Below are 70,353 nucleotides of genomic sequence, written 5' to 3'. Positions count from 1 at the left end.
TGACATTTGAAAACACGAGGTGTTACATCTTACGTTTGTGAGGTACTTTACTTTTTTTGCTTAGTTATTTCGGATACATGTTCTGTATATAGTAGAAACTGTGGCATCATGAATAGTGACTTTATTACATTTTTTTCATTGTTGTCCTACTTACATACAATTTCAGTTGTATTTTCTTTGCTGAAATAGTAATCAAGGTATTAGTGCAATTATATGTTGAACTGTTGGAGCCACTTCTAATCCTCTATGCATGCAACCTTCAACTTTTTATTTTTTTTTATTTATAGTCGTTTATTTACAGAGACATGCATGTCTCTTTCGTAACACGTATCTACGAATGATGGTACATAAAAGCCTAAATTTCATACGGACACATATCACAAAGTCAAACGCATGAAGATAAGAACTGCATTTTTAAGTTTGCTGATGAAACACGGTCACAGAATTGAAGCAACTTAGTTTGGACTATTAACAACTTATCATTTGTTTATGGCTGCTTTCCAGGTTTGATGCACTCGCTTTACATGTTTGAGTTGTTGCTATTTTGATATAGTTGTCTGCGTGTGGCGGATATTTCGGATTTCAACATTTTGTGACTTATATGCCTATTATAAATAACTTATTTGTAATCTGTGATTTATTTTCTTTTTCACTGGTATCACGGAATTCGGTTTCTTGAAGTCATGCATTATTTGTGGAATTTAAGCTATTTAGTTGATTTATGTTTGCGTTTTTTTGTGAGAGAAGTCAAATGATTTTGTTACTTTTCTTCATTTGATAGTGCGGTTTTGTGATAGGACTACAACTTGCCCCTTTCATTAATCTTAGTATTAGTGTATAAGTAAATGATTCCAAACTGCTTGAAATTTCCACAGGTCCCAAATTGTCACTCATAAGAAAATTATTCATATAAATAGCTTTTGCCCTCGACATAAATTGTTTTGTGTTTTCTATCTTAATTTGTGTTTCTATTGTAGTATACGACGTCATTGACATTTTCGGGATCTTACAAGGACCGAGGAAGTGGAGGAGGTAGGGGTTCGGGTACTACAAGTTGTAGGGGGTCTACGGTGAGGCCAAGTTTAGACACGAACTGTGACAACCCGAATTTCCGAGAACCCAAGATCCTTCGACTAGAGATCTTTCGACTGGAGATCTTTCGAGATAAGACCTTTGACCGAGGGATGAGATCCTTCGACCGAAGTGCAACATCGAACCATAAGATGATCCTTCGACCTAAGACATCTTTCGAGATCCTTCGATTCCATGACGTATGATCCTTCGAATTAAGCCCAGTCTTGTGATGAAAGGCCTCAACTTTCGGCCCAACCTGTTACCGGCCCAAACCCCTTATCTTTATATTACGTAACTGATAATGCACACACACCAAACCCTACTCCCTTGTTCTGAGCGGCGACGGCAGAAGCAGACTCTCACAGGATATCATCTTCTTCGATTTAGTCATTGGTTAGTAATCTAATCTACACTAACTGTTGATTGTCAATGGATGTTTGTGTTTGTGCATAATCTTAGTTGTGGGTATGTGATTAGCAAGGTATGTGCGGATAGATATGTTACTGATATTATGATTATTGTGGGCCGATGTACTTGTTAAGGGGTGTATGGATATTTGTGATGGTGGTTCTGATTATAATTACTTGACTGATATTAGGATCGGGTAATCACGTGTGCGAACCGTGATCCCGAATCGAATGACGATAGGTTTGTGTGGAAATAATTGATAGTGTTTGATACAAATTGATGCTTTATATGTACTCATGAACTGTTATTTAATTCTGAGGGGTGTGATGTTGTTGGACGTAGATAATTGTTAATGGCGATTAGGGTTTCTGTTAGATGATGAATACTGTGATGATTTGGTAAGTTGATTGAATAAAAATCGGAAGTTTGTTAATGCTGGTAATCGAAAGATAACAGTATGTTCGAAAGATAGCATTAGGTCGAAACATAGTTGTTGTTGACCGAAAGATAACTGTTGTTGACCAAAACATAATCGTAGTATCGAAACATAAATGATGTGTCGAATGATAACTGTGTTTGTCGAAAGATAACTGTGTTGCCGAAAGATGACTGTTGTGCTCGAAAGATGAGTGTACCGAAACATAACTGTTGATTGTCGAAACTTATTGGTTGTGATCGAAAGTTGAATGTGTTGAAAGATAAGGAATATATCGAAAGATGTGTAATGTGTTGAAAGATAGTTGATGCATTGTGAACCGAAAGATAATACTTGTGTGCACCAGTTGGTGATCAATGTGAAACGATACGTGTTGTGCTTGTATGCAAACTGACTGTGATGTGTAACTATAATAGGGCTTGGTAAATCACCGTGGTTAAACGAATAATTCTACCGAGCAATCCCAGGTGAGTTCACTACATTCGAGCATGCGTCCCAGTGGTTGGGGACAGTCAGTGGGTATTCCATGGGGGATAAGGTTTTGGGTAAAAGAAACGGGTATATTGGTTAATGATCTCACCTATCATCTTTTGTAAGTCCCTCATCGGGTATTAGTTAGTAGCGCTACTTAGGTTTGGCACCCTCACCCCGTGCCTGTAGAGGACGGAGGTGAACTAATGACCCAGTCTGGCCCAGTACTAGATAGGAGTACGTGGGAAGGGCAGTCCGTGAGCCGTCCGTGTTTGGAAATGAGATGTTAACAATATTACTTGCAGTGGTTATTGAACGGTTTTACACACAACGGGTAATAAACATTTTCTAAAACTGTGAACTCGCCAGCTTTGTCTGATACACGTGTTACATGCTCGCAGGTCGTTAGGTATCCTGGAATTGGGAAGCTTGCTATCTGGGAGTGCTGAAGTGGTCATGGATCGAGGCTTTTGGATTAAAATACATGTGATACATTGGTTTTAAGCGTTATTATGAAACGATTGCTAAATAACTTAATACAAGCTTCCGCTACACAACTTTTGAGAATTAATGTTATGTTGACAACTTATGTGAGTAAATTAATGTCATGATTTATTTAAATATTTACCATTGGTTTAACGTGATTGGTGGCTCGAACTCTGATGCGTAACACGCCTCGCGGGGTTTCCGAAGGTGGAATTTCGGGGGTGTTACAGTTGGTATCAGAGCCACTGGTTATAGTGAACTAGGTTTTAAAACGATTCGTAAAACCAGACTATAACCGAACAACTTCGAAAATCGATCATGACACTCAGCACCAGATTGCAAGGTTCGATTCTCTCTCACTTTATACAGTACTTACTTAGCAGTCGCACACCCACAACGTATGTGAACTGAAACATTTAACACCATAGTGATTTGATAGTGTGACACTACTCTCCGACTCATGTAAACCATAGAACTGTGATATCATCTGTTGTGTTGTTTGAACGGGGGGGAAACTTTGAGCGCAAGCTAAGAAGCACTGAGATAAGCATGCAAATTACCTTATTATTATGGGTGCACACTTAATAATAACGCGGGGTGCATGCAAGTCCCAGTGAGACTTATCGAGCGTAAGGAGGGTTCTGCCCTACTATGTGTGAACTTGGTAGTACGTAAATATCAGTATGATACTTGACTCTCATCTCGTTTCAACTTCTAAACCGGTTAATTCCCAACTATAGAAACATGAGTGAACGAGGACGCGGACGAGGCAACATCACCCCGGCACAGGCTGAGTTGACTGACCTAATCAACACCCGCGTGGCTGAGGCTTTAGCAGCCTATCAAGCTGGTACGGAATGTACCAAGCATCCTTACCCCCGTATTGTGTACACGACTTTTCACTTCCATAATGCGAGTCCCAGTGAGGTTTTTTTTCACTTATAATGTGTACACGGCTTTCCACTCCTATTATTTGATTAATGTGACACACAACAGCCTATAGGAGGCATGGCAGTGAGTGACTCTTACATGAACACAAACTTTTTGAAACATGAACTTTTCACTTCTCAGCAAACTTTTACGAACCTCGATGTTAACAAACAGTGCTTGAACACTCATCAGAACGCCTAGCAAACTGTGTAGAATGCTAGGTGCTTGTGCGAACGTTCCTGAGTTGGATGTGATAGCGTTGAATGAATGGTTATTACCTTCCTCACTTGTCTTCATTTGTTTGAACCCAACACACTAACGCTCTAAACCTCGAAGTGCGATCGCTTTTGCAACACCCTTGAAACACACTGGGGATAATTCGAATCACTTGCTGGAACGATGAACAAAAGGATGAGTGTAGTATCCTACCGAGTTCAGTATTTGGACGACCCCGATTGCCAGCAACGGACACCAGCGAACTGACTTCAATCTAAAACTTAACTCTGGTCAGCGACTCGTGGGAGTCAACTGTCACAAACCAATCTGGACTTTAGAAGTGATAACAGATTTTAGTGTGGAATGTGTAACTTCCAGCACCACGAGTAACACCTTGGGACTCGGCACGAAGTGTGAAGAGAGGAACATTGTGGTGAAAGAATGTGGCGATCGGCTTCAAGCCCAAGCATTAGAGCAACAGTATTCGTGACAACCAGGTACTTGTAATAGTAGCCTACTGTATGGAAAAGGAGGTGCCTTCGGCACGTATTGGACGTTGATAAGTCAAAAACGACCACAATCACGAGAGCGAGGCCAATACGGGAGGAATCCGCGTGACTGTAACGATTGCATCGGCAGTGGTGCTCACGGAAAGGAAGTTAGGAAAATAACAACATAGTGGTTTGGTTGGGTAGTAAATCGCTTCGCCCTAATTCTGTTTAACCTTGATGATTCGCAAAAACCAAACATGTTATGGAACCGGCTGATGGCAAGTCAACTGCGACCGCACATGTTAGTTGGGACGCAAACTCGACCCTACGAGAGACAGGCATTCGACACCGGTCTCACTTCTACTACCCTTGGTGATTACGATGCAGTAGTCAGTAATGGTTCATTAACTAGACAAATCACTCAGACGCACCCTGTGAGAAGAAATTTAGCGTCACCTTATGCATTGAAGTATCAGAGTGGTGAGAAGGTTAGCATCATGAAAGTAATGATAGCCCGAAAGCGTCTATGAAAGGATGATCTCGCTGTAGCAGCAACTAATTCTAGTGATCAGACTAGGGGCGATAGGATCGAGGATCTATCAATTGCTGTGACTAATCCCAATGTACAACTTGAAGAACTTTTAGACATATCGCCACAACTATTAGTCAGAAACTCGTTGATCTCACGATCAGAGGAAGCTCCGAATACTCGTACTCTTACTGTTTTGCATCAGGATGGGTGCAAGAACAGTATAAGCCACTATGAGAACTGTTCGACAAGAAGGTTGTCAGACCTAGTTTTCGCTTTGGAAAGCCCAGATAAATCCGGGAGGATAAACTTTTTGGTGTGTGCACTGATTATCGGGAACTCATCAAGGTGACAGACGAGGAACCGTTCTCTATGACCGTGTATTGACGACCCAACGACTAGTTGCCAGGAATGAGCTTTATCAGATGAAAGTTCAAGGGAAAAGATTGTTAAGGCGACACATCAGACGCAATTCAGACATGCGACTTTGTACCCATGACCTTGGGAGTAGTCATCACACCCGCAGCTTTACGTATCACGTGAACCAACCATGATTTTCAATGACGTACCGAATCTGTCCCAAAGGAGAAGAACATCACAGGCATTCTTACATTAGAAGGACCCTGAGAGAGGAGCCATACCGTACGAAGTCTCGATAAATGTAACTTATGGGTTCGAGAGATGTCCTTGGTGAGTCATACAATCAACGAAGCAGGGATGCACATGAATCTCGCTAAGACTCGTTTCGGTTGAAACTGATCGATACTGAAGAATTCCTCGAGGTCGCGTATTAATCATAGGGATTCCGGAGGTCGCGTAGCTTAGACCGCTCTAGTACAGCCGAGTAATGAGATTGCGAAGGACAGAACAGGAGGACGCCCTTCCAACTTTCGAATTTTAACTCTGCAAGACGCTGAGCATCGTTTTACCCAAGAGTGTGGGTAATACAGTGGTATATCATCATGTTTGAATCGGAGACCCAGATACACGCCGACGCAACACAAGAAAGTGACGACTTACGTAATGGAGTTACAAAGAAGAACATCACGACACACAACCGGTGGAAGAAATCGTGGCCTTTGGATTCACTTGGAGGCATTACTTGGACGGTACCGAACGCGTTACTTAGACCGATCACAAGGGCCTCCCGTGTACCCTGGCCACGAAAGAAGCTTTATCAGTTGATGAGAACGCTGGATGGAACTTTTGGATGATTACGACTGTGAGACCTGAACGTACACGACCTTGCAGTTCGCTATCCACTCTGACACACCTGACCAGACTCACCTAGTTCGAAGTGAAGACCTGTTGGAAGAGAATTCACAAGATGGGTTCATGCAAGGCATGGGGAAGCAACTATTGGCAGGACGGACGGCATTCGCTCTCTCATGGAACAAATGTGGATCCCACTATATAGCAACCGTATGGAACTCATACTGAGCGAAGCACACCGACTCCGATGTTCCGGTAGTCTGGACTTGTTAGGGGATATAAGGATTTTAAGTCTCGTATGAATAATCGGGCATGAAGGCCCCATAATACTACATATAACCGATGTCGGACATGTGCGAGAGTCAGGGTGGAACACCGGAAACCTACTTGTTTGAACAGTAACCGGAAACACCCATTTGGGAACGAAAACAGACACCATGAAATTGTCATTGGTTTACTTAAAACTCAGAACGGAACCGATATCACCTGGTGATCGTATATTGCCTCACGAAACCATCTCACTCTCTTACAATCAAGAAAACTAGCGAGTCTTCACAAGCTGTGGATGTTCTTCTGAGAGAGGCGGTCTCAGGCACGAGGTGCCAACTTCTGTTACTTCTGATATTGGAGCTATACCTGATTTATGACAGGCAATACACGATATTCTCGGCTTATATCTAGGCATGGGCATTTCGTATCACCGTGGGGCAAACGATCAGAGTAAACGAACCATCCTTGCACACGAAGACATGCTATGAGCATGTGTGTGGTTAACTTTAGTAGAACTGGGAGGACGCTTATCCTTGGGTGAGTTCTACAGCAGCTGTTACCGTATTAGTATGCATATAACCTTGTTTGAGGCATCGTTTGGACGGTAACGCTAATCTCCCTGTTGAATTAAGATGGGGTGATCATCTAATCACAGGTCCAGGACTTGAGCTCCAAACTCTTGAAGATTGTTTAGATCGGAAATTGTTTGATGGCAACGCGTAACTACTAGGAAAACTGATGAGCTTAGGAAACTCTGGGAGTTTGTTGTGGACGAACGTGTCATAATCGAAAGTATCACCCTAAGGGGGGGGGTGCGGTACGCTATAGTAAACAAGGTAATCTTGGTTTTCGACGCGTGGGAACATTCAAATTACTAGGATGAAACGGTGACATGGCTCACAAACTCGGACTAATTAACGGAGTGGGATAACGGTCGTAATGGTATGTACACCATGGATGTAAGACCGTGTTGCCTGATGAAACACTTATGATACCCTTGTCGGAACCTGAAGTCATCGGAACAGTTGTATTTATCTGGGAACCTAACGAAAACACGGACTAAAGAGTCAAGGTTCGCTAGCATAAGTTGTATAACAATCATGTGAAATTGTTAAACCTCAATACGTGGACTGGAGGTTGCATAGGAATGTAGGGATCTGTTGAAACTTTAATATCCTCAATGGTTCAAGAGGTTGAACCAACCATGGTTACCACTGGTGAATTTCGGGACGAAATTTCTTTCAAGTTGGGGATGATGTAACACCTGAGGAAAATCCGCAACAATCTTGAATTGTCACTTCACTCCCTTGTACCTACTTGCCAAATTTCGGGACGAAATTTCTTTCAAGTTGGGGATGATGTGACAACCCGAATTTCCGAGAACCCAAGATCCTTCGACTAGAGATCTTTCGACTGGAGATCTTTCGAGATAAGACCTTTGACCGAGGGATGAGATCCTTCGACCGAAGCTTCGACCGAAGTGCAACATCGAACCATAAGATGATCCTTCGACCTAAGACATCTTTCGAGATCCTTCGATTCCATGACGTATGATCCTTCGAATTAAGCCCAGTCTTGTGATGAAAGGCCTCAACTTTCGGCCCAACCTGTTACCGGCCCAAACCCCTTATCTTTATATTACGTAACTGATAATGCACACACACCAAACCCTACTCCCTTGTTCTGAGCGGCGACGGCAGAAGCAGACTCTCACAGGATATCATCTTCTTCGATTTAGTCATTGGTTAGTAATCTAATCTACACTAACTGTTGATTGTCAATGGATGTTTGTGTTTGTGCATAATCTTAGTTGTGGGTATGTGATTAGCAAGGTATGTGCGGATAGATATGTTACTGATATTATGATTATTGTGGGCCGATGTACTTGTTAAGGGGTGTATGGATATTTGTGATGGTGGTTCTGATTATAATTACTTGACTGATATTAGGATCGGGTAATCACGTGTGCGAACCGTGATCCCGAATCGAATGACGATAGGTTTGTGTGGAAATAATTGATAGTGTTTGATACAAATTGATGCTTTATATGTACTCATGAACTGTTATTTAATTCTGAGGGGTGTGATGTTGTTGGACGTAGATAATTGTTAATGGCGATTAGGGTTTCTGTTAGATGATGAATACTGTGATGATTTGGTAAGTTGATTGAATAAAAATCGGAAGTTTGTTAATGCTGGTAATCGAAAGATAACAGTATGTTCGAAAGATAGCATTAGGTCGAAACATAGTTGTTGTTGACCGAAAGATAACTGTTGTTGACCGAAACATAATCGTAGTATCGAAACATAAATGATGTGTCGAATGATAACTGTGTTTGTCGAAAGATAACTGTGTTGCCGAAAGATGACTGTTGTGCTCGAAAGATGAGTGTACCGAAACATAACTGTTGATTGTCGAAACTTATTGGTTGTGATCGAAAGTTGAATGTGTTGAAAGATAAGGAATATATCGAAAGATGTGTAATGTGTTGAAAGATAGTTGATGCATTGTGAACCGAAAGATAATACTTGTGTGCACCAGTTGGTGATCAATGTGAAACGATACGTGTTGTGCTTGTATGCAAACTGACTGTGATGTGTAACTATAATAGGGCTTGGTAAATCACCGTGGTTAAACGAATAATTCTACCGAGCAATCCCAGGTGAGTTCACTACATTCGAGCATGCGTCCCAGTGGTTGGGGACAGTCAGTGGGTATTCCATGGGGGATAAGGTTTTAAGTAAAAGAAACGGGTATATTGGTTAATGATCTCACCTATCATCTTTTGTAAGTCCCTCATCGGGTATTAGTTAGTAGCGCTACTTAGGTTTGGCACCCTCACCCCGTGCCTGTAGAGGACGGAGGTGAACTAATGACCCAGTCTGGCCCAGTACTAGATAGGAGTACGTGGGAAGGGCAGTCCGTGAGCCGTCCGTGTTTGGAAATGAGATGTTAACAATATTACTTGCAGTGGTTATTGAACGGTTTTACACACAACGGGTAATAAACATTTTCTAAAACTGTGAACTCGCCAGCTTTGTCTGATACACGTGTTACATGCTCGCAGGTCGTTAGGTATCCTGGAATTGGGAAGCTTGCTATCTGGGAGTGCTGAAGTGGTCATGGATCGAGGCTTTTGGATTAAAATACATGTGATACATTGGTTTTAAGCGTTATTATGAAACGATTGCTAAATAACTTAATACAAGCTTCCGCTACACAACTTTTGAGAATTAATGTTATGTTGACAACTTATGTGAGTAAATTAATGTCATGATTTATTTAAATATTTACCATTGGTTCAACGTGATTGGTGGCTCGAACTCTGATGCGTAACACGCCTCGCGGGGTTTCCGAAGGTGGAATTTCGGGGGTGTTACACGAACAATTTTGTAAAGTTGCTCCACGGTTTGGATTCGTTGAAACTCGAGCTTAATCGATTGGAAATTGAAGTCACAGCCTCACAGGTGATTAATGCAAAATGATTTGTTGGATTAATTGAATCTTTTTTGTTTTTGAATGTTGATATTGTTTGTTCTTCTGCAGATTATGATCGAGAACCGAGCGAATCACAATCTTAGATAGATCTTAAATTAAATGTCTACATAAGAAAAAAAAATGATTGAAAACTATAACTTTAATGTCATTGTGGGTTAACTGCTCATTTAATTAGTTGATGGTTGCATAGGTGTTCACGTGTTGAATACATTATTTAATTTATATACTTCATATTATAGATGGAAGGGATTGTATAGAATTTAGATTGTTAATTTATATAGCCACCAACTATCTTACCTCCACCAACAGATTCTCATGTATTTTCCATTGAGTAATTTATATTAATGTTTCACGGATTATTTTTTTTAACGAACTGAGCCATCTGGGTTGGATTTATAGTTTACATTTTCCATGTTTATATATTAGTGTTACTTGGTTTTCTTTTTTGTTGTAGCTGATGTAGGTGTCATTGTTTCATAATATAAGAATCCAAACATGTATTTATTTTGTTGATTTTTTTTGTTGTAGCTGATGTGGGTGGGGCAAGGTTGGGAATAGGTATGAGTCGGGTCAAAATAGTTTGATTTAGAGTGTAGAGTGACAGTGAGGTATTGTCTATACGTGTATATAAATTTTTAACAAATAATCCGTTAGACTTAAAAAATGTACATGATTAATATACATTCTTGCTTTTGTATGTTTTTATGGCTCTTTACAACAAGAAAAAGTTTAAGAAACCGAATTAAAAATTTATGGTGGAGAAAATGGAAAGATGATACTTTAGATGTTAAAAGTGTTATTTTTATACTTTTATTTGTTGTAAATTAAATTTTCCTACCCGGAAAATTTCCAGGTTATAACCTAGTTGAATACATATCAAACACGAATTTGTAATTTTAAATTCGATTCGAAATTCAAATAAAAGTTATGCACATTTATTTATTATTTTTAATTTTTTATATATAATACATATATAACTTTTATTTAGGAGTGTTTATCGAATCGAATATCGAATTTTCGAATTGCTCGAATGAAAGTTTTCGAATAAAGTTTTTTTTGCTTGAATTCAAATTTGATTAAGAACCAGGTAATTCGATTCGAATCGAATTCAGATAAATTCGAATAAATTCGCTTTCATTCAAATTTAATTATTAACCTAATATTAAATTTCTAACGTTTTGAACAGTAAATTTGTTTTTAAAATTTCCAACGTTTTGAACAGTAAATTTGTTTTTAAAATTTCTAATGTTTTGAACAGTAAATTTGTTTTTAATATTACAGTAATATATATAGTTTTTTAATACTTTTATTATTTTGATATTATAATAATAATAATAATTATTTCCTTACTTTTTAAGTTGAACTAGGATTGCGACCCGCCGCAATGCGGCGGGGATTCTTTAGTTATAACTAAGTGGATCTAGGACTCGCACGTTATGTTAAAACTGTTAAACGGGGAAAAAATAGACAATGTAAAAACGTTCACCCACATACGCACGTTGCGTCGTGTTAACTCGCAAAATTTAGAACGAAACGTAAAAACGTTAAACCAAAGACGCACGCTGCGATGTATTAAGTCACAAAATTTAGAACCAAACATAAAGCGAAAAATTTGCGGGAAATGAAAACTATAAAGGACCAAAGTTGAAAGTAAAAAATGTTATGAGGCTAGATCGCAAAAGATAAAAAGTTTCGGGTTAAAAGTAAAAAAAACAAATAGTTTTGGGTTAAAAGTAATTTATGAAATACTTTTGGGTGAAAAGTAGAAAAAAAAACATTTTTTTTGGAAAACCCCAAAGCCAACGTTACGACAACCATATGCATAACCATTTTTTTCTTTGAAAACCCCAAAGCACACCCCGCGCTGCGGTGGGGCGTAAAACGGTGTCAAATAGTACTAATGTCACACAACCGTCATCGACCACCAACACTAACTCGACCTAGGATATGCGTGTTGCGACGAACCTGTCAAACATGGAAAAATAGAGGTAAAAATGTTGAACCACACATGCACGTTGCGTCGTATTAACTCGAAAAATTTAGAACTATACGAAAACGAAAATTTGCGAAAAATGACAAGCATAAGTGACAAAAGTTGCGAAGCTAAATTGCAAATAATGAAAAGTCATGGGTTAAATTTAAAAAAACAAATCATTTAGGGTTAAAATTGAAAAAGATAAAAACCTTTGGGTTAAAAGTAAAAAATCAAGGTTTTTTTTTTTTTGAAAAACTCATAAAGCACAAGGTACAACTAATGATGCACATAAAACTTGCAAACTTATATATGGAATAATAAGCTTTGTGTCAACCGGTACTTGTATCTAAATACATGTATGGTCCGGTTCGTTATCGGTACATGAAGGTAAAAACCGGCACCGCCTGGTACAGTTATCGATACACGAAGGTAAAAACCTGCACCAGCCTTGTACAGAAAACCCCAAAAGTCAGTACCGAAATGATTTTGAAAATCTTTTAGTTCGGGAAATTCGGTACTTCTACCCGGTACCATTTTCTCATCTCTGATCATGGGTACCGTACGAACAACAAGGTATCGTGCAACTTTTTTGTTCATTTTCTTCAGCTTTTAATGATTTCTTTTTTTTCAGTTTCAGGGGTATGGATGAGCTCGGTGCCAACCGATATCGATATTGAAAATACCGGTTACGGTACCAGTATATGAAGGTAAAAACCGGTAGGCGCCAAAAGTCGGTACCGAATTTGTAATTAAGATATTTCGGTTCAGAAAATTCAGTACCGGTACCCAATACCAATTGCTTATCTCTAACCACGGGTTTCATACGAACAAAATCATTACCATAAAAATTTTTTGGTTGATTTTCTTTCGGTTATCTTTTAGTGTTTTTTCTATATCTTCTTTTTATTCTTGTCAGCAGTTTCATGCGCAACGCCCTCGTAGTGATTTCAAAACACATGTAAACACATACTAAATAACAAAATAAGTTCGCCGCAACGCGGTGATTGTGAAAAAACCTAGTTTAGTTAAAATATGTAATAAATTTGTTTAATTTATGGGCTTGGTAATGAGCTATATTAATACTTAGAATAAATTTAGATATTAATTTATAGTATAGTCCAATAAAATTTATATATGTATTATATATATAAATAATAAATAAATATGTATAAAAGTAATATAGATCATGTAAATTCGTTAAATCTTTTGACGAGTGAAATCGAAGTTCCAAAAAACCGACCGAACCATCGAACCGTTAACCGAACACCTTGTTAGCTCATTTCGCATGCTATGGCCATTGGCCACTAAGGGTTGGACGATCCAGTTTTTTTCTGGTTGAGTCGATAAACTTTTTATTTGATCGAACCTTGTTTTACATTTATGAATTGAACTAAAAAAAAACCGGTTAATTATATATATTGTTGTTGAAGTACGATGAATAGTAACTTTATTTGTATAATAATATATAGCTTTTTATTATTTTTTACTTAATATATTATAATAGTTTATTATTATATTCACTTTTTAAAACCATATATTTCCTTTACCATTTTTTTAATAATTCTTTTTCTTTTTAGAACATATATTAATTTATCTATTAATTTGATACTTCTTTAATAATTTATGTTTATAATTTTTTTTTTCTAAAAACTGAAGTACGTAGTTGTGCTTGATTTTTTCTCTAACATTCCGTCATAAGTTTTGTTAAAAACGATGTTGTACTCACAATAAAGTATTTATTTGTTATCATAAAATTGTTTACTTTATTTGTTATCATAAAATTGTATTGTATGATCATAAACTAAACTGTTCTAATAGTATGACTTTCTAAACAACGTGTTTTATATTCAAATCACGTTTGTTTTACATTATTATTTTCTCGATGTCGTCGCAACGCGCGAAATAAAAAAAAAACTAGTTTTAATTATAGAGGATGGAAGAGATGTCACATGTATCACATGGTTGATGTAACTTGTAAGATTATTTTTCATTAAAGGTTAAAACTTTAAAGTGCATGAGAAAGATTTTAAAGGCTGCAAGCAAGATTCAAATTTGGAACAAGCAATCCCTCCTTTAAAACATGCACATTTGATCGAGCTAGACACATGCGTCAATTTTTGTAACTATTGAACATTTAGATAAACGCCTGACTTTTAATTAAAACGGCTGAACATGTTAACCGATAAACTAGTAACACAGTTGGTTTTATGTTAAAAAAACCGATTTATGAACTATTGACTAGATCTTAGGCTATATGGTGTGGGGGTCATGATTGGGTCATGGTTTGCCACATAGGCCCATTATTCATGCCCTATACCACCCCCCTCATTAAATCACGGTGGTTGGCGTGGATTAAACCACGGCAACCACGTCCCCCTTTTTTCCATTATTCACGTAAACCCTAACCCCAACATCAAGAAGAACAATATGTATTTTTCATTCACGTCGCAGTCTTTTGATCGTAATCTGCTGGTTTTGCTTTTTTTCCAAAGGTACTTTTCCTACGATATGTATTTTTCTTTTGATCTTAATCGTAATATTTTAATTCACAGCAGCAATTTTTTATTTTAATTCACAATCGCAATCTTTTTTATTGTAATCTCTGCAAATTACATGCTTGTTTACTGTGCATACAAAGTGACGATTTGAAAAAAAATTAATGAATAGCAGATATTTATGCTTCTTCCATTCAACCTCTAAAAAAATTAATGAATAGCAGATATGTGTGTTTACTGTGCTTCTCTTTTAATATGTTTCCGTATATGTTCTAGGATTCCCTAATTTCTGATTCAAGCCCTAATTTGTTGCAAAATTGCTTAAACTAATGTAAATTAATGGTAACTTGCATCGTCTGATTGTCGCATACGAGTTTAGTTAATTTTTATGGAGGTATATGGAATTGAATTCGTATTTGAGGTATATGGAATTGAATTCGTATTTGAGCTTTGAAGTTACAATCACTCTGGTTTTGTAATGCGACATTGACCGATTCAGAAGCTAAATTGATATCAGCTTTTGGATGTCTAATAAGTTGTGTTTTAGCTTCTGAGTTAATATGGATATTTATAATTTATTTAGTAGCCAAGTTGATACCAGTTTTCTTTGATTTCTTCTGTGCTTTAACTTTTAAGCACATTGATATAGTTGATTAATGCCAATGAATTAGTTGATTATGCATAGGTTTCGTTCCTTATAATATATATGACCTTGTTTGAGCTTAGAAAGTCATAGGGTTTGATATCTCACTTCAGTGGCGAAGCTTGACGTTTTCGACCTCGACGGGGAAAACGTCCTCGACGGGGGTCGAAAACGTATATACCCAAAAATTTCTATACGAAAACTATATATATAACACTACTGAGCGAAAAGTTCAGGGTGTCGGGCGCCTCTCGGCCCCTTCAAAGCTGCGCCATTGTCTCACTTCTTTTCTGATCCACATTATATATGTATGCCCTGTACCTGTTCCATATAAAGTTTTATAGGAATCTTTTGATACAACAGCTTTGTGATGTTACTGTGAATCTTTTGAATGTGTAAGGTAATTTGGTTTTACCTAAAAGCATAAGTGCATATCATTTTCTAAACACAGTGATTTTCTTATTTTATCTTGTTGGTGCTTTTTTGTGTGTTTATGTAAGTGCATTATATTTCAATGAAAGATCAAAGTAATATTGTCATGCATGTATCATGTAGTTGCCTCAGTTGGTAAAGTGAGTCGGTTGCTAACTGGTCACATGGGTAAAGTTTTATACAGGTCCAAATGGATTGGAATTGTTATTTTAATAACCCGAGTTTGAGGATGAAGTGATGGAGATTCCGGAATTGAAGCACCCAAATGGTAGAGAAAAGGCAAAAAAGGAAGCGGCGGCCAAAAATAAAGAGGCGTCGACAAAAAATGAAACTTCGGGTGAAACGAAGGTGGATAAGTTGATGAGCAAGTTCACCGTATTTAACGAAATACAAGCGGCAAGACTTAAGTTGAAAGAAAAAGAAATGCAACGAGACTACGCATAACCATCTTCGTTCGGATTTGATTGAACATGTTTGGCAATTTGGTCGGGTTAACAACGAGTAGTTTTTTTTCCTTAATTTATAATATGCAGTTTAAATTGGATGTTATTTTTTTTTATTAATTTGAATGTTATGTAGTTTTATTACTAAAATTTATTTAATTTTATTTGTTGTTTATTTAAAATAAATAAAATATATTTCACGCAAAAAAAAGGTGGATAGTGTTTTGGGTCATGACCACACCCTTAGGATAGTGATTTTGGATGATGAATTAGAGGACGGTGACATGGCGCTGACGTGGAGGATCATGGTGGTCATGAGGGTCATGACCACACCCTATAGCCTTATATGCATAGCAACTGCTTTCTAGCCTGCTTGCGTGATTTAAGGTGTAAATTGGTCATCCCAAATTAAGTGGTCCAGAGTTCAATTAAGTCTCCCTTAATTTAATACCGCGATGGATTGGAATAGTTTGATAGAATTCAATATTTTTCTATGGCCATTTGTTTTGTGTTTTGGAGCTTTGTTATTTCAGCCTCTGGCTGGTCGCTATATTAATATATAGTCGTCGTTGTTAAAAAAAAGATAGAGTGTGTTTAAGTTTGTTTTCAAATAAATTTAAATTTAAATATTATAATCTATACTATATGATAAAGTAAATTAAATGGGGGGACACTTGTCATATTATGGGGTGATTTTTATTGGATTTTCTAATTTTTATAGATGATCATTGAAAGATAAGTGATTACAATTTATTGGAAAATATTTACAAATGATAAATTATGTCGTTTTCATTTTTTTTTTTGAAAAGTAAACTTCATTAAAAAACAACCCAACCCGAAAACCGGGAAGGCAACAACACAAAACCTACATAATTACAAATTTACACCAATCCGACCAAGAGATCGAACAATTCTTAGATCTGCTTTTGAACCACAAAAATCCTAACGATCTAACCTCACTAAAAATGCTTTCCACCTTCACTTCATTACCCGAAAAGACGGCCTTGTTACGGGCCAGCCACAAACACCAGCAAGCCGAAAGAACAATACCATGCACCACAGCTTTAACTCTATGATCAATGAATTTATCACGATGAATAAGAAGTAAATCTCTAAAAGAGAAGGCAAATATAGGAGGAATACGGCACCATCGAGAGATTTTTTGCCAAAGAATAGCAGCTGTAATACATGAAGTAAAGAGATGGTCGACGGGCTCAACCTCCGATTTACAAAGAGGACAAATGCCATCGCCAACGCCAATACCCCTATTGCGCAACACATCCAAAGTCGGAATACGGTTTAACTCCGTTCTCCAAGCAAAGACATTACATTTCAACGGAATCCATTTACACCAGTCCCACACAAAGAAATTCCGACGATCCACCAGACTATCCAAAGTATTTTTGACCGAATTTACCGAGAACAAACCAGAACTGTTAGGCACCCAAGACCAATCATCGGCCCTGTCGGATAAAGAGACCGAAGAAACCGCACTCAAAAGAGCTTCCAACTCACCACGTTCGACGTCCAGATCTGGGTTATGCTTCCACAGCCAGTTACCACACAACCGGTCCCGGATGGAGCACGTTTTAACCACTTCTAGCGAAAAAAGATGCGGAAAAGCTTCCTTGAGGGGGATGTCTCTCAACCAAGGATCCAGCCAAAAAAGGATACGGTCCCCCCTACCCACCACGCCCCTAAAAAACCCCCTAAGCGAGCGATTATCGACCAGAGGTTTGTTAATAACTGACACCACATTATTCCAAACACCTCCAAACGATTTCTTCACTGGGTGAAAAGACCACCCCGAGCCGCCAGAATGAATGGCATCCACTACCTTAACCCACAAATTCTCTCTATCTTTTTTGTACCTCCATCCCCATTTACACAAAAGGGCCCTGTTGACATGAGTCAGCTTACTGATACCCAACCCCCCGGATTTAATAGGAAGGGAAATTCTATCCCAAGCCACCCAATGCGTTTTCGAGACATCACCCGACCCACCCCATAAAAACTTTCGAATCATACGTTCCAAATCCTTAATAACCTGCACAGGAGCCTTATAGAGGGAGAAAAAATAGTTGGGAAGGCTAACCAATACCGAGCGGTTAAGGGTAATCCTTCCTCCAATAGACAACAAAGAAGACTTCCACAGAGCAAGTCTAGCCTCAAAAATGTCGTAAACAGGTTTCCAATTATTTATTCGGTTCATATTCGCCCCTACCTTCAGCCCAAGATACTTAAACGGGAGGGAATCAGGAGCGCAGCCTACCCGCTCCGCCAAGGCCCCCAGAGTCGCTGAATCCACGTCGATCCCAAATATACTAGACTTGCCAAGGTTGATTTTTAAACCAGAGCATACATGGAAACATCTTAGGATTCTCACAATACTAAACGCATTTTCCTCGTCCCAATTACCAACAATAAGAGCATCATCCGCATAGAACAAGTGCGAGAGGATTGGCCCGTCATTAGGTAACTGAACACCCGAGAAAATACCCAATTCCCCAGCCTTATCGATAAGACAAGATAAAGCCTCCATGACTGCAACGAACAAGAAAGGAGATAACGGGTCTCCTTGTCTCATACCCTTTTCACACTTAAATTCGAAAGTAGGCGCCCCGTTGACCAAAACAGACGCCCTAGCAGACGACAAAATACCCCATAACCACATACACCATCTCGGCCCAAATCCCATCTGGCGGAAGACATCAACCACAAATCCCCAATTAATATTGTCGTAAGCCTTTTCAAAGTCAATCTTGAATAGGAACGCTTTCTTCTTACATTTCTTTAGCCAGGAACAAACTTCGTTAATGATGAGAGGACCGTCCAAAATAAATCTATTGCGCAAAAAAGCGGACTGACTGCTAGAAATTACAGAGCCGAGGATTTATTTATTTAATCAATTAAATTATTAAATTATTTATTTAACGTCGATAATTATTATAATCTATTCCAAAATAAATCTATGTCGTTTTCATTAATCAACCCATGTAACACATGGGCCTATAATCTCACATTTCTAAATTAAACTTAAATTTATTACACCAAAGTTAAGGGTTAATATGGTGATATTATGAATCTAAAATAAAGTAACGATAAAAAATGATAATTAAAATAGTGTTTGACTAAATTATTAAATTATTTTTTACTGATTTCCATACTAGGAGACCCTTTCTTTTTAAAGCTTCAAATTCTATTTTTTATATATAGAACGGCCTTTAAATCCTATTTAAATCACATTGTCGCCTTTAAATCCTATTTAAATCACATTGTCAAACAACGGTATGGAGTTTCGCTCCTCATCAAATTAAGGGCGTGACACATGACATATCCTTGGATTTCTGGTTGATAATATTGTATTTCCAAAGGTTTTATTATATATTACGATACATTTTTATACACTGATGTACAAATTAATTAACCGTTCATCAACTTTTTAGTTGTTTAACCCCTTAATTGTTTATCTTGTTATATATATTTTTTAACACAATATCACTATTTATTATATTATATATATATATATATATATATATATATATATATATATATATATATATAGGGTGGAAGTTGGCTACAAAGTCCATTTTTCCTACAAAGTGTACAAAGTCATAAAACACCATAATGTTAACCATAAAACACACTCAAAACACACAAATAGCATACTGGAAGTTACTAAAACACCATATTTGTGGGTTTTGTGTTGTGTTTTGAATGATAAGGCTTTGATTATCGAATGACTAACACTAGTGTGTTTTATGTTGATTATCATATTGTGTTTTATATTCATAGTTGTATGATGGTGTGTTTGAAGTTTTTAAGAAATGTTAGGGTTTGGATATTGTGTTTTAGTGATCTTCACTATGTTATTTGTAGGTTTTGAGTGTGTTTTATGGCTGAAATTATGGTGTTTTAAGACTTTGTACACTTTGTAGGAAAAATGGACTTTGTAGCGGAACCCCACCCTATATATATATATATATATGTGTGTGTGTGTGTGTGTTTGTGTGTAGAGGCATATCTATATATAATGAAAAATAATATAAAATCTTTTTAGAAAGTGTAATAAGGAGTATAAAGTGTCCCTTCATCATTTTAGCTTCAAGATCATACTATGAAACATAAATCTTTGTTATCATTCCTCCTAGACTAGCTATCTATATATAGTAAAAAAAGTTGGTGTCTTCTTATTATCTTATGTTATCTCATTTCACATATATTTCATCTTATGACAGTGACAAATTCACTTATTATCACAATGGAGCCGACAATGATGATCCTTTTTCTTTCTCATCATGTCGAATATACAGGTTTGATTTCTTGATACATTGGTGAGATTTGTGTCTTGATAAGTCACTATCTTGTTTTTTAAAATGTTTTTCTATAATTTATAAGAAAATTGTTATATATTATATCAATATTGTTTATTTGGAGTATACGGGCTCATTTGATCGCTAAATTTTTTAGTGCTAAAGTTATAAATCAAGCAATATGGATTGATACAAGTTACATGCATTTGTGCAGTAAACTTGGAAAATCCGATACACTATTGTAATGTGTTTGGCGCTTCGTTTTTATAATGTGCATCAAAACTCTTAATAAAAAAAATCTGACATGTATTGAGACTTGAGTTACACATACTCGTTATATACATGTACGTCAAAACTCATCGCAGTGATTAATCAAATATGTGAAGTTGAACACATTATCGTAATGAGTTAGATGCGCCGTTATATACCTAAGCATTTAGTTAGTTGAGAGAGTGATTACATGCACCATATAAATGTGTATTCAGCTTAATACAACCAAAAAGTTGAACTTAGGAAGGTAGGCGTATCATTATAGTGTGTTAAATGCACTATTCTAAATGTGTCTTTATGTTTACAAATTGAACTTATGTTTGTCTGGGTGCTAAACAGAATCCATCGAATGGTTTTCACACACAAACACACTCGTCCATTGTAATTTGTTGAGATTTTGTAAGTGGCGCAAATCAGTATCATTAGCAGCGACATGTGTCGCCACTATTGTCGCATTTTCTTGTAGTGTTAACCCATAACTGCCCTTTACTCATATGGCCATAAAGTGTGCCTCCTCTTGAAGTCTTGATCACTGCCTTTAAGTTTGACGTAATATTATACATATAGCTGTAAGCACTTTTATAAACAAGTATACATTTGTTGAAAGGGTTGTTAAAAAAAAGATAGAATTACAAGACTTGTATCAAATCAAAGTATATAAATTATTTGATCTAGGGTATAATATCTTTATATAAAAACACTAAAGCATATTAATGATATTTGAGATATAAAACATTATTTTTAATAAGAAATCACGTGTGATAACTTATCTTAAAAAAATTACTTATAGACATACAAATTTGACTTCATATTAGTTAAGATTCATGTCATTACATTACAATATCAATAATTATAAACACCATTTATAATGACTAAATTTTTGTTTTATCTTTGTTAAAAACAATATATTATTCCCTGACGGGCAACGGAAAGAGAGTCCAACCTAATAAAAACAATGTTTACAAAATACCAATATTGGTTTTAGGCCATCATTAGCCAAAACTTATTGCTAGGTGTGAATGCTAAAACAATAAAGATTAACACTTAAAGGTAGGCCCTACTTGTATGCACTAAAGAGAGAAATTAAGAAACCCGAACGATAAAGATTTGTTAACTAAATGAATGCGAATGTTAAAAATACAATTAAAAAAAAGGTTACGTTCCAAAAAAAAAAGAGATTTGTTAACCATAAAGGTTAACACTTAACGGTAGGCACTACTTGAATGCGAATGAAGTATACGTTTCAAAAAAAAAAAAAAAAAAAAAAAAAAAAAAAAAAAAAAAAAAAACTAAATGAATGTGAATGTTAGAAATACAATTCAATCAAAACATCCCAATAAATTAAAATAGGATACCTACAATTATATGTACAAGTATATGTGCGTGTATGTATGTATGCTTATTTAATATATATTGATCAGTTTGACTTTCAAAAAAACACTTATGTTTCAAAAAAAAAAAAAATTGTTAACAATAAAGGTTAACACTTAACGGTAGGCCCTACTTGAATGCGAATGAAGTATACGTTTCAAAAAAAAAAACTAAATGAATGCGAATGTTAGAAATACAGTTCAATCAAAACATCCCAGTAAATTAAAATAGGATACCTACAATTATATGTACATGTATATGTGTATGTATGTATGTATGTATGTATGTATGTATGTATGTATGTATGTATGTATGTATGTATGTATGTATGTATGTATGTATGTATGTATGTATGTATGTATGCTTATTTAATATATATTGATCGGTTTGACTTTCAAAAAAAAAAAACTTACGTTTCAAAAAAAAAAAAATTGTTAACAATAAATGTTAACACTTAACGGTTGGCCCTACTTGAATGCGAATGAAGTATACGTTTAAAAAAAAAAACTAAATGAATGTGAATGTTAGAAATACAATTCAATCAAAACATCCCAATAAATTAAAATAGGTTACCTACAATTATATGTACATGTATATGTGCGTGTATGTATGTATGCTTATTTAATATATATTGATCAGTTTGACTTTGTGATATACTAGATAAAAAGTCAACTTACTAGCTTCTCTTTAGCTTTACCGGTTTCGAAGCCTATGCACCGTCCTTATTGCCTTGTTCGTATATATTATGACTTTTAACTTGAAACATATATTCAACTTAACTCAAAACACATGCGTATAAAATACGTACTTTTATGTTGTATTAAACATAGATATTGAGAGTGTATTTAAACAAAATTATAACTATAGTTAATAACTAAATTTATGCAATAATTATACAACTAAATGGTGCTTAAAATATGAGATGACTCAAATGATAATATACAAAATGTAGTCATCTGACGAAATCATATGTTGACCAAATATTTGCAAAAATGTTACCGTGTCAATAACATACTCCTTAAACCACTATTAAAATATAAAATAATATTATCTTGTGTGATGATTTGCAAATGGTCTTTTTTTTTTTTTTCTAACTAAAATTTAAAATGCATTAAGCTTAAAATACTCAAAGGTACATCTTTTTTACACTGAAGTAACATTTTGACTTTTTCCATCCCATGCAACTAGCTTCACATTTCTAACTTCTATATATATTCACATAACTCACAAACTTAAATCCCATTCAAGATTTCAAATCTTTTTCTCTCTTCTTTGATCAAGTTTCAAACTTTTTAAAATCCTCATGGCTTATTCAAAAGTAGAAATTATTCATAAATATTTTGTTGTACCTTTCATGATAAACATTTTGATGTTCATGACCCTTGTGTCTTCAAGACCATTGCTAACCAACATCAAACTCTCATCACCTCCAAACCGAACCACAGAGAATAATCTTTGTACCGACACTCTTTGTATGAAAACCGCTTCTTCTGACTATGGTAAACTCACTCAAGAACTCCCTTTTGGTGTGCTTCAACCTTTGTCGGTTTCCGATATCGTCCGCCTTGTGAATAATTCGTACACCTCGTCTTCTCCGTTCGCTATCTCCGCGCGTGGCAATGGCCATTCGGTTAGGGGTCAGGCCATGGCCAAGGATGGGGTGGTGGTGGATATGTCAAGTTTGAATAAAAATAATAATAATAATAGTAATACTGGGATTAGGGTTTCTGGGAACTCTTCTTTAGGGTTTTATGCAGATGTTGGAGGTGAGCAGTTATGGATAGATGTCTTGCAAGCTACGTTATTGCATGGACTTGCACCGGTTTCATGGACGGATTACTTGTACCTCACGGTTGGTGGAACACTCTCTAATGCTGGGATTAGTGGACAAACATCTTTTCATGGGCCTCAAGTTAGCAATGTTCTTGAAATGGATGTCATTACTGGTATTTAACAACTTGTTTCATCAAGAACATGATTTTATGGATGATTTTATATACTTATATATGAAGTTAATTGTTTTTGTTTGATTTATATACAGGGAAAGGTGATTTGATAACTTGTTCCAAGGACATGAATTCTGATCTCTTTTATGCTGTTCTTGGAGGACTTGGCCAGTTTGGGATCATAACTAGGGCAAGGATTGTTCTAGACAAGGCACCCAATAGGGTATGGTCATCTCTAACTTATATCCGGTTTTCACTAGAAAATTGACTTTCAGCGACTGAAAAATCACCTACCGATAAGTCAACCAAAAATATTAAAAAAAAGATTTTATAATATATCTGGTTATTCGTTAAGGATATGTCGGTGTCACACACTTCTGTGTGGTAGTGGCGTACCTACATACTAGCCAAGGTGGCGGATGCCCCACTTGAAAAGAAAATTTAGTGTAATTTGTAAGAAAAAATCTCAACCCCCCCCCCTCCCCAAATTAAAAGTTCGGTTAAATCCCCTGATCGCACTCCCAGAAAATAAATTATGGGTCCGTCACTACTGTATGGTAATAATCGGTAATCCATCAGTGAAGCTTGCTTGGTGATCCCTCGGTAAATGCAGTCGGTGAACTATTTGCGCACGTCATGTTGTCAGATGTGCCATCACCGTGCCATCACCGACTGCTCCTACTTTCACCTAGGGATTTACGAAAGATATGTCTGTCACTAAAATCCTATGTTTGTAGTGGTTTGTAATACATTGATATGTGTGATCATAAATCGACATGCATGCACATTGGAGTGAATACATGCATGTGTGGATGGACCAACATTCAATAGTAAAGTTTAACATGTGTCATGAATTCAAGATTTTGTGTACTAATTTCTTGTTTTTGGAGTGTAGGTGAAATGGTTTAAAATAATTTACGACGATTTTGCTAAGTTCACAAAGGATCAAGAACGTCTGATATCCGTTGATGGGTTTGATTATGTAGAAGGCTCTTTGATCTTGAAAAATAGTCCTGCAGACAACTTTTTCTCACCTTCTAATGAATCCGTAATAAGTTCTTTAGCTTCCGAAAAAGGGATTTTATACTGCTTAGAAGCAGTCAAGTATTACAATGATCAAATCATAAACACCATTGATGAGGTTAGTAATTATATTATCTTGATATCAAATTCTTACCTTTGCTTCACACTGCTTTCAGTATTTATATAAAATATGTATGTATATTTTTTGTAGGAACTTCAAGTGATATTCAAGGTAGTGAACATCAACTCTGGACTCATTTTCACCAAAGATGCAACTCTTTTCGATTTTCTGAATCGAGTAAGAGACGAAGAGATCCTACTTCAATCGTTAGGGCTATGGGAAGTCCCTCATCCGTGGCTAAATCTCTTCGTGCCAAGATCAAGAATATCGGATTTTAATCAAGGTGTTTTGGTTGATATTATATCGAAAGAAAGCTTGACTACAGGACCATTTCTTATCTACCCAATTAACCGAAAAGGGTAATTGTAATATAAGCTTCTTTAATTATCTCTATCCATACTATATGTCAGTTTTCTGGTTAACTTAACTTCTTGAAAATTTTCAGGTGGGATGCTAGAATGTCAGTTGCTATACCCGAAGAAGATGACAATATGTTCTACACCGTCGCGCTCCTGAACTCTGCTGGACCCACCGTTGATCCGAGTGTTATCGACAACCAAAATAATAGGATCTTAGAATTTTGTAACAAAGCTGGGATGAACATCAAACAATACTTACCACATTACACAAAGAAAGAAGAATGGATGAAGCATTTTGGCGCGAAATGGAGTGTGTTTAAGGAGATGAAAGATAAGTTTGATCCAAAAATGATATTATCTCCTGGACAAAGAATTTTTAACTCAGACTAAAGTTTTTATTTGTTTGCTTAAATATGTTATTGTAGGACTAATAGACATACTGATATTGTGTGCTAAGATTTAAGTATAAAAGTAATATTAAATAGGTAACTCACTAAAGTACTTTTGTATGTTTTAATACCATATGTAAAATATAAGTTGTGAATAAAAGTATGCTTTTTGTTTCAATCATGGTATCATAGCCAAGAAAAACTAGCCTTACAAGATTATGAATTCATATAATAATACCATAAGAAATTTGGTTTTAGAAGACAAATGCAAGATTAACTAATCATCCAAGACTTCAACTAAAGAAGTTAAGAAGAGAATCCAAACCTTTAAGAAACCCTAAGGCCCATTGGACTATACCTTGGGCCTTACATTATATACTGTATCTACAGATTTAAACACAAAATACAAATACATAAAATCTAAATGGATCACAACTAGAGGTGCACAAAAAAACCTATATGAGAACCAGACCTGGGAAAAAAACTCGGAACCGGTTATTTTTACCTGGGTATTTTGTACCCTAACCGAGCCCGACTCTACCTGTAAGGTATGGATAGAGTATACATTTTGAGCACAATACCTGTACCCGATTTATACCTGAAAATACCGGAACTGATCATATCTTATACCCGAACCTGGTTATACACTATACCGGATGTTGGTTTTTTTAATACCCGATAGAATACCCGAATTTTAAAGTATATTTTTATGTTTACAGTACAACTTATATTTAATTTTTTTTTAATGCATATTATAAAACAAATAATTTGTACTTGAGTGAATTAATGTTATTCTCATTTATTTAATTATTTTTACAAATAACAAACCAAATTTAATTTTTAAAATTTATATTTTTGTGCAAAATAATAATAAAAAAACACTTATTTTTAAAACTGCGTATTAATACCCGGTTCCAATACCCGATCATACTCTACCCAGGTAATAGAGAATGGTGTTTCTCCTCAATCCTACCCGGTTTCTTAACGCCCGATCATACCCAGAACTGGTTCCATATTCGGAACCGGGTATTAGAAAAAACCCGATTTGTGCACCTCTAATCACCATATATGTTGTAGATCAAAGATTAAATCTTTAAAAGTTTAGTAATACATGTGTAACAATACATAGATAAAAAGGGGAAAGTAAATGTGGTTCTTCATACATCAATAAACATATCTTGCTCCATATTCATATGCTTTGGTTCAAAGAACCCTATGCACATTGGCCTTTATGAAATCCAAAACAATGGGAACTAATTCGTCTCTGTGGTCGCTGTAATCATGGTTAGCACCTTCAATGATTCGCAACTCATGGTTCGGTATAATCTTGGCAAACGCCAAAGCATCTTCAACTGGAATGACTTCATCAGCCGATCCATGAACGGTCAACACTTTGCAATCTCGGTCAACTTTAGGTCCCGCCTCATGCATGTCTGTGTTCAGTCGTTCCATCAGGCTTTCTTCGGTCACACGAAATAAAACTTTTCCTAAATAAGCAGAAAAATAGTTGTAATTCTACATACAAGTCACCCGTGATGTATCATATGCAATTTCGACTTGTGGGACAAAATGAGTCCAAAAAGTCCTTTTCTTACATGAACAAATAATCTTTAGGGTTTAAAGTCTAGCGACATATATGCGAAGTTAGTGAAAGTCTATAGGGTTTGTCTGTCAATTGTCATTTTTTAAGAGTAAAAAGCCATTTCTCGTCCCTGGGGTCTGGCCACTTTTGCGACATTCGACCAAAGGTTTGTTAGTAAAAAGCCATTTTTCGTCCCTGGGGTCTGGCCACTTTTGCGACTTTCGTCCAAAGGTTTGTTTTTCCGCATTTGGATCCAAAAGGTTTGAAATCTTGCCATTTTCATCCAACTCGTTAACTCCATCCATTTCTCTCCGTTAGATGAGGGGCATTTCCGTCTTTTTAAACATTTTTATTAAAATAAAAAACACTATAAGAAATAAAGATCCACCTCTGTTGACTTTCTCCCCACCCAAACCCTTTAATCATCACAAAAAAATATATATATCTAAAAAGACGAAAATACCGCTGGCTTAACGTTAAAAATGAATGGAGTTAACGAGTTGGATGAAAATGACAAGATTTCAAACCTTTTGGATCCAGATGCGGAAAAACAAACCTTTGGACAAAAGTCGCAAAAGTAGCCAACCCAACTCGATACGCCATTCTGCCACCTCTAAAAATTGTAAATGTTTAACCTGCTTGGGATTTGATGTCGATAAAGCCATCTTTTTTCACTCTTTCCAAATAATCATTTCCCAAAAGCTTCTCAATGCCCCGATCCATCTTATAACGGCCAGAAACATTGACGACTATTGGTATATCGTGATGTAAGGATGCGTATAAGACCACCGCATTCCCGCCTGCAAAAAGTTTTAAAAAAAGTTAGGGTTTAAGATAATCATAAAAGTTCATTGACTAAGGTCAAAGCTTGAATCTTGTTTGACCTCAAGAAGTCAAAACAGCTAAAATGACGCATACCTTTACTGTGTCCAATGATAGCACTAACAACACGATTTGCTGCAGTGAAACGTTGAATTACTGCATGTAAGTCATCAACCTCCTTACGGTAGTTAGCAAAACCGAATGAGCCTTCACTTTCCCTGAATGATAAGAAAAAAGACGCATTTTGACTTTTGACTTTTGACTTTTGAGTTTGGATATATTACTAGCAGACAGAAACTTAATAATGATATGACACCAGTTTTACAATAACATTTCTGTTTATACTATAGTATGCGTATTTAGTTTCTCGTAATTAGACAATTTCTTGAAATAAAGAAGACCAATTTGACCTCAAGAGTCAAAGCGTATTGCTAACATTTTGACGTACCCATTTCCTGAAAAATCGAAGCGGAAGGCACTAATCCCTTGTTTCTCCAACGCAAAAGAGAGCTCTGCCATCATACTGTATTCCTAGAAACAAGAACACGTGCACGATAAAATCATTTCATAATAACATTTTTTTATTAAAACAAGAAACAAGAACACGTTCACGATAAGATCATTTTATAAAAACATATTTTTTTATTAAAACAAGACAACAAAAAAAGCATATAAGGCACTAATTTGTTGTCTTTTGATTGATGCAGTAATGTAAATATGATATTTTGAAGCAATATTTTTATTGTTTTGGTTTCTGATATTAATCTTAAGAGTAAAGTACACAGATGGTCCTTGTGGTTAACCAAAATTTTGGATTTGGTCCCTAGCTTTTCGAAAGTACACGGATGGTCCCTGTGGTTTGCACTTCATAACGCATTTAGTCCCCAGCTAACATATCTAAAGGTTTCAGCAACTCCAAGTTAGGGATTAAATGCGTTATAAAGTGCAAAGTTTTGGAAACCATAGGGATATCACTTTACTTTTGGAAAAAGTTGGGGGCGAAATGCATTACAAAGTGTAAACCACATGGACCATCCGTGCACTTTTGGAAAGCCAGGGACCAAATCGAAAATTTTGATCAACCACAAGGACCATCAATGTACTTTACTCTTAATCTTATTTACCAAAAATTATAAACTTAGAACATGAAATTGAGCAGAAAATATTTAGTACCTTTGTGCCTTGGAGGCCATGGCACAAGATTACAATCTCTTTGGACCCGGTTTCATGTAACAAGCCCACGAGTTTTTCACCGTAATTGTTTTGTATGATTATTTTCTTTGGTTTGGTCCCTGAAACAATGTAAGAGTGAACTTGAAAAAGATTATCCCTCGTAAAATGGGTGAACTTGAAAAACTTAGTTATAATAAAAATGGAAAGGATCAAACGGGTTGAACCTCTTTAATCCTTTTATTAAAAAAAAACTTGGATTATTATCCTAATCATATTACGGTTAATCATATTTAGTACATAAACTATAGTTTTATCGCTTTTAATATCTGAATTACTATTTGGAATCCCTCTTCCATAAGATAGCTCTATAGGTTTTCTAACCAAAATATGCACTACCATAACAAAGTAATTAGGGGTAGGGTATGCACAACACTACTATAACAACTTTTTATACACTTTTGTTTTTACACTACAAAAGACTGTAAGAGGCTGTTTGTTTACCTCTTAATGAGGCTCTTAATGGTTCAGACCTCTTACTGGTTTAGCACTTAATAGTTCAGACTGTTTGTTTCATGAGCAGATGTCTGAATGGTTCAGACATTTGCCTCTGAATGGTTAAGTTTTATACAGAGTCTGAATGGTTAAGACCTCTAATCTGAATTGGTCAAACATTTGCCTCTGAAGGGTTAAGCATTATACTGCCTCTTAGTGGTTCAGACCTCTTAGTGGTTTAGCACTTAATGGTTCAGACCTCTTACTGGTTCAGCACTTAACCATTCAGAAGTTGCCAAACAGCCCCTTAGTGTTAACTAACTATCATATTTGCATAAATGCTAGAAACACACTATAGTTTGCAATGTGCAAATTTGAACAAATTGCGGTGTTGAAAATGTGAAAAAAATAGGTCAAATGTCACTAAGTAGTAATCAAGTTTCATCATTGGTTTGACCTATAGGTCACTTAAAAAAACACTATTCTTGAGCGACCGACGAGAAACTATAGTAAAACTTGAGTGGTCAAACCTTTGATGTAAGTTTTGAGCAACCAAAGTGGAACTACAATAAAACTTGATCGCTATTTAGTGACTATTTCCGAAAAAGACACCATCATGCTTTACAGTTCTTGTTTAAAAACTGCTCATTCCTGCAAACTGTATCTTCTAGCTGTTATGATTTCTCACATGAAGACGCTGTATGTATTTGCAATGGAAAACCAAATTAACTGGTTCGGTTAATGCTTCAAATACGCCCAGCTTGCGGTATGCGCATATAATGTATATATGTGTGGCGCTCGCGCGGGGGGGGGGGGGGGGGGGGGGGGGGGGGGCAAAAGTGAAAGTGCACTAATTTTAACGTTATTTTACTAATTTCGTGAAAATAACGTTAAAAGAGGGGATGGTTAATCATGCATCATGTGGTGCGTTGATAGCCGAAAGACAAGGGGGTACATGCACTAATCGGCAGTTGTCTCAATTGCTGAGTGTTATGTGCCTTGTGTCCAAGGCTTGCTGCAAAACTACTATCAAGCCGGGGGTCTCCTTGGAAGCAACCTATCTATTCCTACGGGGTAGAGGTAAGGTTGTCTACATCTTACCCTCCTCTCCTCAGACCCTGTCTTAGCTTTGCTACTGGTGGAATTTACTGTGTATGATGATGATGATGATGGTTAATGCTTCAAATATTATCAAAGGCTTATGAATTTTGATACCAAAAGGCTACTCTTTAATCTTTAATTTCACATATAATAATAATAATAATAATACATATTATTAAGCTTTATGAGAGAACATAGATCAAATGTCAAAAGTGAATACCCATTTCTTAATCCTACATCTGCAGTTCAAGGAAATGAATGGCAGTTTAATTAACCACTGATAAAAATTAAAACTTTAAAGAGAAATATAGCTTTTAGTTCTTAAAATCAAATGGGTTAGTCATCATCAAGAAATAAGCGCCAATGATCTCTAGATCAAGCGGTGGAGTGCTTGCATTTCTCTTGAGAGATGCAGGTTCGACTCCCACTTGGTGCAGAGTGAGGCATTGGTGGGCAATGATAGGAGACTCAGGGAAACCTAGGTTGGATCCTTGAGCCAAACGGGTTTTACCGGTAATTTCACTGTCGTGCCTACGGGCGGGTGGGTTACCGGGTTTTCCCCGGAATTGGTGGTGGACTCGGGCTACTCTCGGAGTACTCCGTTTGTCAAGTGGGTGCCCCGAAAGTGCTCGGGATTGAGTTTGTTGACCGTTCAAAAAAAATCATCAAGAAATAAGTAAGTGAATTTAGTGTAAAACTGAAGTGGGTGCATAGGATCAAATCTGACTGGGTAATCTTGAAATGAGAAATTAACCCTAAAAGCAAGTGAATTTAGGGTAGAAATGAAGTGGGTAAACCGGAAAAGATTGCCTGAAATCTTGATGATCAACAAAACTGTAACCCTAAAAAAGCAAGTGGCTTTTAGTGTAAAACAGAAAGATTGTTTGAAAACTGACCTAGGTTTGTGGAAGTGGTGGTGGACTCGCCGGCGGCCATTGGTCTTGTGCTACTAGTGAGAGTCAGTGGTGGTTGACCAGGACTACTTGATGATTGATTGGGTGGAGTTTTGGTTGCACTTGCACAATGTGTAGTGGATGACATAAACATGTTTTTGATTTCTGCCCCTACCATTTAGTTTCGACGGCAGATGACGGGAGACTAGGGTGAGTAGGCGGTAATCGCTAGTTCGATCTTTGAACTGATCGAGTTTTACCTCACCGCACTCTGTACAGGCTTTGGCTCTAGGTGAGGGTTTTTCCCGGTTCAAAGGCGAGTGTCTCCTGATGTGATGTGATGAATTTCGCCAATAGTTGGCCGTTCAAAAAAAAAATAATGACTACGGGGAGGGGGTGGTCACTAATGATAAAATTTCATCACTCACAATATCCAATCATGTTTCGCCATGTCAGCAACCATTTTTCTATCACTCACAACCTTTTTTAGTGGGGGTGGTCATCACTCACCACCACACCCAACAATCCCCCCCCCCCAACCAACAACTACCCTTACAAAATAATATCATCACGGCGTTGAAAAAATAATGAAATCGTGTTTTTGTTATTCTATCACGCGTTGATGTTACAGTGGCGGTGGAATAATTGTGCCATCACGCGTTATATATGTATCATCACGGAAAAACAACAGAGTGCCCCCTGTGGCCTAAATAGTAAATACACGATAACTATGGGTAATGGTTTAACTAAAAATTAAATAAAAAATGATGTTATTAATTAAAATAGTGTGGACCCCATCTCTCAAGGGCTTGGCGCCCGTTGGTTGAATGGCGGAAGGAGGCTTTGGCGCCCCCCTCAAAAACAAGAGGGGATGGTGTTTAACGCCCTCATGCTAATTTGGCATGGGGGCGTTAACCCACCACTTACAGTCTTATCAAATCTAAGGGTATTAAGCAAGCAGTCATGCTATTAGAATATCAATTCATCATTCATACGATATACAGGTATATATACGGCCGTATACCATTTTTGCACAATTGTATACCTTATGGATGCCCCATCCGGGTGTATACATATCCTATGCATGTGTATACAATAATACAAACACATCACACCCCCCTATATACAGCTACATAACATCAATTCAATATGAGGTGAATTAGTCCTAGGTGGTATCAAATCAATAATCATGCATGATGTGCTTGTGTGCAGTATAGACCTAAATGCTCCTATGACGTTTCATTTCAATAGAAAAATAGACCGTCTTTGATCCACTTCCGAAGCAATGTCTCTATTCACTCGGGTAAATGCATAGTTTGTCTACATTCTGCCATCCCCAGACCCTACCATAGCTTGGCTATGAGCCTATGAGTGAGATTTTACTGGGTATGGTAGTTGAAAAAATGTAACAATTTCTTTTTACGTATATTATTTATTGAAAAATATAAGTGATGGTTTTAATGACTTTTGCTTACACGATAACCATTATTGAACCATCGATTTCTCAGTCAGTATGAAATTAAGTTACAGATGATCACACTTCCAATATAAAAATATAAATTGAATGAGCCTAGGCGCACAAGGCGCTCGCTTTTGACAACTATGGAAATGACATATTCTCTTTTGGCAGGCAAAGAGGTTATAACCATAACATATGACATTTATATTTGTATCATGTATGTTATGATTGATCTTGTTAAACCAGGTTGAACACGTCTACGATATAAATACTTCTCTTCGCATGCTATTAACTCCATTTACAAATGAAATGAGCCTATATTTAGGCTTGAGCTCGTTTAAACTTAGCTTGATTCGAGCTTTTAGCGAGCCGATCTCAAGAAACTCACAAGCGGCACTGCTCGTTTACACCTCTACTTTCAATTACCGAAAGAATAACACGGTAGATATAGTTTAAGCAAAGAGAAAACTAAATAAACTTACATTGACCATCAAAAACCATTTTTCTTACTATATCATATAAATTCAGTCTTTTGAATCTTGAATACAAAAATGAATCTAGCAATAATATTGAGCCAAAAGCCGAAATGGAGCTACTTGAATTGAGTGTGCCTCATCTTGGTGGCGATTTAGAGGTTATTTTATGAAAGACAAGACATTAGAAATTAACTCATCTTGATGCTTGGAGAATCCATGATTGGCACCTTGAATGATGTGTAACTTGTGGTTTGGTATGACTTTTGCAAACTCTAACGCCTCTTCGACTCGAACAATTGAGTCATCGGATCCATGAACGGTCAATACCCTAAAAGAAACATATTTCTAATCATCAAATAGCATAGAAAATTCTTCTCGACAACATAACACGCATAAAAACAATAGATGATAAGTCATGAATGACAACAAATGATCAAGATCGTATATCAGAGGATGCGTTTGACTTTTGAGGGTCAAACAAGTCGTTTCTTAACTCAGAATTCGAGAAGCATCGTGTTTCATGTGTAGAATGCTTACAGCTACATTTAGCTATATAACATACGCGAGGAAAATAACATTTTTTTGGTTGAAATATTAGAAAAAAACGCATGTCGAATTCGAATCTGAAAATTAATACGTTTGACTCTTTGCTATAAAGATGTGAGTACTTTTGTTTATCTTACTTGCAATCTTTATCAATTTGCAGGCATGCTTCATGCATATTTGTATTCAAACGATCCATCAAACTTTCTTCCGTCACACGATACAAGACCTCCCCTACACATTTAAAATTTATTAGACGATATTTATCGCACAATTGGTACAAAAGTTTCAAGATTTCAGTAGTGTGAATACCTGTTTTGGATTTAACATCAATAAAACCATTTTCTTTCACTTTTTGCATAAACCCTTTTCCCAAACGCTCTTCAACACCGCCCTCCGTCTTATAACGTCCAGACAAATTGATGACACAGCGCACATCATGATACTTAGACGCGTATAAGAGCACCACATTGCCACCTGTAAAGTAATAAGATTAGAAGCGTCACAAAAGATTAGTAGTAAGAAAACCGACTAAGGTCAAAATATTCAATGATACCTTTACTATGTCCAAGAATTGCACGTGTTACACGATTATTTCTGTTAAAATGTTGTATAACAGAATGTAAGTCATCGGCTTCTCTACAGTAATTACCGTATTGAAATGTGCCTTCACTTTCCCTGAAAAAACATTATATGTTTAACCTAGATAATAATACTTATACTTAAAACACTTGATTATATGAAAGTATAATTATCTTTACAATATCCTAACTTACCCGTTTCCAGCAAAATCAAAGCGAAACGCGCTGATTCCTTCCTTCTCTAGTGCAGAAGCAAGGTTCATCATGGTATTATTTTCCTATAAAATCAGCAACAGTTTATAATAATAATAATTTGGATTACGAGTCAAGTTTTCATCTTGAATTACAAGCCACCAACAATGTATTGTAATCTTGGTTTGGATTAGATCATGATGATAAAGGCCCGTGTCGATTAGTACAGAAACACCAAAACACGAGACTGAACAAACTCGCTTGATTTGTTATAATCCGAGGCACACGAATTACAATAACCCGAAATCCCTAATCATCTAATTCGACGAACCAAACATCTTGGAAGACAAGAAACTAAACCAATCATAGGAAACTAAATAAAGACTCGATCTTGACCCAAAACTCAATAAATATGACTCCATAAAAAGACTTATACCCCTAACCCATTCGGTTATGTGAACAAAACTATTAAGTCCAACAGATGAAAGAAAGGTTGAATTGATAGATAGATACCCAACATCATCAAAGGACTATAATCATTATACAAGAAGAGTATCTCAGCTAAATATGCATGATTTGACTAAAATCAGAGACTACTAAAAGATATCAAAGTGGCAAACCAACCTTGGTTGATTGAAAGCCATGACACAAGATTACAACATCTTTGGATCCAGTTTCATGCAACAGACCCACAAGTTTCTCCCCATGCTTGTTTTGTATATCAATTTTCTGCTGACAGCTTCCTGAAAACCCCAAATCTTATGGGTATAAAATTGACACTATTAGCTAGAAAGATCGGCGTAAAACTCACCTGGGTTTTCTTCCGGTAGCGAGGACATCTTTATTTTGCTACGAAGAGTCGAAGAAGATCTAAAAAGCAACGATTTTTAGGTACCAAATTTTAAAATTGTACCATTTAGATTCTTGAAATATGTTATTTCAATCTAAAAAACTAACTCTAGTTAAAGAAAATTCATAACTCAGTTAGCTAACTCTAGTTAAAGAAATTCATAACTCAGTTAGCTCAGGAATATAAATGACACTTTAAAACAAGGGGCGTAAATAATACTTAGCTCTTATATTTTTTTATTTTTAAACTTCTTATTATTATTTTTAATAGTAGTAAAAAATATAATTTCTAGGAGTTAACTGCTATTTACATCTCTAGATTTTAAGTGTCATTTACGTCCCTTAGCTAATTAAGTTATGAGTTTTTTTAACTAGGGTTAGTTTTTTGAACTGAAAGTACAAATTTCAAAAATGTCAGGGGGAAATTGTATAATTTTTAAATTTGGTTTGAAATGACAAAAGTGGACAAACAACAAGGACTAAATGACACTTAACTCTTATATTTAGAGTTAAATGACATTTTAGTCCTTGTGGTTTGAGCCATTTTGCTAGTTTAGTCCAAATGTTTCATTTTTCGCTGCCTGTGTGTCCAAAAAGGTTTCACTGTTGTCATTTTAGTCCACTGGGTTAACTTTATCCATTTTTCCTGTTAATTAAAAGAGCAATTCGGTCATTTTATATGTAATTCTGTTAATTAGAAGGGCAATTCGGCCATATAAAATGACCGAATTGCCCTTCTCGTTAACAGAAATAATTGATGAAGTTAACTCAGTGGGCTAAAATGTCAACAGTGAAACCTTTTTGGACCCATAGGTGAAAAATGAAACATTTATACTAAACTGGCAAAATAGTCCAAACCACAAATACTAAAATAGCATTTTACACTTTATATTTATCTCAAACGCCAATTTAATCTTTTTAACCCTTAACTAAAAGCGTACCTCGTGCATTCCCACTTATACATCTTGCTTCTTGTTCATGTAGTTTGAAGGGGTATGGTCCCAAAAAGCCGCGCAGACCATTCAGGTCGCGCGCCGGATCATACTCCTTACTTCAATAAGATGACTAACCTATGGACCGCGCGCGAGCTGCTTGAGTAAAACCTGAACCTCGCGCGAGGCCCAGGCAAGAATTCACGCGTTATGGATTGTGAGTGATGGAACATATGAAGGGGTGTGAGGGTTATTGTTGGGTGTTGTGAGTGATGACCATTGCCACTAAAAAAAGTTGTGAGTGATGGAAAAATGGTTGATAACATGACAGAACCTGATTGGGTGTGATGAGTGATGACCACCCCCACCGACCCACCTAAACTTTAAAAGCTAGGGTAAGTGTTGGACCGAGAAACAATGGGCTGAAGACACAAATCGAATAAAAAACAAGAGTAAAATGCACGGATAGTCCTTGTGGTTTTATAAAATAACACCTGTAGTCCTCAACTTTTGGAAATTACACCGATGCTCCCTGTGGTTTGACACTTTGTTACTCGGATAGTCCCTGGAGTGGATGAGGGTTAGTTTTCTCAATTAAGTGGGTGTGAAATGCCCTTAATATCCTTAATGTATTAAAAAATATTAATATAATATATTAAAAGATAAAGTTAAGTTAAGTGGCCCCACCCCACCCTCCCCCTACCTGCACCCTCACCCTCACCACCTGCAACTCCCTCATTATTGATACACACCTTCTTCTCCCATGACAGCCCAATATACTACCAATAACCCCCGAATTCGGTTCCATGACAGCCGACTATATCACCAAGAACCCCCAAAATCAGAGCCCTACACTTCTTTTTTGAGAGAATTAAGAGAGGAGATTGAATGATCCTGGATTTGAGAAGAGGAATCAATCGATTGATGAGATGATTAGAGTAAACTTACAGTGATGTTGAGATTTGAGAGAGGAAATCAATTAAACACCTATCGATTTCTGAATCAAGGTTCTTTCTTCTTAGGGCTTTTAATTTCAATCATTCCATGATGTTTGATCTGTGTTTTTATTTTCAATCATGATCCTGTACCCGTAATTTTTTTTTTGTGGAAATAAATATCCACCTACCTAACTCAATCTATTATTACTTGAAATTTGCAGAAATTATCGAGTTATCGACGATGGCCCTAGCTGCTTCTGATCCTGCCGACACCACCAATATTTGCAGTCACTGGTAATATTCATAATTATAATGACTTTGTTTTTTCTTTCTTTGAGTAATTGTGTGTCTGTGCATTTAGCATGGATTGTTTTTGAACCAGCATCATCGAATTGAACCAACAGAGGTCATCCTTGCCATTGGAATCAAATCTAAACCGTAATAAAAAAAAACACAACAAAGTGAATATGTGAGAGTTGTTTACAACACAAATAGAAGATTGAAGAAGATGAGAGGTCTGATATGTGAGTTGCAGGTGGTGAGGGTGATGGTGGGGCACTTTAGTTAACTTTATCTTTTAATATTTTAATATTTTAATACAATAAGGGCATTAAGGTTATTTCACACCCATTTAACTGAGAAAACTAACCCTCATTCATTCCAGGGACTATCCGAGAAACAAACTGTCAAACCACAGGGAGCACCGGTGTAATTTTCAAAAGTTGAGGACTATAGATGTTATTTTACAAAACCACAGGTACTCTCCGTGCATTTTACTAAAAAAACAAAGATAAATACGAAGGAAACAAGATCAAACGTATGGTGCTGCGTAGGGTTTCATCGAGATGGACCAGAAGTGGGTGTGCGTATCTCGAATCAGCAAGGAGAAGAAGGTGTACGTCTCTTCAAATTTGTTAAGGTACCTATATATTTATTTAATATTACTATCCATTCCAGTTTGTCGATTGATTTTACATAACTGACTGTGTAATTGTTTGTTGATCGATCGATCAGTGAGTGGGAGATGAAGAGGCTGTCTCTAATCCACAAGAAGGGGTCATTCCCAATCAACAACGAAAAGAAGAAGAAGAAGAAGAGGCTGCGCTTATCCCCAATCAACAAGAAGAAGGAGCTGTGGTTCTCTTCAATAGGCAAGAGGAGGTACTTATTTCGTATTCATTCATTCATTCAACTGATTGATTTTACATAATTGAGTGTATGTGGCTGTGTTATTGTTGATCGATCGATCAGTAAGAAGCCGGCATCTTCAACATATAAAAAGAAGAGGAAGAAGGTAATTAAGAATACTATTTAAATAATAATAGTTATACATCAATTGTCATTTTTTTATAATTAGAGTAAACTGCCATTTTGGTCCATGAGGTTTGGTCACTTTTGCCATTTTAGTTCAAAACTCAAACTTTTAAATCTGGGTCCCTGTGGTTTCACTTTTATTGCCATTTTGGTCCAAAAATGAAATCAGCTGATATTTGGCTAATAAAATCCTGTTATTTTGTCATTTTCCTCAGGGGTAAAACGGTCAATATAATTTTATTATAACGCATTATTAATTAAATTAATGAAATCAACTGATATTTGGTCATTTTGCTCCTGAGGAAAATGACAAAATAACAGGATTTTATTAACCAAATATGAGTTGATTTCATTTTTGGACTAAAATGGCAATAAAAGTGAAACCACAGGGATCCGGATTTAAAAGGTTTGAGTTTTGGACTAAAGTGGCAAAAGTGACCAAACCTCAGGGACCAAAATAGCAGTTTACTCTTATAATTATTATTATTATTTGTTTATGATTTGAAAGGTGAGGAGGTTTAATGGCGAGTTAAAGGACATGAAGAAGCTTAGTAGTAACGATGAGGCTTTTCGTCTTTCATGGAAGACGCTTAGTGAGATTATAGATACTATTCGCTCACGGAAGACGCCTACTCCTGAGACGTATCGGCAGTGGGATGAGTACGCCAGATCATTCTATCTTAAAATGTGTACCTGCTTTGGTGTTGATTATCAGCATTTAGAGGCCACAACTCCTCAACTGGTAGGTAGTATATCAAACCTCTTAATAATTAATTGGTTTCGAGTAATGAAACAAGGTTATGTTTTTATAACATTTTGGTAAGTCGTTATCAATTTTTAATCATGTATTTGTATTTTTGTTTATATGCAGCAGGGGTTTGTTGACGGGGTGACCCCACCTTTGCCAGAAGGGATGTCATTGGACGAACATTTAGCACGGGTACTGATACGTATCATCAAAATTGATAAACCTATTTGGTTAAAACTAAAACAACCCGAGTTCTAATTTATTTGCTCGGATTGTTGTTTATAGACTAGTGTGGGGTTTGTTTTGAGGACCCTCTCCTGGGCAGACGGGGAGCATTTTGAACCGGTACTGTTACACATCACATTCATTGATAAACCTATCATCATTAATTAATTAAAAGCAAAACAACACGGCCATTGGACTTTGTTGATCGATCTCTGATTTTGCTTAGAAAAAGCATATGGACGTTACGGGCCCTATCCAAATCATCCAACCAGCGACAGAAGAGATGTCATTCGACGAGTATGTACATCAGGTACTGTTGTTACATATCAAAACCTATTATTATTATTAGTTAATAATTAATAATTGAGTGGACGTTGTTGATTAATTTGCTCTGATTGTTTAGGTAGGGAATACAGTTGAGATTATTCCCTCGTTGTTGATCCTTAACGGGGCGTTTGACTTCGGTTTTTATTCACCTGGGACTGGACCCGAGCGTATTCCGTATCATTTGTATTTGTTGCTCAAGGAAGCAGTTCATATCATGAGCAATACTACTAATGATGAGAAAGATTTGAAAATGGTTGAAGAAAAGATTTGCTTCTTTATGACCTACTTTCACTCTCATCTGCCACCTGGCTTTAGATAGTATGCTGCAGCCTTTTCCTTCTAAAAATTCTACCCTTATTACTATTGTCTTACTAAGATCTTTTTTAATGCAGCAAGCGGCGCACGGCCTATTACGACGTTGACTCCTATCACAGCACGCGTGAGCCTAGATACGAGGTGGGCGGTTACACCCTTTACCGTTTTTACTCCTTACTCATGTGGGGGTGGGATCCGAGGACCCGTCTCACCCCACAATGTATGGTTGATATTATGAATATTATCTACTCACGGAAGACACCTTCATTTTGGGGGATGAGCTGTAATCAGATATCTTTCTATTGTAAATTATGTTCCTGCTTTCGGATTGAATACGATCGTTTAGAGGGCGCTTCTGAGGATGCTGTGTGTTTGATGAATATGAGACGAAACTAAAGGCTAGCTTCTATGATGAATAAACACCATTACACATACACAGAATTATATGATAACCACCTCCTTGACGATTTAAAGGAGCAATCGTATATAGATCCGGGTTCAACAAAGACTTGACTCGTAATTTTCATGCATCAAAAGGATGCATGGAACTTATGGGTTGTTTTGGAATGGCCCCTATATTGTATCAGTGGCAGACCCAAGAATTATTTGCTAAGGGTGTGGATGAACGGTTTAATCATATTTTTTAAGGGATGCGGTTGAGTTTTTTGCCTAAAAAATACACTATTTTTCAGTTCCACGTTAGGGTGCGCAGGGCCGGCCCCCATACCCACTAGTCTTAAATAACTTATTTTGGAACTTATAGGTTATTTTGGATTTTCCTTAAAAGAACATGCCCAGCTATTGCAAAAAGTTACTGCAGTTTTTTTTTTTAAGCAGTTAATTGTCATTTTCGTCCCTATAGTTCAATTATGTCAGTTCAGATCAAATTTCAAATTTGTACCATTTTCGTCCCTGACATTGTTGAAACATGCCAGTTCCGTCCAAAAAAACATGAGTTAACTGTCATTTTCGTCTCTGTGGTTTGTTCAATTATTTGATTCAACCTTAGGTTTTTGGATGGAACTCACATTTTTCAAAAAAGTCAGAGACGAAAACGGTACAAATTTGAAATTTGGTCTGAACTTGCATAATTGGATAAACCATGAGAACGAAAATGACAATTAACTCTTTTTTAAGTAAACAAAATAAGTTTATTTAGAAAATTCTTAATTAATTTCTATAAAATTCGCTTGTTAATAAATAGAATAATTAAATTATAATTTCCATATCTAAATAGGAGAGAGATGCGAGAAAACCAAAATATAAATATCCTAGAATTGTTATAAGTATTCCTAACCTTTTCTTTTATTATACAAATAGATATAAATACAAATATAGATGGTAGTTGTAAAAAAAAAGGTAAATTGCCATTTTAGTCCTGAGTTTTTGTCTAAATTGTCATTTTAGTCCAAATAGTTTTTTTTCTTCTCTGGGTCCCTGACTTTTCATTTTTCTTGCCATTTTGACCACATTTCTTAACTTAGTCCAAAAACCAGGTTATAATCAAGGGTATTTTTGGCATTAAATTATTATGAGGTTTATAAATTATGTTGTATACTACCCCTGGTTATCACTACACAACAGTCATGGCAAATATACTCCTGGTTATAACCAGATTTTTAGACTAAGTTAGGCAATGTGATCAAAATGGTAAGAAAATAGAAAAGTCAGGCACCCAGAGAAGAAAAAAAACAATTTGGACTAAAATGGCAATTTAAACCAAAGCTCAGGGACTAAAATGGCAATTTACTCAAAAAAAATTACACATGCACTTTTGGTCTTGTCTTTTCGTGTTCGCATTTGTGATGGTTGATTGTAATGGGCGGTTCGCAACCATTCTTTCACGATCCACACGGCTTTGCATCTATGGGCGGTTCACAACCGTCTCAAGAAGAAACCGAGCCCGACGTGACAAATACCGACTTTTGATTTTTATGTATTATTTTTTTTGCATTTTTCGGTTTTTTTTTTTATTTTTAGCAATTTACTTTTTTATTTATTGAAATATTATTAGTTTTAATTTGAAAAAAAAATAATTGGGTAATTATTGGTTGGGTTGGGACATTATGGGGCATTATACCACTACACCCATTTTAAACAAATGCCCTATAATGCCCAAATGCTAACTTGATCGCCACACGACGAATAATGCCCAAAGATGGGGCATTATCTAAATCTTAACCCTCCCATTACACATGGTTTAAGGCACTTGTTTAACTTCATATGACAATCTTCATGAAGTGAGCGTGCGGTTCAAACAAATGCACATGGTGCAAAATAGAAGGAAGGTGGGCACATAATCAAAAGCCTACACACATTGGCAAATATGATTGCGAGGTTGAGAAACTGCCGACTATTCTATTTTCCTATGAAAGTATCTTGCTTTGTGAAAATGTTATTTGGTGAAATTAGAGATTTGGGTAGTGGTAGCAAGTCGGAGTTTCTTTTTGATTTCATATTTTAATAGCAGCCAATTTCTCTTCTAGATAGAACAAACCACAAAGAGTAAAACAAATTCACAAAAAATACCAATAAATAATATATTAAAAATACCGAATTACATAAAGATTTATACCATGAGTGAGTATATTGTTGAAGTTTAAGAAATGATGTCATTCTTCTTCCTCAATTCAGCTCTCCTCTTCGTTGGACCATAGGCGGTGGGTGGTGGTTTGTGGGTGGAAGCTTGTGGTATACTTTTGAGGATATCGATCATCCGACCTATACTTTCCTCGATTCGATCCAACAGCTCTTCATAGGCTTGGTTTCGAGTGGCCATCGATGTGGATCACGGCGGCTCTGATACCAATTGATACAAACCTAATTGTTTCTCAAATGGTCGAAGAAAAAAATAGATAGAAACCAGAAGAACTTCTAGAAAGAACTAAACTCAATTCATATATTTTTTTTTCCATTCATAGTCTTTAAGAAACAAAAGCAATGTCTTTATAGCCTTACGAAACAATCAGGGGCGAACCTATTACCAAACATTGGGTTCCCATGAACCCATTCGGTTTTTATTTTTAGTGCAAATATATATAAGAAACTGAAAAGGAACACATAAGTAAAATATAAAGGGAACCCATAAACAAAAAAAACTTTGGTTCTCCACTAGTTAATCCGCGTTATTCTTCCCTAGACACCTGGGTTCGAATCCCGTATGAGTCAATTATTAATCTTTTTGTTTCGTTTTTTTTTATTTCTATTTTTATTTTTTTCTTTAATGTAAAACCCATTTAGGGTAAGGGGGTAGGGACGCTCCACTAGTGATAGTTTTCCATCACTCACAAGACTCAATCATTGTCTGCCACGTCATTGAACTTGATTCTATCACTAGTGATGAATTTTACTAGGGGTGTCCATCACTCGTGATGCTTTTTTTAAATTATAAATTAACAATAATAATTTCATTTAAATAAAAAATTACATTAAATAAATCATAAATTACAAACTTAAAAAAAAATACTAAACATTACAAATTAAAAAAAACTAAACATTTTTATTACCCCAACCCATGATACATGATACTTGTTTTAAGTGGATTTTAGGGTTCGATTGGCACTTGTTTCTTTTTCTGGAGAACGAACGAACGAAAGAGTGAACAACAGCCATCAGGCGCCTCCACCTTCAGTGACCATTCGATTATAACCGAATGGTTGTGCACGATGAGGCCTTCCAGAAGGTTTACAGCTATAGTCTTTTAGGCCCTTGCCACGTGTCAATTCTGTTACAAGTTGTAACAAGCTTATCTAACCGGGTTTGGGATTACCTAAACCCTTCCCAAACCCGACCCATTACCATCCCTAGTTACAACAGAGAATACTTTTGCCTAAGGCTTGATTCGAGGCGCACAAAGATGCTTGGGAACTTGTCTTTAATTCTAACTATACCTCTGCATGAGCCCACGCAGGGGTGTTAGTCGAATGTTAGTTTTTATCCTCTCTTTGGCGCACGGTTATCGAGGATTTGTCTTCTTAATATCTTTGTTTAGAACCGGTGCGCAGCCTCGCAGAATTCTGTTAAAGATGTTTTTGTGATGAGGTTATGGTATGGTCCCATGCGCCTGCGCAAGGTTTTTGGGACCATACCCCTTCATGGTGCTTCCATTCCGGTGTTTAAACTTTCAATTAACAAAAATCAAGCCGTTTGGAGCACCGTTTCGAGATACGTTTTACAACAATTGATTTTTATGCACGTTCTGATCAAACGCCCTAAAACATCAGTCTAGTCTGAACTTTGGTAAAATCTTCAACGGAGTTAAGTTTTTTTAACAGAGGTCCAGTGAATATCTTCTTCTTTTTTTAAATGTGGGACTGCCAGTAAGGATATGTGGGATTATTATTAGCCAACTACCAAAAGATGGGATTATTAAAATCCAATTTCCTTATAAAATTGAAATGACACATTCTCTTTTGGCAGGGAAAGAGGTTATAACCATCATGCATGCCATATATGACAAGTGTGTATATATATATCATGTATGTTATAACTGTTCTATAACTCGGATTTGATCATCAGATGCTAAGTACTGGATGGCAGTGGCGGAACTAGTCCAAAAGGTTAGGGGTATTCTAATTTTTTTTTTTTTGGATCAGGGGTATTCTTTATATAATAGAAATGAAGTTGAGTGGTATTTTTACACTACCGAAATGGAGTTAAGGGGTATTTTTACACTACGTAGACGGGGTTGAGGGGTAACCCGTGCTACCCCAACTAACACTTTAAGTCCGCCACTGCTGGATGGTGGTGTATGAATTCAGACGATGAATGTTGGAAGATTTATGTAACGTTAGCGTACAACTTCCTAATAAGGTTAACGACTGAAATGCATTCTTAATGTAAGTGTTTGGAAACGCGGACAAAGGTTATACTTATCATTATTCATTCCAATAACGCTCAACATGCATATGTCGATGCTACCACGCCACAACACGTAATAAGATAATGTGGTTGTGGAGGTGGAAACACACACATTTATATAATATTAAAGACAAAGGTCGGTTCACACCTTTATTTCATCTTCTTCTTTTTGTCTACAAATCTCTCTGCCTACAAATCTTTCAACTCTCACAATCTTCTCACTTTCCCCCAAATCTAAACCCTAAACATGGGGTTCCGCCATGACCAGCGGCACCGAAGAACGCAAACACCGTCGCACCTCCGAGGACGAATCGGAAGAACTGTCCAAACGCCACAAGCACCGCCACCGCCACCGCCACCACCACCGTCGGCGCCACAACCGTCATCACAGCCGCAAGCACAACGATATACGTGAGGAAGATGATGAACAACTTATGGATATACGCGGTTTTTCTCTTCTGTGATCCGTGGGCTGTTAAAAGTCTCCTCTCTTCTACTCAATCAGGATCTGTGAAGCCCTAATTAGTCTCCATGTCTGCTCATTGCTTCCATTAACAGGTACCCATTATATAACAAACTTCTATTTTTTCTTTTTATTAATTCTCAATTCGTAACCCTAATCAAATCGTTTCATCGGTTCATCCAATTTTTCTCCACATCACCACATGAACGATGAACGCTGAACAGGTCCACAACTGCCACCAACCGCCCGCACCCTTTACAGCTCCACCACCACAATGGTCGAGGATGGTGTTCTGTAGTGGTGAGAAATCGGCGACTACATCAACCTGAAAGGCGTCGGCAACTTCCACCAGCAAATCAAACCAATCACATAAGATGGGGTTTTTGTTCGTATATTTTAGTTAAAATCGAATTAGGGTTTTGTTCGTATCAAAATGATGACTTTGGTAAGCAGAAGAGGGGGTGATTCTCCAAATTGCGTGGTTTTTCTCCCTTCCTTGACTTGATTCGAAGGTTATTTGTTAAATTTCTTTTCAAATCGAGGCATTTTTGTGTTCAGTTTCATCTACATATTTTGATTTTTGTGATTTTAGTTTGATATGTGGCCATGTGGGAGTTTAACCTACACGAGTATAATTTCCTCTAGATTTCTTCTGTTTTGTAACAGTCAAAGAGAGGCTTTTGAAGATTCAATTGGAAGATACCAGGTGTATTAGTATATTACTTTTCTGAGATTTGAACGTATATAGTCATATATGGCACCATCACATGACACCATACAATAATATGCACCATTCCCCACTATGACACGATGCTGAAAAAAGTTGCTTTGAAATAGCCATCCAAGAAGGCTATGAAGATCCAACTAAAATCCTGAAACCACTATGTGCCATCATAGGACAAACACAGATCTTCAACGGCCAACCGAGCCCTTACAATTTGTAGTTAATGGGGTGTTCAATAGGGCTCCAGACGAAACCACATGTTCAAGACATGTTAGGAATTGACATTTAGAGAATATGAAGCTCGGAAAGATCGTCGGAAAGTGCAAGTGTTAGTATGTGTAAGTTCAGAAGATGAGTTTGAGTGCAAGTCGAATATCTCTGCTGTAGGGTTGGTGCTTATGTTAAGATGCGCTCATGCACATACAAGCTAATGAAGCTATATCATCGTGTATTTTTTAGTAGATAGAATATTGTTACTTAGGTAAAAGAGGAAGTGATAAAGTTAAATAAAGTTCTATTTTTTAGTAGGTTGTTCAATCCCTAGAACTAATGCCGTTTAGAGCGTGTCGTAACCTCTGTTCTCACCAAATGAACTGTTCCAAGTTCAAGGTCTGCAGAGCCCGTTTTCCTAATTTTACTATTATATCTTTTAGTCTTAGGTTTATTGTCGTGTTACTTTCAAGTGAATTAATGTCATCGTTTTTACATGAATGTTTATACAAGTTGTGTTTCCTTTGGTGTATTTAGGTATATCGATCAGTTTTCGAGGTGGTTATATGTTGCGGATCCTATTCATTGGTGGTGGCTGCAACATTTAACAGGTCTCACGCCGCAACATGCAGGGGAAAACCGGACTTAGCAAACGCTTTGTCCATCAAATATGGCTAACAAAGCCATCACCCCAGAAGATGCCGCCACCGTGCAATCCGCCGAAAATATGGCCCTTGGTCACATCCACAAAGGAGGACCTGCCGCCGTCATGCAGTCTGCGGCTTCTGTCAATCGAAACCGCGGTCTTCACCAAGTCACCGGAGATCAACACTTCACCGTCTCCGAGCCGAAGTTGCCGGTCAGCACATTATAACCGAATCAGTTGGAGGCCAGGCATGTATTTAACACAAAAAAGAAGTGGTGAACGAGAAAATCATTTTTACACAAAAAAGAAAAAATCCGTTTTTACATAATTTCTTCAAGCTTTTCAAATAAAAAATCTATTTTTTTATAAAATATAAAAATTCACATTTTCAAACATTTTCTTAGATTTTTTTTTGTTTTGACTTCTATACGTGTTTATAAAAGTAAAAGCTCCCAAAAACAAGAATTATTTTTTTACTACGGATATTTTTTACATATTAATTTGCAACCAAGTCGGTTGATAAAACTAATTAAATTCCTATGGAATTTGAATAGGTGGTAGGGCAATACGTCCATCCCAATTTCGTTGAAAAGTGGTGGTGAGGATTTGGTTACAGTGGGAGAGGCACTGGAGGCTGTTGCGCTATCCGCCACAGAGAAACCGGTGGAACAGAGTGATGCGGCTGCGATACAAGCAGCAGAAGTCCGAGCAACGAGGCGTATGCAGGTGATACCAGGTGGTGTGGTGGCGAAAGCTCAGGGAGCGGCCTCCCAAAATGCGCGAACTAGGCGTGATGAGGAGAAAACAAAGCTTGGAGATGTGTTGACGGATGCAAGTAGTGTGTTGCCTAAAGACAAAATGGTGACAAGGGAGGATGCAAAGGGGGTGATCAGGGCGGAGATCAGGAACCAGCCGGAGCTGGCTACATACCCAGGTGGGGTGGCTGCGTCCATGGCTGCAGCTGCAAGACTCAACCAGAACAAGTGACTTCAAATATGTATGCATGTGGTTTGGTTTGATAGTGTAGTATGGTGTGCTTTACTACTATGTGGACCTTCAATATAGCAACTGTTTTTGTATGTGAATTAGAAAGAAACGTGGACCTTCAATATATGAACTGTTTTGTATATGAATTTACGATTAGGGGTGGTGTCGACCAGCTTAAATCAGCCCGATAACGATCTTATTGTTATTATTATTTATATGATTTTATTATGCCTATAAACACATATTGAGCTCGCAAGCCTAAAAAGTCTATTATTTATATTATTTTTATTTAATATATCAATTAATAGATAATAAACGAGCTGAGCCAGAGTCGAGCTCAAGCTTGAGAAAATGCAAACGAGCCGAGCTTGAGCTTTGAAAACAAAGCTCGAATCGAGCCGAGCTGAGCTGAGCCCGAACTCTCATAAGGCTTTCTTGCGTTCTTGCTTAGCTTATTTTAAACCTGGATTACGCACCTGGTAATCTTCATCAATTCTTTAATCCTTTTCTTTTTATTTTCATCGTTGTTCGTATGATTCAGTAACATGTTAAACCCTAGATACGCAACGCATAACGCTTGGATCCAATCGCAATGCTTATATAGGTTACATTAAGTTCAATCGGACACGTCAAAACACGCGTTTTCGTGTGGTTAACGCAACACATAATGCTTGGACTAATCCATTTGATGTTTGCGATGTATCCGCGCCGCAACGCGCGCGGGCGTTATTACTAGTATGTATGAAAAAAAAAGTGGTGGCCGGTTATTGTAGATACCGGCCACCACTTTTTATATTATATATAATTTACATTGACCATCAAAATTCATTTTTCTTACTATATCATATAGATTCATTATTTTGAATCTTGAATATGAAAGTGAATCCAGCAATTATCTTGGTGGTGATTTAGAGGTTATTTTATGAAAGACAAAACATTGGAAATTAACTCATCTTGATGCTTGGAGAATCTATGGTCCGCACCTTCAATGATGTGTAACTTGTGGTTTGGTACGGCTTTTGCAAACTCTAGCGCCTCTTCGACTCGAACAATTGGATCATCGGATCCATGAATGGTCAAAACCCTAAAAAACATAAAAACTTCTATTAAAATAGAATCGAAAATTGATGTCATCGTCATCATTATCATCACATGCATAAATACAATACAAAATATATCATGAAATGACAACAAATGATCAAGATCAAATAACAGAGAGTGCGTTTGACTTTTGATGGTCAAACAAGTTGCTTCGTAACTCAGATTTCGTGAACCATCATGTTTCATTTGTAGAATGCGTATAGCTGCATTTAGCTATATAACATATGGGTGGAAAAGAACATGTTTTAGGTTAAACATTAGTAAAAACGTTTGTCGAATTTGAATCTAAAAATTAACAGGTTTGACTCTTTGCTATAAACGATGAGAGTACTTAGTCTTACTTGCAATCTTCATCAATTTGCTGGCATGCTTCATGCATATTTGTATTCAAACGATCCATCAAGCTTTCTTCTGTCACACAATATAAGACCTCCCCTACACACACACAAAAACAAGCATTTAGGGGGTGTTTGGATTTGCATTTTGAAACTAATCATCTAACGCTAAAATAAAAAATCATAGAGTTAAATGCCATTTTAGTCCCTGTGGTTTGGGCCATTTTGCCAGTTAAGTCCAAAGGTTTGAAACGTTGCCATTATAGTCCAAATAGTTTTAAACGTTGCCATTTTAGTCTACTGGGTTAACTCCATCCCTATATGGCTATATTCTGTTAACTAAAAGGGCATTTCAGTTATTTTATATGTAATTCTGTTAACTAGAAGGGCAATTTGACCATATAAAATGATTGAATTACCCTTCTAGCTAACATAAAAAATGGACGGAGTTAACCCAGTGGACTAAAATGGCAACGCTTGAAACTATTTGGACTAAAATGACAACGTTTCAAACCTTTGGACTAAACTGGCAAAATGGCCCAAACCATAGAGACTAAAATGGCATTTAACTCAAAATCACATTTACATTTTTTAACGTAATTTGAATAGATATCCCGTTTCACAAGATGTCTCATGTTTTATCTCAAAAAAAAAAAAAAAAAAAAAAAAACCCTCTTTTAGTCATTTTATCTATTAATTTCTTCAATAATCAAAACTTGCCAAACACTTAAACCTTTGATTATCTGATTATTACAATTTCAACCCGGAAAACCAATCAATAACTTCCAAAACACACGTCCCAAAACTCCTCAAATCATAAGTATTTACATTTGAACTTTATTAGACGATAGCTATTGCACAAATGGTGCAAAAGTAGACCTGGCAAACGGGTTGGGTCGGGTCGGGTCATGGGTCAAAATGGGTTTGGGTCGAAACGGGTTCGGGTCAATTAAAAAAGGGTTGCTTTGGTTCGGGTCGAAACGGGTTCGGGTCGGAATGTATACCTGTTTTGGATTTAACATCAATAAAACCATTTTCTTTCACTTTTTGCAAAAACCCTTTTCCCAAACGCTCTTCAACGCCCTCGACTGTATTATAACGTCCACACACATTGATGACACGGTACACATCATGATACTTCGACGCGTATAAGAGCACCACATTGCCACCTGTAAGTAATAAGATTAAGAGGTCACAAAATGTCTAATCAACTAAGGTTATACGTAGTGGGGCGGTATGCCCCACATAGCGCCCGAAAACGCCCAAGAACACCGAAACGGAGGGCGTTATGGCCAAAATTTTTTGAGGTGGCGCGAGGATAATAACGGCGTTGTGGAGATTCCTTTCAAGCTTTGGCCAATCACAAACAAGTAAGCTTTTTTATAATTAATAATATTGAAAATTATTAAATAGGTAATGATGGGTAGGGGCTTTATGACTACGGGCTCTAGTGATATAACGCCCCATAAAACCCCCGTGTGACGTGGCACGACACGTGTCGCATAACGCCCCACAAGGGGCTTTATGACTACACATGGCCTAAGAAGTTATTGTCAGAAAATTAACTACTGAGAAACGTAGGATCAAAATAGTCGATGTTTGGCATGTACAGCCGTATTCTAGGATACCTTTGCTATGTCCAAGAATTGCACGTGTTACACGATTATTTCCATGAAAATGTTGGATAACTGAATGTAAGTCATCAGCCTCTCTACGGTAATTACCATATTGAAATGAGCCTTCACTTTCCCTGAAAAACGATATATGCCAATGAAACTTATACGCAAAGCACTTCAATATATGAAATTATAACTTCCCATTTCCAGCAAAATCAAAACGGAACGCACTGATTCCTTCCTTCTCTAGTGCAGAAGCGAGGTTCGTTATGGTATTGCTTTCCTACATGCATATAAAATCAAGAAGAGTTTATAATGATCTGAATTACAAGTCAACATATTAACTTGAGGATAGCAGAAGTGAGGATGTTGAGGCGGAGTGTGGAAACACAAGGTTGGATTGGATAAGAAATGAAGTTCTTTGGGAAAAGTTGTAGGTGGCATGAATCTCAGTTAAGATAAGGGAGGGGAGCATTGGCGAAGCTTTTAAGGGGCGGGAGGGGGTGGCCGACCCCCCGAACTTTTCGCTTAGCAGTGGAGGGTATGTAGTTTTTGTATAGAAATTTTTGGGTATATACGTTTTCGACCCCCTGGTTTTATAGAAATTTTTAGGTCCGGTGACTTCCGCCCCCTGGGTCGGAAATCTCAAGCTTCGCCACTGGAGGGGAGGCTGCGATTGTTTGGTCATGTGCAGAGGAGACAAATGACGGGTAAGAACCTTGGAAACCTAACAATGGAGGGGAGGAAGGGCAAAGGCGGACCTAAATTGACATGGGATGAGCAGATTAGCCAGGATTTGTTAGACGTGTGTCTTCCCTGGATATGATCAGAGCTTGGTTTAAAAAAGCGTGCCTAGGCGCGAGGTGACCTAAGGCGCAAACCTTTAAGCCTTGCGTGACATAAGGCGCACAATGTACAAAAGGCGCATTTGAGGCGCGCTTTGTAGGCTAAAAATTGACCTAAGGCGCAGATGAGGCGCGCGCCTTTCGTACTTGGCTTGTTTTTGTGGCATTTGACTATCTATAATGAATGAAGAAATTGAAGTATATAATGAATGAAGAAATTGAAGTATATAAGTGGCAAACCAACCTTGGATGATTGAAAACCATGACACAAGATTACAACATCTTTGGATCCAGTTTCATGCAATACACCCACAAGATTCTCCCCATGCTTGTTTTCTATAACAACTTTCTGATGACAAATTCCTAAAGAATGTAAACAAACCCCAAATCTTGAAATAAAATTGGCAACTACAAAGATGGGTGTAAGTAAAAGATTATAAGAGACCTGGGTTTTGGTGGGGAAGTGCGGACATCTTTATTTGGATACGATTGCAGAAGCTGAGTTGGTGTTTGAGACGAAAATCTGAAAAGCAGAGTTTCTTGGTTGGAATAAGAAAAGTGGAGGAGGGGGTTAAATGATAATTGTGGATTAAAGTTCCCATTATTCTTTTGGTTGAGACCAGATTTGGAGAAAGTGGGTAGCTTTCGGACTTATTCGACTGTGCCTCTCGTGCATTCCCACTTGTATGGGTGTTCGGTCTTTTAATCGAATGTCAGGTAATTCGGTTTTTTGTTATAGGAATCTAACCAGTAACTGATTCTTTCGCCAACACGGTAACGAAGAACTGAAAGGATGTTCTTATTGCAAAATTTGTCCTAAAGGGCAGATAATTTGAAATGAAAGGACGTTCTTATTGAAAAATTGATGAATGACCATATAAATAAGGACAGAAATTCGGGACGGGCGATAAAAAAGCCATGGCCAAACACAAGTCCAAAAACAAAATGCATAAAACATGAAAAAGCACATAAAAGTGCTCGTAACTCCCGCCAGAATGCGTTTTTTGGACTCAAACTTGGGCAAAGCCCTTCCGGGTCCTTGCCACGACGTGCTCCTCGTCTCAAGCATCGATTTGACCGGAGGAACACCTAAAATGGAGACTTGTAGCCAAAGTTATGGTTATTTTCGTGTAACACCATAGGCCTCCATGAAAATTGAAATCAGGAAATACTTGGGCCTGCATTAGTAACCCAACTCAAATAAGATTTGGGTTAATCAGTTTCGAGTTTATTCAGATCTCTGCTTAATCGGTATACGGGTTTCTAAGTACAAGTTGTAATGTCTACTTTACAATTTAACTCGACATGCTATTCATAGCTATTTTCATGAAATTATTATGATACATACATGTATAGAGGAAGGTTAACGTACATTACGGCTTAACGTACATCACGTACGACAGGTAATTACGCGCATTCATTTTAAAATCACGCACGTTATAACTCAAAAATCCAAAATCACGCATGTTGAAACACAATAATCACGCATATTGAAAACATTAATCACGCATGTTATATAACAAATCACGCACGTTGTTGTACGTGAAGTACGTTAAGCCGTAATGTACGATATACTTTTTCTACATGTATAACACTATTAAAATAATTATTTTAATGATTTATATAAGATCACAGGTAAATACAATTTTACAAATAAAAAAGTTCAATATTGATAAGTTGTTTAAATAAACAAACCCAAGAACTAAAGAATTCCCTTGGTCTTTTAAACACTAAACTAATATTTAAGCAATATTCACATCATGATTTTTTTTTTTTTTTTGAACGGCCAACTAAATCACCGGATAAGCATCCTGGGATGCCCTCAATCGAGCAAATGTATCCCCTCCTCCATAACGGTCAGAGTTGGATGCATACCCGAGCCACCGAGCCACCAGTTCCGGGGAAAACCCGCCGCCCGAAGGCCCACTGCAGTAAAACCCGGTTCGGCTCGGTTTCGAACTGGCGACCTCTAGAGAGGTCTAGTTCTAAACTTCATTGCCACCACCAATGTCCTTCAAAATGATACTAGTAGGAGTTGAACTTGGGACCTCAAGGAGAGAAACCAAGTGACTAACCATTAGACCAACTTGTCAGGACCACATCATGATTTAATAACAAAATATCAAGAAACTTATTAAATTGGGAAAATAACATGAGCTGCAAAGTTATTGTTCAAAGACCCCAAACAAAATACCAACTTCCACTGCAAATCAAAATCATTGTAGCATCAAAAGATGGTACTAAAATTATAACATAACATTGCATTTAGTTCTAAATTTGACCATAAAGCCAACAGTTGGGAAGTTGACAACTTGACATTGTACTTTCTTAAACATCCATCAATCCGTTCGTAGTTTTGGTTGGTTGCTCGGCCATCATGACCCGTCCAGTTAACGGGTCAACTGGGCGGATGTCACGGGGCCCGCCTTTCCGGCCCATTGCAACCATTGGTGGTGGTGGTAGCACCCCTGCTCTAAATAAGAGACGTTGAACAGGATCCGACGGTTGTGCACCAACTGATAGCCAATATCTATACAACAAAAGAAAACAAGTGTTAACACATAAGAAAGGCGTCAAATAAGTTTCAGATTTTGAAATAGAGTTAAATGCCATTTTAGTCCCTGTGGTTTGGGCCATTTTGCCAGTTTAGTCCAAAGGTTTCATTTTTAACCTGTGGGTCCAAAAAGGTTTCACAGTTGCCATTTTAGTCCACTGGCTTAACTTCATCCATTTTTTCTGTTAACAAGAAGGCCAATTTGGTCATTTTATATGGCTGAATTGCCCTTTTAGTTAACAGAATTACATACAAAATGACCGAATTGGCCTTCTCGTTAACAGAAAAAATGGATGAAGTTAACCAAGTGGACTAAAATGGCAACTGTGAAACCTTTTTGGACCCACAGGTTAAAAATGAAACCTTTGGACTAAACTGGCAAAATAGCCCAAACCACAGGGACTAAAATGGCATTTAACTCTTTGAAATAAATATAGACTTCCACAATATCAGCACCAAGACGACTCTGTGTTTCGTAATCACTTTTACACGATTAACAGGAAAACTAAAATACCATCACATTATTCACATGAAAGCTGAAAGTCTGAAAGTAATAGGAGAACGGTGTATTGAACAACTTACTTTACTCGTTCGAAGTTAAGCCCCATTCGTTTACCGCCATCTTGTCCTGTATTAACAAGGCAATCAACCACCGATTAGCAACTCATATATCTAACATTGATTAGTGACTTAAGCTTACAAGTGTAATAAATATTACAATTATTAAAAAAATTAAAGGAGTTTTTGGATGTTAATCTTAAAAGTGATTATCTAATCATCAAGACTTGAAATCATAATAATATGGGTGGGGTTTTTAACCGAAAGCCAACCCGTATAAAACTAACCCAAACGGCCAAACCCGATTATGGTGTTACCCGATTGACCCGAAACCCAAAAGTAGTCTTCAGGTTACGGTAGGATTACTGTAGCAAAAAAAACCTGAATAACCCGACAAGAATAACCCAAAACCCAATTTTAAAAAAAAATTGAACAACACCCTTACATAATAACCAGTTTCATGTAATCTGATAACTAGGGCTGCAAACGAACCAAACGAGACCCTGTTCGTGTTCGTTTGTTAAGAAATATATGTGTTCACGAACTATTCATGAACACTTATCGAATGAGATTTTATGCTCGTGTTCGTTTGTTAAGGAAATGAACTTGTTCGTGTTGGTTTGTGTTTGTTTGTTAAATTTAGGCAACAAACGTACATGAACACAAATGGAAACAAATGAACACAAACAAGCGTTCATGAACATAATATATAATACACCGACTCTTATTAGATATTTTATTTGTCAGAATTTTGAAGTATTTAAATAAAATATAAATATAAAAACGAAAAACACTAATGAATTATCGAACACAAACGAACACGTTACCGAACGTTCATGAACATAAATGAACGAACGAAGCCTCTATTCATGTTCGTTCATTTAACTAAACGAACAAAATTTCTTGTTCATGTTTGTCTGTCTAATAAACAAACGAACGGTTCACGAACTGTTCGCCAAACGTTTGGTTCTTTTGCAGCCCTAATGATAACCTTCTTATTATCTGATTGTTTACAGGTCAAACAATGATTTATTATAACAATAATAATAATCAGTTTGATACTAGCAAGCAGCAGCAAAACTAATAATCAAAGGGCTACTACTTCCTTAGTGGGTTAAAATCTAATTTGAATGATTAAACAGCTGAATCTTCTTCATCTTTAACAAAAAAAGATAACTAATTGAATCTTAACCCTACCTAATCAATTTAAAGAAGCCATAATTTCATCCCAAATCCTGAATCTTTCTTATCTACTAATCAATCACTAGTTAGATTGCAAACTAACAATGCAGATAATAATATACTCCCTCCGTCCCACTAAAAGTGTCCCTGTTTTGAATTTTCAAAGTCTTTATTCATAAACTTTGACCTTAAACAATTTTGTTTGTGTTAGATAATACATGCTTAAAGTTATATGATTTGACTGTGTTTTACAAGTGTTTTTATCGGGTTAATTTTCATCAAGTTTTATATAACACAAAAAAATATATAATTAAAGTCAAAGTTTATAAATAAAGACTTTGAAAATTCAAAAATGGACACTTTTAATGGGACGGAGGTAGTATGAAAGGAAATGAAGATAGAAAAAAGAACCTGACCTGGTAAAGGGTTATAGTAACCCAAAACTTCAATATGTTTTCTGTCTCTGGGAGATCTGCTATCTGCTGCCATTACTCTGTAAAAGGGCCTGTTCCGGCATCCTAACCTCGCTAATCTCAGCTTCACCGCCATTTTTATTTTCCAACCAAATTAGGGGTTTGGGTTTTATAGATTTTCTTAGATTAAAGGGGCATGTTTGGCTAAGCTTATTTAAGTTGGAGAAAAATGCCCGGATAGTCCCTGTGGTTTCGTCTTTTTTCACCTATAGTCCCCAACTTTCTAAAATTATCTGAATAGTCCCTATTTTTTCATTTTTTGTTCCCGGATAGTCCCTAGGTCTAACTTCAGTTTGTTTTCTCTGTTAAGAGGGTGTGAAATGTCAAAAAATACCATTTCCTTAAAAAGCCAAACCACAGGGACTATCTGGGTATCTACTTCATTGAGACTTTCCGATGAGACTCTACGCACAAACACATATCTCACTCCTCCCTCTCCGATGAGACTCTCCGGGGACGAACCGGACTCCAACGACTCCAACCGACTCTTCTTCCCCTCCCAAATCTTTGCTACTCTCGTTCTCCTCTCTCTGATCGATGAAGATTTTGGCGTCACACCGATGGCTGCACAGTGGCTCCGGTCACACACACCCACCTGCAAACCCCCACCCCTCACTTAAAACCCTACCTACAAACACACCAGTCGCACAACACCCTCATCCTCCCTCTCGATCTCTCTCGCCTCCGGCCGTTTATCTGTCAGAGATGATGATGATGATGATTATTACTGAAGATGATCGTGCTTGCCATTGATTGGAGATGATGATTGATACTGATGAAGGAGAACCGGCGGCAGTAGCGGTGACGGTGGTTCTGGGTTCGAGATGCGGGTCAGCGGTTCGGAACCGGTGTGTTTCAGGTGAAGCTCTGGTTCACGATCATAGCAGTAGCAGCAGATGAAGAAACAGAGTGATGGTGGTCCTCTTCGAATTCGAGTTTTGGCTTCGGGTTATGATGCAAGGAACAGTGACTCATACATAGCACCGGCCGTAGGAGTCGGCGTCAGCGATAAGAACAACGGCGGCAGCAGCTCGGTCAGCAGGTGTGTACATGTGTTTGATTGATTGTTTTGACAAAACCGGACATGTGATGTTTCAGGCGATATTGTTGATGGTAGGATTATGGCAGTTCAGGTGACTGTGGTGGTGATGGTGGAGGGTGGAGGAGGGTGATGGTGGGTGGAGGTTGAAGATGAAGTGTGGTGGTGGGGTTTTTCTCTAAAAATGAAGAAGATGCCCGGATAGTCCCTGTGGTTTGGCCTTTTAAAGGAAAGGGTATTTTTGTCAATTCACACCCACTTAACAGAGAAAACAAACTGAAGTTAGACCCAGGGACTATCCGGGAACAAAAAATGAAAAGTTGGGGACTATTCATGTAATTTTAGAAAGTTGGGGACTATAGGTGAAAAAATGCGAAACCACAGGGACTATCCGGGCATTTTTCTCTTTAAGTTAAAAAAACTTTTGAGAAAATGATTTATTGACTTATGACTTTTTGAAAATGAGTTTTTAAAAAAAGTGTTTGGATTAGCTTATGGGGTGGGAAAAGTCAATAAGTCAATAAGTTGTTTTTTAAAAAGTGTTTGGGTTAGCTTATTGATCTAAAATGACTAAAAGCTAATAAATCAATAAATTAGTTCAAAAAGTCACAACATTCTAACTTTTCAAAAATGACTTTTTCATGACTTTTTTCTCCTTCTCAAAAAGTCATTTTGAAAATGACTTTTGCATTTGCCAAACACTAAAACTTCTTATTGGCTTTTTGATTAAGTCAATAATTCAATAAGTTGGTTGGAAAAACTTAGCCAAACATGCCCTAAAACTAATGGGTTACACTTTTGGTGTTTATAAGCTTAATAGGTTTTCTGTCTAAATACATGTTTAATTTCGTGTGTTAACGTGTTAAAAGACCTATTAATGACACGTTTATATTTTTATGAAAAAAAAGTTGTAGGGCTCCTAATTTTAAGTAAAAAATACATGTTCGTGTCTTAACATGTTGTGTCTGTGTCTTAATAGGTCGTATGATACGCTGGTAATTTTTTTCGTGTCTTAAAAAGTCGTATCGTGTAACGTGTTTATTGTCAGGTTCGTGTTTGAAAAATCTGACACGATAAGATTTTGTGTCGTGTTTACCTGTTTCAGATTCGATTCTTATCGTATTCGTGTTTCAAGAGGTCGGATTAATACGATATGCCAGCCTTATGTGCGAGTCAATTTTTAACAGATTGTAAATGGAAATGTAGACGCAATTGTAAAAACAGCGTTAACGGTGGAAAACCGGTTGATATTGGTTCTGCTCATTATGGTATCGATACGGTAACAACACTCGATATGGATAACGAACGCAATGGTAAAAAGTCATCATAACTCCGAAAAGGATCTCAAGATGTGTTTTACATATATTAAAAATCCTAAAAAATGAAGTTTTAGATACATACCGGAATTTATTTAAGTCGTTACGTTCGAAATTTGAAACTCTCTAGGCATTTTATGATACATACTTCTAGCCATAGATAGAAACATGAAGTTTTAGAGAATGATCATTTCTTTAAACATAATATTTATGTAGAACTTTCTAGAAAACTTTAGATAGAATAACATACATTGTCATGATATCTTAAGAAAGATGAGAAAAATCACAAAACATTAACAACTTACTTTGAAAAACTTTTTTTCTAAAAGTTTAGTTTTTACTTGTGAATCACCTATTATTTTAATGAATTGTAAAGAACATATAAATGAAATATAAAGAGAAATCACTTATCGGATGCATAGGGTTCAAAATTAAAGTGTTATGTGTTATGGTGTAGGGCGTGAGGCCAACTCAAATGGCGCCCCTAACACACGAGCGACTATCATCGGGAGGGCGCGAGGCCTCATCCTTTGTGACCAAGGCCACAAGCGTGAAGGCTCACCCCATTGTTGAAGCCAAGCCAATAAAGTCTCGCTACCTCACCCATTTATTTTTTCAAATTCGTTTGCTCCGTTATGTAATTTAACGGTTATTTGATTATTCTCGAATAACTTGTGCTTGTCAATAAAAAATAATTGGTTTTTATACGTGTTTGAATCGACATTTCGAATGATAAGTAATTGTTAAAAAATAATAATATGAATTGTTGACGATAACTAATAAAATTTATTAAAATATTAAAAAGATAAGTTCACTCACCCATCACATTTCACATGACTATAACATGAGTATGAAATGTAAAACCACTTTTGGCCACATGACAACACTTTTTTTCACCTTTTGCATGATCATAACAAATAGATTAAGTAGGCCCAAGCAAGACATGCATGTCTCAAAATTGAACTATATAAATGGCCACACATGCATGACCCTTTCAAGGCCTCTTGTCTCTCTAACTCACAACTTATACCAACAATCACACTTTTAACAATTTTTTTGATCTTCCAACTTGAATAGCAAAGAAGAGCCCATGGCGGGTTTGAATCAAGATCGTGGTGGCGTAGATTCATCGAAAGAGATTATGAAGATTCACGAAGAACCCAAATTAGGAGGGCTTAGAGACGATGTACCTCAGTTTCTAAAGAAAACATTTGAAATGGTGGATGACCCAACAACAAATTTAATCATATCATGGAGTGAAACTAAAACAAGTTTCATTATTCGGGATCCTAAAAAGTTCACTCAGCTTTTGCCACAAAGATTCAAGCACGATAATTTCTCTAGCTTCGTTCGTCAACTCAACGCTTATGTAAGTCATCTTTATCTTGTTTATATGGCCTTTATAGTAGTTAAAGTAAAAGTAATATGTTGTTTAAGGGTTTAACTTCAATGATCACCATATAATAGTTTATTTGATGTGTATTTTGATTGATTTTAACTTCTAAGTCATGATTTACTCTTTGTTGGGTGGTATACTTATAATTTTAATTATAGAGGTTCAAGAAAATCAATCCGGATCAATGGGAATTCGCAAATGAGTTCTTCCTGAAGGAAAACAAGGACTTGTTGAGAAAGATCAAGAGGAGAACAAGAAACCAGGCACAAAACATGCAAGAACATAAGGAAACCGAACAACAAGAAGCTTGTGTTCATCAAACTAGCCCCTCAATCGAATTAGAACTCGATGTTTTGAAAAAAGATAACGTTGCACTTAAGCAGGAGATCTTGGACATGAAACTACAACAAGAGATGTTCAAAAAACAGTTGGAGATTATTCAAGAACGTATGCTACGAATGGAAGTCAAGCAACAAAAGTTGTTGGCATTCATGTCGAAAACATACACGCTTCCGGTTTTTGCTAAACTTTTGCAGCGGCTTAAGCAAAAACCAAAAACGGGTAGTGTTGAAATGTGCAAAAAACGAAAATCTGAGCAAATGCAAAGCTCGATAAACGCTGACGAACTCAAACGTTCTCAACAAGTGTTGAATTTGTTGGAACTTGACGCGGGGACTGTGTTTTCGTCAAATGAATCTGTAAACTTGCTTGAAGATCAAAGGAACATTCTAGATTACAGTTCAGAAAGCGTTATCTTGCTAGAGAAATTGCTGGAGAATGAACCGATGATACACGATGGTGAACAATCGCGAAAAGATCAAACAAAAACTTATCTCCAAGAATGGAAAGAACTGATTCCAAGGTTCAAGGAGCTTATGATCCATTCATATGATCACTGCTAGTTTCTAACTTTCTATAAAATTTAGGGTCTTAATAAACTAATAAACTTATGGTTACTTTATTTTTCTTTGTTTTTAATTACTTAGTTGCATGGAAGTTATTTATGTATTGTTACAATGAAAAAAGAACCTTGTATTAGGGCACTTTTAGGGTTTATTTTAATTTATGGTTGTTTTTGTATGGTTATTTCAATTTGCATATGTAGAAAGTTAATCAATACAATCTATAAAAACTCATTTATTAATTTAAAAAAATAAAAATGGCCCAAAAAAACAAATAAAAAGCACAAGTTTTCACATATTCTCATGTCCTATGTTACAACAGAAGTAACAAAAAAAAAAAAAAAAAAAAAAAAAAAAAAAAAAACAAGAATAGAACTATAACTTGTGACTACAATATACAATATTGCATGTGTATCATAAATAGGTTACTATTTTTGGAAAGTAAATGGAACAGTTTGTGGATTCACAACACCGGATGTTGACGACGACGACGAAGAGAGGGCGTATGATTTTTCGAATTCTTCTTTGTCTTCATTGAAAGCTTTGTTTAGGGTTTCTTGAGCTTGCAAGTACTTTTGCTTCTTTGATTCTCGCTCTTCCGGAGTGTTTTTCTCATCATGCCTTTCTGAGTCGATTATCTTGTTTAGTACTTCTGAACATCGAGGGAAAAACCGTTTCCCGAGTTCCACTGTTCATGTTACAACACAAAGGTCAGTTTGACTTTTTCAGTGACGGATCAAAGATTTTTTTTTATAAAAGTATGTCTAAGTAACCATACGCATTAAAATAACAATACTTAATGTTTGGGCTGGATTAGGCCCAATGGGCTAAACCTAACAAATCCTAGGCCCAAACATTAAGCCCAATTTAACCTACATCATCCTATCACCCTCAATACAGCTTATTGTTGTATCAAAACACAATGAGTGACCTTAATCAGCAAACTCCAAAATACCACCTAAGATGCATAGTACCCAACGGGCCAACATAACAAATTTTCCAACATAAAGGTGGTAAATGGGCGGGTCAGACAAGCTGGGTAACAGTTCAAAACTGGTCAGGTTGACCTGTCAACACTTAGGCAAGGGGGTGTGGCTTAACGCCACCCCGCCAACAAGGCAAACATAGCGCCCCTCGGGCGCCATCGTCCACACCGAGCAAATGAAATGGGGGCATCATCCTTCTTCCGCCATGCTGCTAACGAGCAAAAAAGGGGGTGCAGGTGGGGCCCACCTCTTTTCAACCAATAAATTTTTTTTTTTTTATTTTGTTTAATAGAGGGGCTTTATACCACACCCTCCAAGTTAAAGGAAGGGGCTTTAAACCCCCCCCCCCCATATGACGTGGCGCCTAGTTGGATCTGACGTGGCGTGATAAAGCCGCTAGGGGCTTTATACCACACCCTCCAACCTTATTATTTAGCAAGAAAAAGCACGTACGAGGTACGAAGGTTAAAAAAGAAGCAGATTTACCTGTTTTAGAGAGTGCTTTTAACCTAGCCAGATGCTCCTCTTTGATCAAGAAAGGTGCATCGTTTAAATCAACGGTTCTTTGTGCATTAGCCAAATTCTGGGAGTATACACTTTCTAATGTGAATTCAGACGTCCCTTCAACTTGAGCGATCTCCATTGCAACCTTAGCTTCCATCGGAAATAAAAGACTAGCCAGCGCAACTGAAATATATATAATATATGTATCATTACTCAAAATTTTGTCGTTAACAGAGTTGTCTAAAAAGTTCAATATAACCTCATGGTCTGATGTGTCAAAAGATTCCTTTTTATGCCGAAAGAGTTAAACTGACTAAATCTCAGGGGCCAAAATAGTAATTTACTCTTATCGAATTATTATGATAATTATAATCACATTTGACACTAATTAAAAATGACACTTAAAATTCTGGATAAACAAGTATCTAACGCTTACTATGACGAGAAAAACAAATTTTGACTTTTGAAAGTCAAACTTCTGTTTGATCTCTGAATGTGAATTCATTACCTCTATTTTCAAGATACAACAACTTTCCACGCAAATCATCTCCGGCCATTGCAAGAGAAGCCGAAGCTTCACCTAACAATGGATTTCTTCTTTCGGCTTGTTCCAATATCTCAATACACAAACGACCTTTCGTTGACTCTTTATCATCCTCGTTTGACTTGTAATAGTCAACCGCTCTGGTCAACCTCTTCGAAATCTGTAGCGCTTTTCTCCCATCAGGGGTGAGATCCGAGGGTCGGGCCCCTTTCGTAAGAAGCGAAACGATGATACTCGGCTCTTTTCTCATAGCGGCAACATGAAGTACGGTAAAACCCCTCGAGTTTTTATGATTTACGTCAGCAAGTGCTAAATCGAGTAATTCGGTTGTCGTTTTAGCATCTGCGTACGCAACAGCGTAATGAAGAGCGCAAGAACCGTCTAATGAAGTATGACCTTCTCGTAATAACATTGTGACTAATTCAACGTCATCAGAATCGAGGGCCCGGTGGACCCGTTTTATGTGTTTGTTGGGAAAACTATCGCTCCCAGGCTTGTCCAAACCGAGGTCGAATCGGGAATCGATAATTTGTTTGACTATTTGCTCTGGCAAAGCTTTATCGAGTGTTACAAAGTCAACGTCGGATTTGACTAAAATGTCAATGCATTTAGAATAAAGTTCCTCGCATGATTTCCCACATGTGTTTGCGATTGATAGAACCACTAGAATGTCGTCTACTGATGCCTTATCAAGAACGTCTAGCAAGCGCCTCTACAGAACGTCAAAAAGAAATTAAAACAATAAACATTTAATGAAAAAAAAAACGAGTAGATGCAATTTGCAATTTGCAATGCTACTAAATGATTACAACTACAGGCAACATAACCACATCCAAACACTATATCCTACACCTAGGGCTGGCAACAGGTCACCATATAAGACACGATTAGACCTGTTTACCGAAAAGTTCACTACATGATTTTTTACTTTTTTAAAATAAATAAAATTAGGAGGCTAGTGTCCATCATTTCTTCTTCTTGGTACCATGGGCGCAGCTTCCTTGGGGCGGGAGGGGGCGCCCCCCCCCCCCCCGAACTTTTCGACGCGTAGTGTTATGAACAGTACCTTCGTATAGAAATTTTTAGGTATATACGTTCCCCCCCCCCCCCCCGGAATTGAGAAAAATTGACCCCCCAAGCTTCGCCAGTAGTTGGTACATAAAGTATACAACTGTGTTATGGACATGAGATATAAAGTAATTAAACGAGGGGTATTCATGTTTAATACTTGTGCTATTCGCGTCATCAGAGACTACACCGAGTCGTATCATAGCGGATCATCCTATTCTCATTATTCCACATTAGAGTAAAACTACTTACATAACACTTAAGTTTTCTATTAATACCTTAACTAATCCAAAGTTAGATTATTACAAGTTTACAACTATAAACACATCCAAACACCACCTCTTACACAATAATTCATGTTCAACAATAAATCTTGAACATTTACCTGCCAAAGGGCAACCATTTCTGCAATCTGAAAAACATGAAAAGCATACACAACCTCCACCATAAAATCAACCGCGGGCCGACACGCTTCATGTAAACACTCATCATCAACACAAACACAAACATCTTTAGGCAAACCCTTAATCTTCCCACTATATAAATAATTCAACACAAACATAACCGAATCGAACCCGATTTCACACTCACTAGCCAATTCCTTCATCTCCAACTTCACATTACAATTCTTCTCGCAAAACTTATTCTTAAAAAAGAGGCTCCTTTTCGATAATATACACCGGTGAACCGGGATCTCCCGGCCACCCGAAACAACAATTTTAGCATCTGCAAATGAGCTATCCGGTTCTAACAAGATTGATTCTAGGGTTTCAGATAGTTTACTGAGTGCAGAAACATCTGATGGAAGAAGAGGGGGTTCAATGCCACTACTTTCGCTTATAATATCGGTTGAATCAGAGAACCCGGTTCGAATATAAGTCATCGGAGTCACCCCTGTAACCAATTGGTGAAAACAACTGGAACCCATGAAAGAAATTGATCAAGAACGGTGGGTGTTAAAATTGGGGATGACCCAGAATGGATTTGAGTGTTAAGAAGCTGTAAAGAGCATGAATCTTGAATAAAGTTGAGATCTTTTTGGGGAATATGGAGGTGAAGGGTGATGGGTCAACTGGGGTTTGTTTGATTGTTGTATACATGTGGAGGAAGAAAGGGAAAAGGACAGGTTGAAATTCAAGATGCAAGTGTGTATTATATATATATGTATGTATATAATATATGTGATGAAGTCAGAGAGTGAGATGTGGAGGTGATGACGATTGAGGAAGCTAAATGGGGAAAAAAACAGGGGAATTTTGGATATGAATTATGAAAGGAAGAAGTTGGGTGACAAATTATGTTGTAATGATTTGTTCCTTGGTGTGGGTGGGGGGTGGGTCATGGTTGAAGAGGGTCCCTCTTGTTAGTGTGTTAGATTGCTCTTAGAATAAAGGGTATGGGGGGCTGGCTTAGGCCCGGCCTAGCACGGCGCTGGTCCCCCACGCTGCCCCCTCAGCCCGGCTCGTTCCAACCGGCTCCCACACGACGATATACATATAGGGGCTTATCCCTCACCCCCTTGGTCCATCCCCTTTAGGCCCATCCTCACTTGCAGTGACGTGGCGGCCCATCCTCCATCACCATACCCTCCAGTCTTATTAAGTTTTTACACATAATATATGAGTAATTATGGATAATAACTAAAACATCTTAACCAAGTCTTAAGAGTGCTAAGAGGTTTTTATGTCTGTCTCGCTCCGGTTTCGCTAGATCGGTTCACTAGAACAATCGGTTAAAATGCTAGCTTTCTAGCTTAAAAATAGGTTTTTTTTTTCAAGTTTTTGTTATTCATATAAAGAACCGGTTAGGACTTGTTCTTGTCCTTGATTGGTACGGTTGTCCATTAGAAGCCAAACTTTAAGCCAATACCAATATATGATGAAAGTTTTCACTTTCACGAAGTAGTAATAGTTGATCTACGTTAGTAATGACTCAAAGTTTACAAATTGTTTAGCTAAAAACGAAGTTGTAAAGAATGAATGATTTTTATGGGAAAAAAAATTGTAAAGAATAGATGATAAAGATTGAGTTATACCTGGTGCATGGAAACTCACCAATTAGGATTTTTAAGTAATACAAACTAGTAAAATATCATGTGTGTTGCGGTGGTATGTCACATCATAAATTAAAATCTAGTAAAACCATTTCCATGTAGACAAAACACATGAGATGATATTGTCGCAAATCACAAAAAAAGTTACACAAATTAAACTCGAGGAAAACCTGACATACCCAAATCTATTACAATTAATAAATAAATCTAATGAAAAGAATCAAACAAAAATATAATTATCTTAAAACTAAAAAAGTATAGAATAAATAACAAACAAATTGTTTAACATGTTTAATAAAAACAAAGTAAAAAAAAAAGTATTTGAGTATAAAATTCAAAATTATTTATATTTTCTATTTGGTTTATAAAAATAAAAAAATGTCTAGATTTACATTTACAACCAAAACAAAAAGCAAATAACCAAACCGTAACAAGGTGTAATTTAATATATATATATATGGGGTTCGATAATCAACCCAAACAAAACACCCTAAAGCTCAAGGAAAAAAAATGGCTAATAATCTTTTTCTAACCACTAAATATAGTTAATGTAAGAATATGATTTTATCAACACGGAGGTTAAATCTTATCATATTCAATGTAAGTCATGTCATGCTTGATATTGTAAGACTTATCTATGGAATATGAGAAGGTAAAAAGTTTAGTCAAGTTCAACACTTTCCTATAAGGATCCTTTGTATTTGATCCTAATCCTATATTATATAACTAGTTTTTTCCATAGGTCGTGCATTGCGACGACGACGACATCTTAATTGTTTATATCTTGCAGCACGTTATGTGTTGTGTTAACCATATGAAAACACGTGTTTTGATGTATCCGATCTAAAACGTTACGCTTACAAAAGAAACAGAATCAAACCCGAGTTGGTTCGTTTAGTGAGCATTCCACATAACCACTACACCACCCTTGCATTTGCATCAAGATTTAACGGCATCAAAACATACAATAACTTGGATTTATATCGTCAAATGAAAACATATTATATTTGACCCGACTCATTTCCAAACACGGTTTATGTCAACACATAGACCAACCGAAAACGTATAAAAAAAAAATAAACATGAATACATATTATATTTAAGCAGACTCCTTTCCAAAAAAACTTACGTCAAATCATAAATTTATATCGTTTACGTTGAAACGTGAATTTATACCACGTACATTAAAATGTCAAAACACATACCAACTCTAGAGGTTGTTTTGTATCTGTTTTGTTTTGTTTTTTGTCAAGGGTTGTTTATGCCAAGTTGAAAACATTAAGGGTTGTTTTGGTTTTTGTTTTGTTACTTTGCTATGGGTTGTTTATGTCAAATTCAAAACTCAATGGACTGTTTTGTATTTTGGTTGGTGACATCCCACCAACCTTTTATTTTAAAGATATATAAATAATAAACATAAATTCTTTAAAAAGATAAAATAAATTATACACCCAATAAACATTTCAAAAATAGAATATTATACTAAGATATACATTCATTTTTACAGATTCCACTTCTTATGTTTTGAAGATCATAATCGTTGTATAAAGCATGCTAGTCAGTTTTATAATTATGTATAAGGGTATTCAAAATATAATTATATATAATGCATAATATAGAAATAATTATATTTTCATTAACAATAGACTCGTTAATCACTAAGACTTGCTATTCAAAAAGGGGTAGCGGCGCAGTTTGTTACCCGTTTACCAACTATCTCGATGTAAATTCATAATACATTAATAAAAATAATATAGTCAGTCTTTTTCTTTATACATACAATTAAATAATTTTAAAATAAACAGTACATATAACAACGACAGTCACCATTATACCAAGTAAATCCCACAAATATCAAAGTTATTGTTAGGGTCAGGGACGATGGGATGTAGTTGAACCGTACATCTATCCATTTAGATAGAGAGACTATTTCTAAAGAGACTTCCAACTCAAAAAAAAAAAATAATAATAAAATATAGAAATGGAGAACTACCGAATAACGAAAGAAGTTGTGAGAAAGTAACATAGTACAATAGAAATAGAAACACAATAATTACAAGCAAATTTCATTTTAAGCGTAATAAAATGTAATCCTAACACAAAACTAAAATACATATGTTACAAGTTACAACCCTATCAAATCATATCTAATCCGCTCATAGTTCAAGCTTAAATAGTTATTAACGAGACCGCTCAAGTTTTAAAAAAAAGAACTTAACACCACTGTTTTGTACACCTAATTATCGTGTAGGCTAGGTTTTTATACTTTAAAATGCCATTCTATTCTAATAAATAAGAAATAGTAACTTATGAAAAATAAATCGAATTTTATTTTGTTTAAAAAAGATATATATTTATGATTTCTTTTAAAAATATATCACGTGTTGTCTTTAGGGGTGTGCATGGTTCGGTTCGGTTCGGTTTTTGGACAGAATCAAAACGAAACTGAAATATCGGTTTTTGATATTTTAAAACCGTTCGGTTTCGTTTTTTTTTCCAGTTTTTTCGGTTTTTATGTCGGTTCGGTCTTTCGATTATTTCGTTTTTTTGGAACAAAATTATGTAAGATTCAAAAAATAAAAAAGTATAATTTAAAATATAAGAATCGTTCTTATATGTTTACATTTAATGTCACACCCCAACCGATGGCGGAATCATCGGGGCGCGACACTGAGCGAAACAGATTGTCCAGAAATCTCCATAACAACTATAATTACCAAATATTTAAAGCAACATGTCCCATACCATGTCATATAAGATATTACAATTATTACAGAAAAGATCTAGGCAAATTGTTCTGTTCCGACAACTCAGATTTTTATTACAGACAATTGTTTATTGTTTCTAGACCTTCCCTAGCCTCGATTTCATCACCAAGCACCTAAGCATCCTAGCAACTTAAGCACATGTCACATACGTTAAAATAAAGTCAATACATATAATGTAAAGGTGAGCATACAAGTTTGATAATAGCATATAGAGTTCGAATAGTTTACGCATAACCAGCACGCACACAGAGGAAAACGAAGCATGTTAATTATCGACATGGGTCTATCGATACCAATGACTGCGGGTTGACCGTCCGGGACGGTTCACAATACATGATTACCACCGTAATCCATGCAAGTAATTGTCCTTAACAACCTCCGTGTAAACGGGTGCTGAGTCCAAACTATAGTACTACGTCGTTAAGGCAGGTAGACAGCATTCCACGTGTAAACACAATCA

At 36.6% G+C, this 70,353-nt stretch overlaps 7 protein-coding genes, 1 long non-coding RNA gene and 2 pseudogenes across 11 annotated transcripts; 5 read left to right on the top strand and 5 right to left on the bottom strand.

Annotated features, from left to right (window-relative positions):
* The first annotated feature begins 14,261 nt into the window (after positions 1-14,261).
* LOC118484747 lies at positions 14,262-15,844 on the top strand. The gene is made up of 2 exons (XR_004874327.1): positions 14,262-14,488; positions 15,741-15,844. It is a non-coding gene; the product is annotated as an uncharacterized LOC118484747 (long non-coding RNA).
* A 7,396-nt stretch (positions 15,845-23,240) lies between these two features.
* On the top strand, positions 23,241-25,979 carry LOC110896212 (cytokinin dehydrogenase 2). Its single transcript, XM_035980709.1, has 5 exons — positions 23,241-23,909; positions 24,005-24,132; positions 24,805-25,050; positions 25,144-25,412; positions 25,499-25,979. Exons 1-5 carry the CDS (start codon positions 23,267-23,269, stop codon positions 25,800-25,802), a joined length of 1,590 nt encoding a protein of 529 aa, XP_035836602.1. The 5' UTR covers positions 23,241-23,266; the 3' UTR covers positions 25,803-25,979.
* An 891-nt stretch (positions 25,980-26,870) lies between these two features.
* LOC110893716 (non-heme chloroperoxidase) lies at positions 26,871-32,057 on the bottom strand. Its single transcript, XM_022140828.2, has 6 exons — positions 31,868-32,057; positions 29,379-29,497; positions 28,654-28,736; positions 28,302-28,423; positions 28,019-28,183; positions 26,871-27,288 (listed from the first exon to the last, which is right to left on the bottom strand). The coding sequence occupies exons 1-6, from the start codon at positions 32,040-32,042 to the stop codon at positions 27,005-27,007; spliced, it is 948 nt and encodes a 315-aa protein (XP_021996520.2). The 5' UTR covers positions 32,043-32,057; the 3' UTR covers positions 26,871-27,004.
* Positions 32,058-33,786: 1,729 nt separating this feature from the next.
* On the bottom strand, positions 33,787-36,057 carry LOC110893718. The gene is made up of 7 exons (XM_035980708.1): positions 35,927-36,057; positions 35,740-35,858; positions 35,119-35,201; positions 34,899-35,020; positions 34,655-34,819; positions 34,483-34,576; positions 33,787-34,127 (listed from the first exon to the last, which is right to left on the bottom strand). The coding sequence occupies exons 1-7, from the start codon at positions 35,952-35,954 to the stop codon at positions 33,959-33,961; spliced, it is 780 nt and encodes a 259-aa protein (XP_035836601.1). The 5' UTR covers positions 35,955-36,057; the 3' UTR covers positions 33,787-33,958.
* A 1,597-nt stretch (positions 36,058-37,654) lies between these two features.
* On the top strand, positions 37,655-41,248 carry LOC110893717. 3 transcript variants are annotated; one of them, XM_022140830.2, is made up of 12 exons: positions 37,655-37,903; positions 38,056-38,128; positions 38,499-38,591; positions 38,668-38,753; positions 38,849-38,995; positions 39,086-39,128; positions 39,657-39,890; positions 40,023-40,088; positions 40,182-40,241; positions 40,348-40,431; positions 40,525-40,766; positions 40,841-41,248. In XM_022140830.2, exons 4-12 carry the CDS (start codon positions 38,680-38,682, stop codon positions 41,157-41,159), a joined length of 1,269 nt encoding a protein of 422 aa, XP_021996522.1. In that variant the 5' UTR covers positions 37,655-37,903; positions 38,056-38,128; positions 38,499-38,591; positions 38,668-38,679; the 3' UTR covers positions 41,160-41,248. The 3 variants fall into 3 exon arrangements, with proteins under 3 accessions (XP_021996522.1, XP_021996521.1, XP_035836600.1); XM_022140829.2 differs by having other exon boundaries at positions 37,656-37,903; positions 40,020-40,088; XM_035980707.1 differs by lacking the exons at positions 37,655-37,903; positions 38,056-38,128; positions 38,499-38,591 and having other exon boundaries at positions 38,668-38,727; positions 38,916-38,995; positions 40,020-40,088.
* A 4,095-nt stretch (positions 41,249-45,343) lies between these two features.
* On the top strand, positions 45,344-48,835 carry LOC110893719 (annotated as a pseudogene).
* A 629-nt stretch (positions 48,836-49,464) lies between these two features.
* Positions 49,465-53,217, bottom strand: LOC110893720 (annotated as a pseudogene).
* A 1,457-nt stretch (positions 53,218-54,674) lies between these two features.
* LOC110893721 (30S ribosomal protein S16-2, chloroplastic/mitochondrial) lies at positions 54,675-57,441 on the bottom strand. Its single transcript, XM_022140835.2, has 3 exons — positions 57,261-57,441; positions 55,687-55,732; positions 54,675-55,080 (listed from the first exon to the last, which is right to left on the bottom strand). The coding sequence occupies exons 1-3, from the start codon at positions 57,391-57,393 to the stop codon at positions 54,879-54,881; spliced, it is 381 nt and encodes a 126-aa protein (XP_021996527.1). The 5' UTR covers positions 57,394-57,441; the 3' UTR covers positions 54,675-54,878.
* A 3,218-nt stretch (positions 57,442-60,659) lies between these two features.
* Positions 60,660-62,154, top strand: LOC110893724 (heat stress transcription factor A-6b). Of its 2 annotated transcripts, XM_035980706.1 has the most exons (3): positions 60,660-61,041; positions 61,227-61,975; positions 62,043-62,154. In XM_035980706.1, the coding sequence occupies exons 1-2, from the start codon at positions 60,763-60,765 to the stop codon at positions 61,968-61,970; spliced, it is 1,023 nt and encodes a 340-aa protein (XP_035836599.1). In that variant the 5' UTR covers positions 60,660-60,762; the 3' UTR covers positions 61,971-61,975; positions 62,043-62,154. The 2 variants fall into 2 exon arrangements, with proteins under 2 accessions (XP_035836599.1, XP_021996529.1); XM_022140837.2 differs by having other exon boundaries at positions 61,227-62,154.
* An 87-nt stretch (positions 62,155-62,241) lies between these two features.
* Positions 62,242-66,346, bottom strand: LOC110893723 (BTB/POZ domain and ankyrin repeat-containing protein NPR1). The gene is made up of 4 exons (XM_022140836.2): positions 65,458-66,346; positions 63,969-64,716; positions 63,443-63,643; positions 62,242-62,658 (listed from the first exon to the last, which is right to left on the bottom strand). The coding sequence occupies exons 1-4, from the start codon at positions 65,998-66,000 to the stop codon at positions 62,399-62,401; spliced, it is 1,752 nt and encodes a 583-aa protein (XP_021996528.1). The 5' UTR covers positions 66,001-66,346; the 3' UTR covers positions 62,242-62,398.
* Between the last annotated feature and the right edge of the window lie 4,007 nt (positions 66,347-70,353).

This window comes from Helianthus annuus, chromosome 12 (assembly GCF_002127325.2).
Source record: "Helianthus annuus cultivar XRQ/B chromosome 12, HanXRQr2.0-SUNRISE, whole genome shotgun sequence".
Taxonomy (NCBI): domain Eukaryota; kingdom Viridiplantae; phylum Streptophyta; class Magnoliopsida; order Asterales; family Asteraceae; genus Helianthus; species Helianthus annuus.
The sequence above is the reverse complement of the archived record's forward strand: the minus strand, read 5'-3'. Positions and strand labels throughout refer to the sequence as shown.

What these genes read in the sequence shown, in the direction of transcription:
- LOC110893716 (XM_022140828.2), bottom strand. Translation starts at nt 32,042, where the DNA reads ATGGTAGGGGCAGAAATCAAAAACATGTTTATGTCATCCACTACACAT. An exon ending in ATGGCCTCCAAGGCACAAAG is followed by an intron (nt 28,737 to 29,378) that starts GTACTAAATATT and finishes TCTTGTTTCTAG; the next exon opens with GAATACAGTATGATGGCAGA. An exon ending in CGACATCAAATCCCAAGCAG is followed by an intron (nt 27,289 to 28,018) that starts GTTAAACATTTA and finishes CTGCTTATTTAG; the next exon opens with GAAAAGTTTTATTTCGTGTG.
- LOC110893717 (XM_022140829.2), top strand. Translation starts at nt 38,680, where the DNA reads ATGGACCAGAAGTGGGTGTGCGTATCTCGAATCAGCAAGGAGAAGAAG. An exon ending in GTCTCTTCAAATTTGTTAAG is followed by an intron (nt 38,754 to 38,848) that starts GTACCTATATAT and finishes TCGATCGATCAG; the next exon opens with TGAGTGGGAGATGAAGAGGC. An exon ending in ATAAAAAGAAGAGGAAGAAG is followed by an intron (nt 39,129 to 39,656) that starts GTAATTAAGAAT and finishes ATGATTTGAAAG; the next exon opens with GTGAGGAGGTTTAATGGCGA.
- LOC110893723 (XM_022140836.2), bottom strand. Translation starts at nt 66,000, where the DNA reads ATGGGTTCCAGTTGTTTTCACCAATTGGTTACAGGGGTGACTCCGATG. An exon ending in AAATGGTTGCCCTTTGGCAG is followed by an intron (nt 64,717 to 65,457) that starts GTAAATGTTCAA and finishes GACGTTCTGTAG; the next exon opens with AGGCGCTTGCTAGACGTTCT. An exon ending in AAAAGCACTCTCTAAAACAG is followed by an intron (nt 62,659 to 63,442) that starts GTAAATCTGCTT and finishes TAACATGAACAG; the next exon opens with TGGAACTCGGGAAACGGTTT.
- LOC110893718 (XM_035980708.1), bottom strand. Translation starts at nt 35,954, where the DNA reads ATGTCCTCGCTACCGGAAGAAAACCCAG. An exon ending in GCTACCGGAAGAAAACCCAG is followed by an intron (nt 35,859 to 35,926) that starts GTGAGTTTTACG and finishes TGGGGTTTTCAG; the next exon opens with GAAGCTGTCAGCAGAAAATT. An exon ending in TTTGATTTTGCTGGAAACGG is followed by an intron (nt 35,021 to 35,118) that starts GTAAGTTAGGAT and finishes ATGTTTTTTCAG; the next exon opens with GGAAAGTGAAGGCACATTTC.
- LOC110893721 (XM_022140835.2), bottom strand. Translation starts at nt 57,393, where the DNA reads ATGGCGGTGAAGCTGAGATTAGCGAGGTTAGGATGCCGGAACAGGCCC. An exon ending in TTACTATAACCCTTTACCAG is followed by an intron (nt 55,733 to 57,260) that starts GTCAGGTTCTTT and finishes TTGTTAATACAG; the next exon opens with GACAAGATGGCGGTAAACGA. An exon ending in CTTAACTTCGAACGAGTAAA is followed by an intron (nt 55,081 to 55,686) that starts GTAAGTTGTTCA and finishes TTTGTTGTATAG; the next exon opens with ATATTGGCTATCAGTTGGTG.
- LOC110893724 (XM_035980706.1), top strand. Translation starts at nt 60,763, where the DNA reads ATGGCGGGTTTGAATCAAGATCGTGGTGGCGTAGATTCATCGAAAGAG. An exon ending in TTCGTCAACTCAACGCTTAT is followed by an intron (nt 61,042 to 61,226) that starts GTAAGTCATCTT and finishes TTTTAATTATAG; the next exon opens with AGGTTCAAGAAAATCAATCC.
- LOC110896212 (XM_035980709.1), top strand. Translation starts at nt 23,267, where the DNA reads ATGGCTTATTCAAAAGTAGAAATTATTCATAAATATTTTGTTGTACCT. An exon ending in TAGACAAGGCACCCAATAGG is followed by an intron (nt 24,133 to 24,804) that starts GTATGGTCATCT and finishes TTTGGAGTGTAG; the next exon opens with GTGAAATGGTTTAAAATAAT. An exon ending in TACCCAATTAACCGAAAAGG is followed by an intron (nt 25,413 to 25,498) that starts GTAATTGTAATA and finishes GAAAATTTTCAG; the next exon opens with GTGGGATGCTAGAATGTCAG.